The sequence below is a fragment of the Mauremys mutica genome, chromosome 1 (assembly GCF_020497125.1).
Source record: "Mauremys mutica isolate MM-2020 ecotype Southern chromosome 1, ASM2049712v1, whole genome shotgun sequence".
NCBI classification, from domain to species: domain Eukaryota; kingdom Metazoa; phylum Chordata; order Testudines; family Geoemydidae; genus Mauremys; species Mauremys mutica.
In genome coordinates this window covers 298297043-298369131 of record NC_059072.1, presented here as the reverse complement: position 1 = coordinate 298369131, position 72089 = coordinate 298297043, and the positions used below count along the sequence as shown (strand labels likewise).

The 72089-nt window shown below is 40.4% G+C and overlaps 1 long non-coding RNA gene across 1 annotated transcript; it reads right to left on the bottom strand.

Annotated features, from left to right (window-relative positions):
* Nucleotides 1-11746: 11746 nt before the first annotated feature.
* On the bottom strand, nt 11747-41753 carry LOC123376962. The gene is made up of 3 exons (XR_006582009.1): nt 41632-41753; nt 20442-20626; nt 11747-11841 (listed from the first exon to the last, which is right to left on the bottom strand). It is a non-coding gene; the product is annotated as an uncharacterized LOC123376962 (long non-coding RNA).
* Between the last annotated feature and the right edge of the window lie 30336 nt (nt 41754-72089).

The following is a 72089-nucleotide window of genomic DNA, read 5'->3' as shown; positions in this document are numbered from 1 at the left end:
GTCTTCTAGAATCTAACAGAATAATCTCTAGTAGCAAAACTGTGTGTTGCCTTCAGTTTCTATAATACATGTGTGGTCACATCCAAACACACACACACACACACACCTGTCATACTTCTTTATTCTACTCACTCCATTCTCAATATAATGTACCCTGCTAGACCAAACATTGTGAGATGATAACTTGGTGTATGTTTCTGATAGCATGCACTACAAGAGACATTCATTCTTTCATATGAAGAAGCATTGTTCTTACTACTGAAAGAAAAAATGGGACCAAAGTCTAGTGAGCTTTTATGAAAAGATAATTTTTAAAGCTTCCAGAACAGATAGACTTAATAAAGCTATATAAAATACATCATATTTTTGCTTTATATGCTTTTATCTAATCTGATATTATAAGATGTTTTTGTAACTTTGATGGGTAAAAGGTACTGTATTTAGTGACTCAGCTGTTATGCACTGGCACTTAGAGTACATTGTAATCAACCAGATAATCTTTCTAGTTTGTAGTCTTCCTTTGAAAGTACATTACCATGCTAGACAGATTTTGTCTATGCTATCCTAATACTGTTTTTTCCTTTGTCTTTTCATCTCTCTTGTAAACCACATAACATAATGGAAAGGGGCTTAACCAATGGACATAAAATGTCAATGCCATTATTTCTTCTGCGATGGCCAAAATATCCCAGGCGGGCTGCTGAATGAAGCACAATGATGTGTGTCCCTAGACTTGTAAAAAACAGTGTAGCTTTACCCAAGAATGGGCAATTGTGGAGCGGACAGGGGAAAAATATGACAAGTATCTGAATAATAATGGGAGTAGAATATGAAAAGATGGCTGGTAATCGATTCTGATCAGGCTCCTATCACGTCTAAGTGTCAGCAGGAGGGGCTACACTCTCAGAGGTTCTCAAACAGGGGGTCAGGACCCCTTAGGGGGTCGTGAGGTTATTACATGGGGGAGTCGCAAGCTGTCAGCCTCCACCCCAAATTCTGCTTCACCTCCAGCATCTATAATGGTGTTATATGAAAGTGTTTTTAATTTATAAAAGGGGGATCACACTCACAGACTTGCTATTTGAAAGGGTCACCAGTACAAAAGCTTGAGAACCACTGTTCTAAAGAACTTTCAATTTCCTCAGAACTTTCTTACAGCCCCCCAATATTATCAGGACGAACAACAAAAGACAAGTTAAGTGTCCATTAGGAAGGACTGCAATACTCCTAACCATGAGATTTCCTTATAGTTGTTTTTTACCTTTGCGGTATCTGTTGTTTTAGTCACTACTTTCCAGCAGATACAAGAGTGTCTGTGATGCTGGATAAACATGGAATACAAAAATAAATAAATAAATAAATAAAAATTCTTGGTTTAAAATATCTAATGTTCCTCAAGAACCCTTTGTTCCAAAAGAGGCAATACTTGGTTACTTTAATACATTTCCAAATCACATTTTTTTAAAAAAATAACTATCTGTGCACAGATATCCTGTAGATACTACTTCACTTAAATTGATTCACAAGCAATCTTTCCATAGAAACTCCACTTCTCTGACTTTGAATTTCTACATTACTTCACTTGGTGAAGCAGAATTGGTGGCACTCTGTCCATAGTCTGTAGCAGTGGTACAGATGGGGAGAGGCAGTCTCTTATGTAACTAGGTAACAAACCACTTAGGGCTTTAAAGGTCAAAATGAATATTTTTAAGAGTTTATGAAAGCTACATGAAAGGTCAAGGAGTCCTGTGGTACCTTAAAGACTAACAGATTTATTTGGGCATAAGCTTTCTTGGGTAAAAAACCTCACTTCTTCAGATGCATCTGAAGTAGTGAGTTATTTTACCCATGAAAGCTTATGCCCAAATAAATCTGTTAGTCTTTGAGGTGCCACTGGACTCCCTGTTGTTTTTGTGGATACAGACTAACTCGGCTACTCCCTGATACATGAAAGGTCAGTAATCAGAAGCCTGTAGGCTGCTACCCAGTTCACTAACTTAAGCTTCCACAAGATCTTAAGAGCCCCCATAGAGTGTATTACAATACTATCATTTGGAGGTCACAAGTAATCATAAGGAAGTTTGCATCAAAAAAACAGAAAGTGCCCTCTTCTTGCCAGATGCACATGAAAAGTGTTCCCTTGGCCACAGCTGCTACCAGGGATTTACAAGACTGAAATTGCAAAGCAACATAACAAACGGAAGCATGACTATATAAATCACTGATGTTGGTGTGCTCTCCACCAATACCCTGAAGAGAATTGATGGCATTTTGTTTACAATAGTGGGCTCAGGCTCAGGAGATACAAGTTATACTGCTGGTTCTACCACAGATTTCATGGATGACCTTGGCAAATCATTCAGTTTCTCTGGGCTTTATTTCTCCAATTGTAAAATGGGGATAATGATATTTCCTTACCTTCTAATGATGTGATGATAAATTTGTCTATGTCAGGGGCTCAGACACTATTCTGAGCCTATAAATAGGATTCCAGCTACTTCTGCAAACTACCTACATAATTTCAATCTTGTGTAGCTTAAATCTCACTCATGTCCATTCACATTTAGATGGTACCTACATGCCAAATATTAGGTGATATTATTACTCTTCATGAACATTCATATACATATATCACATCAAGAAAATTGCTAGATGGATGTAAATTACATCATTACCAAACAAATGGGCCACATTCTGTTCTAACTAATATCTGTGCAGTCTAGGGAAGGGATAGTCAATAGGCGAACCACGGGCCAAATCCAGACCACCAGATGCTTTTGAATAGACCCCATCTTTTTATTTACTTATTATCATCCTTATTGTTATTATTGTCATTATTTCCTCTGAAGTCTGGACACTGACTATATCTTAACCAAGAAATTTCGTCCCTGATTACCCCTAGTCTAGGGGATTGGACAGATGTTACCGGTGCAAAACATGGCTGAAAAAAAAAAAAGCAAATCCTGTTCCTTATTACATGAATGCAGTTCCCACTGAAGGCAATGAGTGTTATATATGTATAAGTGGAGGACTTTTTTTCTCCACAGCATATTAAATAGGATTAGATTGTAAACTCACCATCTGCCCTGAGTGAGTAGTGGCATTGCCCTCGGAGCAGATCAGATTGCAAATTGTGAATGAGAGTCACAATTCATTCCCCGGAGGGAGGTGGGGAAAATGAGTGTGTGGGAAGTAATTTGGCCAGGAGCATATTACTTCCTCCTCCCAGCCAGTTCAGCTCTGTTGGCTGGCATACTGAGGGGCCAGAGGTGGAATCAGGCTTCCAAACATTCCACCTGTCTTATCACCCTCCACTCCTTTGTGCAGGTGAGGATAGCATCCCGGCAGAGCATGCTCTCCATCACATACTGTGACTAGCAATTTAAGTAGCCCTTAAAGACCTAAGGCATTTTAAATAAAATAGCTACTTAATCTATGTCAGCCAATCTGACTGCAGAATTCACAAAACTGATTTCAGCTGGACCAAAAAAACCCCCAATTAGTTGTAAAAAATAAAAATAAGTGATAATTTTTAATGGAAAGCCTATGCTTTTACTGGTTAATTGGTCTCTGAATGTCTGAAACACACAGTATGTCTATTCTCTGAGTCTAAGCCAATCCAAATGCCATAGGTTAATGATAATACAGTGAGCCACTGTCAATTTACTGCATCAACATCCATCACATAAAGTTATTAAATCTACATCTCTCATTTTCTATAATAGAAATAAAGTCATCGTAATAGAATGTTGTCATAAGATCAATAACTTTGAAAATAAATGTCTTGGCTTCATCTCAGTGTTTACAATACTTGGTAGCAGAAGACCATTATCTTTTGACAATGTTCTATAGTGGTGGCAATGTCTCTTAATTTTAAGATCAACTACTGTATGTGTCCTTTAGTTCTTGTATTATTTATCAATTTTTGCATTAAAGTTTCTATGTGGCGGTAAAAGGAGGAACTATTTTTATGCACTTCATTATTTCATCACAAAAGTAGCTGGTCACCTATTTGTGGTATATTATTTTCATGCTCCCCACTTGTTTCTGCTATACCAAAAATGAAATTCACAGTAAATGTTTCAATAACATATATTTCTTATACATGCACAGACCCTGTCTTTTGTTGACATTTACTGTATGTGTAGGATTCAGGGATGGGCCGATCCATTGTTTGGATATGGTGAACATGAGAATCCTGGCCCCATTTCACCCTTGAAGAATAGAAGAATATGAATATCTATTAAATAAATGTATGTATGAAACTTGAGACCACTCCTCCAAGCAATTTCTCATGTAAGTAAACCTTAAGGAGTCCTAGTGAAGTTATATATGTATAGACTACTTCTCAAACCCCCACTTCTATCATGAATGTTATTTTAATAATGTTGTGTGATAACTGTGCATTCGAATCCTAGATTATTAGGGTTGGAAGGGACCTCAAGAGATCATCTAATCCAACCCCTTGCTTAGGGCAGGACCAATCCTCAAATGGCCCCCTCAAGGATTGAACTCCCAACCCTGGGTTTAACAGGCCAATGCTCAAACCACTGAGCTATCCCTCCCACAATGTTAGGATTAGACAACATTTTTTTCATAGTGTACAGAAAGTCTAGATAGAAAAGACTTGTTGCATCATCTAGACCAATTCAATATAGAAATATTCCCTACATTGTGTATGTCTAGCCTTTGTTTGAATGGATTTCATCTCTTCTGTTAGAATGGTGTTCCACAGTTATGTGGACTTTATTGTTAGGACATGTTCTCTATGCACAGCCTAATTTTTACTTGCTGCCTGATTCATCCATTATTTAACATGTTTGAACCAGACTATACATGTTATTTATTTTAATGCTGTTCTCATACCACACACAGAACAGTCCCTTAATAATAATCTTTGCAAGTATTTACGCTTTCCATTTAACCCTGTGGAAATAAAAAAAAATATCAACGGCTATAATTTTAATTACAAATAAGCAATTGCCCATTTTCATCAACATTTTTACTTTGTTATAGTTAGATGTATGTCCTGTTTCTCACACCTTGGTTTTTAGACAATTTACCAATGGATTAGAATAGAATAAAAGTGATAGACATGAAATAACTCTTCCTCATACCCAGTATTTTCCACTACCAGATCATACTTTTCCTTAGATCTCCAGTATTATTTCATAAATATTCTCATTCTGCAACCATTTTATTGCTTCCAGCTTTACTGGATTGTCTACTCCAACTCTGATTTTAGCAGATATACTGCTACAGAATAAGCTCCATATAGTTAAATATCTATTGTATCCTTCTTTCTTTTATTTTGACTTAATGCAGAAGTATTTACTGTAGCCAAACTAAGAAAAAGCTTGTGTGTCCCAGACGTCAAATGTTTTATTCTTTTCGAATAACTCTCTAAGGAATAGAGAAGATTCATATGAAATCTGGGATATATCTCTCCCATCCATAAAATTTAAAACCATGAGGATTAACCTCTAACCAAGGTTCTGAAACTTTAATCAATGCCAGTTCTGAAATTCTGAAGCAACATACCAAGGAAATAACAAAGAAAGACATCTGGATATCAGATCACAAACAGAATTCTTCCCTCCCCCTATAAAATAATCATTGTCTCTTTTCGGTATTCCACACATTCATGTATTTTAGTCTCAGTGTTCTATGTATCTCTGTGCACTATCACATGCTCCTTGCTGTTTAATAAATCATACAAAGTTAAATCTGAAGCTTTAAGTATTACTCACTTAAGTAGTTTTTCCTTTATAAGCTGAAACTAAACTCTAAAATCTAAGGAACTGACCTGAGCGAGCCAAAGGAATGTTTAGTTGATATCTATAGAGACTGGAATAGGCTTAAACTTTTTATTTCCCAAACAGAATCTTTACTTTTGATTCAAACATTGAGCTATTTGGGAAAGGGTGTGAGTGAAGATTTTTGCAAAGAAATACCTCATTTTCACCCAGCTGTACAGCAAGATGAATTCCTACAAATTCTATTGTGTTCTCTGTTGTGCACCCCTTTCAGCTTGTTCATAGACTCATAGACTTTAAGGTCAGAAGGGACCATTATGATCTGACCTCTTGCACAACGCAGGCCACAGAATCTCCTGTAACAAACCCCTAACCTATGTCTGAGTTATTGAAGTCCTCAAATCATGGTTTAAAGACCTCAAGGTGCAGAGAATCCTTCAGCAAGTCACCCATGCCCCATGCTGCAGAGGAAGGCGAAAAACCTCCAGGGCCTCTGCCAATCTGCCATGGAGAAAAATTCCTTCCTGACCCCAAATATGGTGATCAGTTAAACCCTAAGCATGTGGGAAAGACTCACCAAGCAGCACCCAGGAAAGAATTCTCTGTAGTAACTCAGATCCCACCCCATCTAACATCCCTTCACAGACCACTGGGCATACTTACCTGCTGATAATCAAAGATCAATTAATTGCCGTAAACTCATCAAGCTTAGTCTTGAAGCCAGATATGTCTTTTGCCCCCACTACTCTCCTTGGAAGGCTGTTCCAGAACTTCACTCTTCTAATGGTTAGAAACCTTCATCTAATTTCAAGTCTAAACTTCCTAGTTTCAAGTTTATATCCATTTGTTCTTGTGTCCACATTGGTACTAAGCTTAAATAATTCCTCTCCTTGCCTGATATTTATCCCTCTGATATATTTATTAAGAGCAATCATATCTCCCCTCAGCCTTCTTTTGGTTAGTCTAAACAAGGCAAGCTCTTTGAGTCTCCTTTCATAAGACAGGTTTTCCATTCCTTGGATCATCCTAGTAGCCCTTCTTTGTACCAGTTCCAGTTTGAATTCATTCTTCTTAAACATGGGAGACCAGAACTGCACACAATATTCCAGATAAGGTCTCACCAGTGCCTTGTATAACAGTACTAACACCTCCTTATCTTTGCTGGAAATACCTTGCCTGATGCATCCCAAGACCGTATTAGCTTTTTTAACCGCCATATCATATTGGCGGCTCATAGTCATCCTGTGATCAACCAATACTCCAAAGTCCTTCTCCTCCTCTGTTACTTCCAACTGATGTGTCCCCAGTTTATATCCAAAATTCTTGTTATTAATCCCTAAATGCATGACCTTGCACTTTTCACTATTTAATTTCATCCTATTACTATTACTCCAGTTTACAAGGTCATCCAGATCTTCCTGTATGGTATCCCGGTCCTTCTTTGTGTTAGCAATACCTCCCAGCTTTGTGTCATCTGCAAACTTTATTAGCACATTCCCACTTTTTGTGCCAAGGTCAGTAATAAAAAGATTAAATAGGATTGGTCCCAAAACTGATCCCTGAGGAACTCCACTAGTAACCTCCTTCCAGCTTGACAGTTCACCTTTCAGTATGACCCGTTGTAGTCTCCCCTTTAACCCGTTCCTTATCCACCTTTCAATTTTCATACTGAACCCCATCTTTTCCAATATAGCTAATAATTCCCCATGTGGAACTGTATCAAATGCCTTACTAAAATCGAGGTAAATTAGATCCACTGTGTTTCCTTTGTCTAAAAAATCTGTTACCTTCTCAAAGAAGGAGATCAGGTTGGTTTGGCATGATCTACCTTTTGTAAAACCGTGTTGTATTTTGTCCCAATTACCATTGACCTGAATGTCCTTAACTACTTTCTCCTTCAATTTTTTTTCCAAGACCTTATACTACAGATGTCAAACTAGCAGGCCTATAGTTACTTGGATCACTTTTTTCCCCTTTCTTAAAAATAGGAACTATGTTAGCAATTCTCCAGCCATATGGTTCAACCTCTGAGTTTACTGATTCATTAAAAATTCTTGCTAATGGGCTTGCAATTTCATGTGCCAGTTCCTTTAATTTTCTTGTCAGTTAATTACATCTGGAGTCATGCTGGACCATTCATGAACAGGGCAAACCAGGAACTGGAATTATGGTCTAAATGGCTACCAAGTTAAAATCAGCAATATGCTTGGTAACTTCATAGCTCCACTATTGCCACCTGAATGACAGAGAATGAAGCAAACACAAAGAAAATACATCTTCCTCATTTCATTGCCATTGGTTTGGGGAATGGAAGTCAGATCACATATTTCTGTACCTTGGCATTGTCCTAAAACAAATATATCCCACTCTGATATTCCCCAAACCTTACACAGATTAAAGTACAGCTCACTAAAGGGACCCAACCTCACCAGAATACTTCTCCCTAGATAATGGCATCTACCACTATCTCCCTCCTTTTCTGGAATACAGTTTACTGACAAGCTGATTACTTTCCCTTTAAACAATATTGAAACTCTGTCAGAGTGACCTTATCTCTCTATCCAAAATGGATATTATATTGCTATGTAGCTGTCTGAGAAGACTTGTACATGAGTCTGTATTATATGTCTGAGATGTGGAGTACATTTCTATAAGGCTAATAACTTCAACTTATTTATAACAAGCTTTTCTCCTCTGGAAAAAAAATCTTAAATGCTCTGATCAAAAGAAGAATATTCCCCAGAGTGCCTTAAAGCATTCATCTCCAAAAAAGCAAGGACAGAAGTCATTATCGAATCTCAAGCCACTAAATCACACTCTAAGGACAGAAACCTTGTGAGGGCAATATTGCATTACAGGCATATGGAACTTTCTGACCTGATGCTGCAAGGATGTAGGATAAGAAGACTTAATGCTCATATATGTTGTCATCAAAGTCTGAGCATACATGTGATACTTTTAACATTCTTATATTTTTAATTCTTGTACTATGACTACAAAACTCTGATAGAGGAAAATTAAAATCAACCTAATAAATAAATAAAAACACAATAGGCCAGACCTAACTTGCTGCAGTGGTGCACACCTATAATACTAGCTACTTAAGAGGCTGAGGCTAGCAGCTCACTTGAGCTCGGGGTTCTGGGCTACAATGTGCTATGCTGATCCTGTGTCTGGTGCTAGTGACAGGTTGGCCAGAACTGAACTGGTTAGAAAAACACAAACAATGTGTTGTGATTGGTGCTTTTTCTGTGAGGGACAATGGACTGATTGTTCAAGTGATGGACAAGATCTAAAGTTGGAATAAATCGATTGAAGTCATTCAGCTATGCTGATTTACACCAGCTAAAGATCTTGCCCTGAGATTTTATTTACTGAGTTAAATTCTTCAGTTTGTTTTATTCAGAAGATCATATTAGATGATCATAATGATTCTTTCTGGCCTTAAAATCTATTAATCTTATCACTGTATTTATTTTTGTATGAGACTGTGGTTACTCTTGGCCAGGAAACTGAGATGCTGTTTAAAAACTGTGATATTATTTTGTTTTGCTGGTTCAAGAAAAAAGTTATTACACAGTATCATGGGTATTCTACATTTTGTGGAGGGTATTTACATAGGAGTAAAGGATACTTTTGGTAGAAATTGTGCTTTTCTACTAGAATACTAGAAATTGTGCTCTTTTCTGTGGTGTTCTACTACTCCATAGTTAAAGTATGAATCGCTTTACCATTCTGTCAATAAAATGAGTGTTTGCTCAGTATTTTCTAATGAAACTGTGAATGTCAACAACTTTGATGGCACAGAACAAGAATGAAAGCAGAACACCATATTATGACTAGGACTTAAATCATTTTCTGTACTGGAATCATTTCCATATTGACCCAAAAGAGCAATCTTGTTCTATTTATAAAATCAGGAGGAAGAAGTTTGAGTCTAGTTAATTCAGAACACCAGGGCACTTTCAGCCTAATGTATCATCAACTGAGTGAATACCAGTTGGAGTTTTCTTTTGGCACTAAACACAAAGGGGAGAACTGGTTTTATTGAGATCACTTTTGATCAGAAATAAGGATTTTTAAAGAAATGGACACTCTGGACTAGATTTTGTAAAAATCTGAGCACCCAACAGCTTCCATTTAGGCACCTAAACAAGTGTCTGACTTTTCAAAAGAACTCAGCTCCCACTTAAGTATCTGAAAGAAGTGGCAACTTTTGAACCTCTGGCCACTTCATTTATAGGGTTGGCAGGTGTGGGCTCCAGGAGGGATTTTGGGTGCAGGAGGGGACTTATAGCTGAGTTTGGGATGTGGGAGGGGGTGCAGGCTCCAGGAGGGAGTTTGAATGGGGGAGGGAGCTCAAGGGTAGGCCAGGGGGTTAGGTTGTGGGAGGGGACTCGGGGTGTGGGCAGCACTTACCTCAGGCGGCTCCCAGTCAGTGGTGCAGCGGGACTAAGGCAGGCTCCCTGTATGCCCTGGCTCCATGCGGCTCCCAGAAGCAGCCGGCATGTTCGGCCCAGCTCCCAGGTGTAGGGACAGCCAGGCAGCTCCGCGCCTGCATCCGCAGCCCCCACAGCTCTCATTGCTGTAGTTCCGGGCTAATAGGTGCTGCGGAGCCAGCACTCGGGGCAGGGGCAGCGCGTGGAGGTTCCCTGATTGCCCCTGCACCTAGAGGCCACAGGGACATGCAGGCTGCTTCCGGGAGCCATGCAGAGCCGGGGCAGGCAGGGAGCCTGCCTTAGCCCTGCTGCACCATTGACCGGACTTTTAATGGCCCGGTCAGCGGTGCTGATTGGAGTCACCAGGGTCTCTTTTCAACAAAGCATTCTGGTCGAAAACCAGATGCCTGACAACCCTATTTATTTAGGTACCTACATTAGAGCTAAGCTTGTTTTTAACAATCCAGCCCTATATTTTTGTACCAGTCTTTTGTGCAAACATCTTTTTTCATCCAGCTTCTGAAGAGATCCACAGTGAACTTAGACAATGAATAAAAAGAAAAGCAAATCATTGTCATGTGGCTGAATCCTGCAATCCATACTCAGTGTTTCCCACAAAACTCTCACAGAAACCAGTGACCATTTTGCTGAAATAAAGAGTTAGGCCTGAGAAACTACTTCAGATTTTGACCATTGCTATCACTTACCAGAAAGGAAATGGTAAAAACGGAAGCATTCAAAGTTTTTAGATTTCGAATCTAAAAAAAATTATAATGCTCAATATTATATAACCACAAAAATAAATACATGGTAATGCAATTAATATAACTTTGTGAGGATATATAAACTTGCTGAATTACTCCAGTAATAATTACTACATAATCCACAGTTTTAGGTCTCTTGATAACTCTTTAGCTTAGAAGGAAAAACTAATCACATAATTGCTCTCCCATTATATGGTTGTTACCATGTAAAGTAGTTGGCACTCAGCTAACTAATCAGGTGTGATTACAGTTTTACGACTTGAGTATTTGTGCCTATTTTTAAAAAAAAAATCTTACTGTGTGTTTCCAGAAATGAAAGTAGAAACCACATGAAAAAAAGAAACAAAAATTTAATATGCAAACATGACAGGCAGCAGGTCCAGTGGGTGGAGCAGTAGACTAGAATTCAGGATGACCAGGATTCTGTTCTTAGCTCCACCACTCACTTTTTTTGGAACTTTGGGCAACTCACCTTACCTCGCTCTGTACTTCCATTGGTGGGAGTGATAGCCATGGTTCATTCAACCCAAAAAATTTGGTAATTTTACTCTGTGCGACGTGGTGTCATGAAATAAATAAATGGAGACACAGCTGTTCAACCGATAGATGGCTGGCACAAATGGTACAACACAAGAGTGCTTTCACTCAAAGCTATACTTTACTTGGTCTTAAGAATTTACACACATCTGCAACAGGTTAGTAAAATACCCCAACCCTCAATGATCACGGAAGATGGGTGTGGCTCTCAAGTGATACAGCAGCAGCCTTCTGATTGGCCCATCTTTCAGCTGCTGTTGGGGAACCCAAAATGTGTCCATGAAGAGATTCCCCAAGAGTCTAAACTTCTCCCCCGCTTATTTATCCTTGTTGGTAAACAATGACCTGTAAATCAAGAAAACTTATTAGGCAAGCAGTTTCAAAAGCTAAAAAAGAGGTTTCCTCAGATTACTAATTAGCCAGATGTGTTCCTGCAGAGTATGCATGCCTTCAGGTGCTGACAGACACATCCCAGAAAGCAAATATAAATAAGCATCTTGCTTTTCTCCTAAAACACAGACCCTAGCACATCCAACAGAGATTTAATCAGGGAGGGATGCAGGGGAAGGCAAGGTTGAGCAAGAGCAGGGCTTCTCAAACAGGGGTCGTCGCTTGTGTAGGGAAAGCCCCTGGAGGGCTGGGCTGGTGTGTTTATCTGCCCCATCTGCAGGTCCGGCCGATTGCGGCTCCCACTGGCTATGGATCACTGCTCTGGGCCAATGAGGGCTGCTGGCTGCCGCTTCTCACCACCCCCATTGGCCTGGAGTGGCGAATCGCAGCCAGTGGGAGCCACAATTGGCTGTACCCGCGGATGCGGCACATAAACAAACTGGCCCGGCCCACGAGGGTGCTTATACTGGCAGGCTGCAGGCCAAAGATTGCCGATCCCTGCTTTAAGCTAACCCCCAAGAAAGCTATTTTGGGTGCTTAATTTTTGGAGTTGCTCTTTTAAAATTTAGCAAAAGTCTAAGTTCCAGATGTATTTTCTTCCTTTTTTTTTTAAATAAAATTTACCTTTTTTAAGAACAGGATTGGATTTTGGTGTCCTAAGAGGTTTCTGCATATGCTGTTTGATTAGCTGGTGGCAACAGCTAATTTCCTTTGTTTTCTTTCTGAGCTCTTCCCCAGAGGTAGAGGGGGAGGTGAAAGGGCTTGAGGGTACCCCACAGGGAGGAATTCCTAAGTGGTCCTTCCTGGGTCCAAAGGGTTTGGGTTTTTTTGGTTTTGTTTTTTTTGGCATTTGGGTGGTGGCAGCATTTACCAAGCCAAGGTCAGAGAAAAGCTGTAACCTTGGGAGTTTAATACAAGCTTGGAGTGGCAAGTATTATTTTTTAGAGTCCTTGCAGGCCCCCACCTTCTGCACTCGGAGTCACAGAGTGGGGATTCAGTCTTGACAGCTCCCTTTGTGGTCACCCAAACCCTCTCCTCTCCTGGTTTAGTCCTGCTAAGCTGCACAGCCCGTATAAAAAGGCCTGCTAGTTTTGGCTGCTGTTAGCAACATGGGCGGCAGGTGAACCTCTGCTTTGTGGAGGCTAGGCTGCTGGATCTGCCCCTTCCTCCTGAGGTATTGCCCCCACACGCTAGAGCCCCCAAATCCCCCCCCCCTTACCAGGAGAAGCCCTAAGGACACGCCCACCTCCCTCCCCCGTGACTGGAGGAGCCCCAGCCACCCACCCCAACCACACCTGGCTGAGCCCCCCATGAGCACAGGCTAAGCCTCCATCCTGCCTAGCTACTGACGCCTCCCTGGCCGAGCCACCAGCCCTGAGCACTGGGCCATTGGGCCGAGTGCCAGCCTTTCCAAACCACCAACCCTCCTACCACTGAAGCCCCCCACCCAGCAAAGCTGGAGTGGGGGCGGAGGCGGTGGAGTGGAGGACTTATCGGCAGGCAGCAGCAGCAGCAGGCAGTGGGAGCGTCAGGGAATGGGGGGGGGGTCCAGGTGTCTGGCGGTGGGTCTGTGGCAGCTGCTCCAGGGAAGACTTAGCCTTCCCTGGCCTATTATATCTGCCACCCATGGTTAGCAACAAGTATGATAATCAGTATTACACTATAATGGTCCCTGATCTTTTATTGGTCCATCAAAATCTCCCCATACTGGAGCATGGGTGAATAGCTAGATAGATAGTTTGATAGACTGTAAATTCTTAGCATCAGGGACTGTCTCTTACTATGTGTTTGTACAATATGCAGTACAGTGTTGCCTCAGACTTAGTTGGGATCCATAGGTGTTAGTTGTATAAAAAATTAATTCCCAGATAAATAACCTACATTCAAATGAATTTAAGGTGCAGAGTATGAATCAGGCCTTGGCTACACTGGCGTTTTACAGCGCTGCAACTTTCTAGCTCAGGGGTGTGAAAAAACACCCCCGAGCGCAGCAAGTTACAGCGCTGTAAAGCACTGTAAACCCCCCATTCCCTGACACCCCCACTGCCTGCTGCTGCTGCTGCCTGCCGATAAGTCCTCCTTTACAGCGCTGCAACTTTCTCACTCATGGGTGTGAAAAAACACCCCCCTGAGTGCAGCAAATTACAGCGCTGTAAAGCGCCAGTGTAAACAGTGCCCCAGAGCTGGAAGCACGGCTCCCAGCGCTGTAAGCTAATCCCCTCAGTGAGGTGGAGTACCTGCAGCGCTGGGAGAGCTCTCTCCCAGCGCTGGCGCCGTGACCACACTCGCACTTCAAAGGGAGCGCTCCTGCGGTAGCGCTTTGGAGTTTCGTGTATAGCCAAGTCCTCAGTAACTTAATGGAACAAAATACTTCAGGGATGCTGTATTTACCCCAAAACTAAGAAATATAAACCAAAGAAATTCAGAGTTAATGTAAGAAATGCACAGATAAGGAATTCAAACAACTCTAACTCTGGTTCTGTATTGATGTCATCCAGTAAGTATACAATTTCAATTAAGGCATTCTAGTGTTTGTAGTCCCAGATTAAACTGGTTTTAAAGACACATTAAATTGTTTTCATATATTCCCCCCTCATAATGTCAAGGCAAGGCAGAGTTGAGGGTTTTTTGGGTGCCTTAAGTGTGAATTTCTTACCTGAACAAGTTTGGATTGCTTTATTTGTACAGCACCTCGCACAATGGATATCAATTCCAGTTGGGACCTCTGGGCACTATCATCATTCAAATAGTAAATAATAATGTTTAAAAATAATTATTAGTCTCTGGCCACATACGCACAACTGTCATCAGGTATACAGCACACTGACTGCATAACCAGAAGCTCTTATCACTTGAACTAAAGGAGAATCTCTGATATATAGTGGTATTGAGGTTTATAATGTTGGGTATGTTTAATACTCCATTCAAAAGGAGAATTGTGGACACATGGGAAATTTTATGATTCACTTTAATGGGAGCATAATTTTCCCTATGACCTAGTCAGCCTACTATATTATAGAGTCCATTCTATTAAAGTATACCATATTCATATCTGGTTTGTATTGGAGCACAGGTCGCATCCAGATTCAATAGGTCAACTAAACTGTAGTCAAAGGGGCCACCGATAACCTGTAATAGCACCCTCTGCCCTGACACCACAATTCTGATCCCAGCCCAGTGCAGTTGAGGGGATAGGAGATGAGCCTGCCCTGCACTCACTCTTCAGCAGTGGCTTCTGTCCCATGGCTGTTACAACCCAACACGCAGGGTTGCAGTGCCACTCAGATTTGGTAGTTCAAGCTATTTTAATGCAAGAGAAGAGGCTTCTGTGCTGGAGCAGCCTGGGAAGGGGTTATGAGCATTCTCTGGAAGAACTCTACCACTGCTTAAGGCAGGAATGGACCATTGTGATCAAAAGTCTGACCTCCTGCATAAAACAGGCCATAGGACTTCCCTGAATTAATTCCTGATTCAAGTCCAATATCTATGGTTGAAGTACAGCATATTTTTTACAAAAAAGATCTAATCTCGATTTAAAAATTTCCAGTAAAGGAGAATATTCCGCAACTGTTGGTAAGTTGTTCCAGTGGTTATTTATTACCTTTGCTCTTAAAAATTTGCATCTTATTTCTATTCAGAATTTGCCAGACTTCAACTTCCAATCATTAGTATTTATATCTTTGTCTGCTAAACTGTCACATTTCTGTTCCCTGTGTAGGCACTTATAAACTGTGATCAAGTCAGCTCACAACCTTGCTTTTGTTAAGTTTAATAGATTGAACTCTGTGAGCCTTTTGCTATAAGACACGTTTTGCAATCCTTTAATCATTCTTGTGGCTCTTCTCGGAACCTTCTTCAATTTTTCAACGTCTTCCTTGAAGTGTGGATGCCAGAAAAGGACACAGTATTCCAGCAGCAGTCACACCAGTGCCAAAAACAGGTAAAATAACCTCACCACTTTTACTGATATTCACATTTGTACATCCACAGCTTCACACTGGAAGCTCATGTTCAATTGATTATTCACCATGACCTCTAAGTCTTTTCCAGAATTGTTGCTCCCAGGGATAGAGTCCCCCATCCTGCAAGTATAGCCTACATTCTTTGTATCCAGGTATACGACATTACATTAGGCCATATTGAAATACAAACTGTTGCTTGTGCCCAGTAAACTGTACAAGTCATCTGTTCTCTTTTTTTTAACCATTCCACAAATCCTTCAAATTCTCAGTAATGATTTTATGTTGCTTTCTTCTAGATCATTGATTAAAGAACATAGGGCAAAGAATCAATCCCTGTGACACCCCTCTAGAAACATATCCACTTGATGGTTGTCCATTTACAGTTACATTTTGAGACCTGTCAGTTTGCCAGTTTTTGATCTAATGTTGACTCTGCCATGTTGACTCTGTATCTAGATTCTCAATCAAAATGTCACAACCCGTAAGTTGTTCAAGGGTGGGTTAAATTGGATTGTACACCATGTTTGTAGGCATAGGAGGGACACAGTGAATGGATGGATGTACATATGTGAGAGAGAAAAACACAATTAAGGATATTTAAAATAATGGATTTTTCATAATTTAATGTCACTAAGTGCCCTGTTTTTTGTTGTTGTTGTTTGTTTGTTTGTTTTTTGTTTGTTTTTTTGGTATGAAGACTGGTTGGGTAACTATAACACAGAAAAAGTTCCAAGTAGTATCCTCAGATCAGATAATCATTACCTGTACCATCACTATTTATGTGTCCCCCATCCAACAGCAAAAAGAAAAAATTAGGAATTATATGCTCAATAGCTAGCCAGATGGCAAAACAGACATATGCCACTCACTACTGTAAGGGACTGACATTATATATACAATAGCCACCCAAAAAAGAAAATGTATGATTGATAGGTGACAATCTAACCCTGAAAGGGAAAGAGACAGTTATTAACAGTTTCAAATGCCACACACACACACACACACACACACACACACACACACACACACAGCTGCATTAAGTGAATGATGGCTCACAAGACAGCAATACGACTTGGCTATTTGTAATAGCTATGATGGGCAGGCTTTAAAATGTATATCTAAAAAGGAAAAGCTGTAAGCAATCATCATCATTCAACAATTTTGCCTCCATTTTCAGAAGTTTAAAGAGTCATTTGTCTATTCCTTTTTGTGACCTGTACGCTGGTGAAAGTAGCCTCAAGGTGTACATTTCAGTCACCATAAACAATTATCAGCATCTTGGGGGAAAAAAAGAACTCATCAGTCATTCCCAACACTTTTTTTAATACTTGGGCTCATTTTCCATTTTAAAATAGGTAATAACTAAGTAACACTTTCTGAATACTGCTCCCCACTGTGAGTGGGTGTTGGTTAGTGTTCAGTGATTCAACCTATGCCAAAGTTTAATCACCAACAATTATACTTATAAAATGGATACGGAGATGGAAAATAACATATCGAGTTTTGTTTGTTTTTTTCCCTGTAATTAACCAGCTGGTGGAAATTATGACTATCTTATTATGTTTTTAATATTAAAATAGTTTGGATGTATTAAAAAGATGAAGATTTATAAGAAGTGCATTATTCTTTTTCCTAGTATTATATTCTGTTTGATTTAATTTCAAATAACAGTTTCAAAAAGAGGACAGACTTGCTGTTTGTTTTCCTGCCCTGTTATTTTAAAAGCAAAATTGCAGAGGAATCAGTCTGGCCTCTCCATTCAGACAAATTTAGAAAATGGGTGTGCAATTCTGGGCATCCACATTTAGAGGCCCTCCCCATTTCATTTATTTACCTATCCTTGATATCTCACAAGTCAAAATATCTTCTCTGCCATTAACACATGGAGTCCTCCATTACATGATGATACATGTAATGAAATGAAAATGTTACAAATACCAAACATTGCAGATGACAGTGTTAATCTGCTAATCATATTTCAGCCAGTCTCTTGGTATAGTTTTAGGTATGCTCCAGCTCTCAGGACTCTAACAATGCAGAAGCAATTCATAAAGGCACTATGACATTCAGTATACTTTTTCATGTATTGGGCTGCTCATGTTAAAAGACCACAATGCCTTTATTAAATCAAAAGTGGCTTTCTACAAAAGATTCAGGCTCTGATCCAGTAAGTTACATAAGAATGTGTGTAACTTTAAGCATATGAGCAGTCACATAGATTTCAGGGGGGCTGTTCATGGGCTTAAAGCTAGGAATGTGCTTACGCACCTTGCCGAATCAGGGCTTAATTGCTTAAGTCCTGCAACTCTTTATCAGGCTATAAGAAGATTTCTAAATCCAGAAAGACCAATTCTGTCAGTGTATTTATGCAAAAGTTTTGCAATTTTATTATTTCATGAATAAGCTCTCAACTTTGAGAGCAGACTGTATATCATCTTAGTCTCCTAATTACAACATGGAAATGTTTCAGCAAATTTTAAAGAACATTCAATAACACCTGTTTTGAAGAAACCCTCCTCATCAGCTGAGGATATGTCTAAATTTCATCCTGTTTCAGATGTACAGTATGCTCTCTCTCTAAGGTGCAGTGCTTCAAAAAAAATAATAATTCAGACTCAATTATAAACTCATTTAATTCAATTCAACCTATCTGAACAAATTCATTCGGGTTTCAGAATACCTCACAGCACAGAGGTGGCTCTACTGACAGTGTACAATCATCTACTGAATGCAGCTGACTCAGATTCCTTTGCACATCTGGTCTTTAAATTGCTCTGTGGCATTAAACACCATTAAACATGGAATTCTACTGGCAGGTTTAGAATCCATTATTAGGATCTCAGATACCGCCTTTGTCTGGTTCCAATCATAGTTGAAATGTATGCTGTTGACAGTCTCCATCAGTGGCTTTATAGCTAGAGATGGACCCAAACTAAAACCCCACATCTATATAACCCCAGACTTTGGGTTGGCTGAAAAACAAATGTGAACTTTGTAACTTAGGCACATCTATTGCAACATATATATATATGATCAAAACTCCCTCTGCTATGAAGTACCCTCCAGATCTGACTTAGGTCTTCTTTCCTTTTGCATGCACCTGTTAGCGCTTCATACCATTATGAGGAATTATGACTGGAGTTTTCACTGTTACTAAAGAAGTAAGAGAAAGCAAATATCTACTAGGTAATCTTGTCCATTGTCTTGATATATTAAGTCAAGCTAATTAATCTCCCTGGCAATGTAAATATCTACCATATTAGGTCATGTGGCTGCAACTAAGATGTGAAAATTACGCATATTTATCTTATTCTATCATTGTACTATTATTGATTATCATTATATTTATTATTGTGGCATCAAGAGGCCCCAATCAGAATCAAGGCTCCATTGTTCTAGGTGCTGTAAAAACATAGGGCTGGATTTTGCAACCCTTTGTGGTGCTGCTGAGTAAATGAGTAGCCATTGATTTCATTGCTCACCAACATGAGTCAAGGCTACACCATACAGTTACTAGGAAGGTAAGTTCTTTGCTGTAGTTATTGTACTTAACCTCGAGATCTACTTTATTGCTTTTATGACATACAGCTAGAGAATTATATGAAAAGTAACCAAATGCAATTGAAATGTTGCAAGTTTTAAGAGCTGCAGGATTGTGTTCAATGTTAATGCTTACTGACAGTTTGAACTATGTCCCTTGGAAGGTGATGGTGATGGTGACATTACTGAAAGCAAAAAAAAAAAAGTGTATAAGATAGCTGCTGGATAAGAAAGCAAAACAAATCTGGGATGTGCCCCGTAAGGGCTGTAAAGAGGAATGGGGTTAACATTCATAACACATGAAGAAAGGAAATTCTCTCAAAAACTAAAGAAACAAGGGTTCATTAGAGTCCAGTTCTCTACTCTAAGTTTAGGGAGAAAGAAAATATATTGTTAAAATACATTTTTTGTGGAATAATTAATATTAATATGAACAAGGAAGCTGCCTGGATTTCAGTGGCAGTTCAGGAAGTATTAACACAAATGTGGGATTTTTTTTCCAGTTGGGAGGAGTTTTTTTCTTTTTCTTTTTATGCGTACACCTTGGGTGAAAAATATTCTTTTTTATTACCCAGAGTCAATTCTGTGTTAAGAATAAAGAATAACCCCTCAATAATAATAATAATAATAATAATAATAATCACTGAATAGTTATTAACAAATAGTAAATTAAATTGTAGATAGATGCTAATGTGAAAATAACTTGCTAGTCTGCTAATCAGTGCTACATGAAAATCCAAGAGAGATGACGAGGTTAAGTAGCAAATTCTGGGCACATACTGCAAGAACTCCCATTGACTTCCATGGGAGTAGGATGTTAGGTTTGTGCTAAGGGAGAAAAAATAAGTCATCTGAGATTCCTCAAGCCTAATACCTGGGATAACTTCTCTAGTCCAACCTTCTCTTGGATGGCAATTAAGTACTGATCCATAAGTAATAGCATCAAGGGTGTTGTTCTCTTTATTGCCTGTTTTCACTGGGGACCCATCTATATCATCTTCTGTCATGCAGCCATACTGGTTGCTTCAGGCCTCCATCTTACAGCCTGCTTACCTGCTCGGCCTCTCTGCTTGTCATCCAGACCCCTTGTCCTGGAGCTCATGCTGCGTGCTACCTTGACCTTGTTCCACCGTCAACAGGCTTCTGTCTCCATCCTGCAACACGTACTCATACACCAGAATTCTGTCTTCTCATCTCCTTTGCCTCATCTCTCTGACCTGAGCTTCTCACTTCCTTTCCTGAACAATACAGAATGTTAATCAGGATCTCTGCCCACCCCAGGATTACCTAAAGAAGCTCATTCTTTTGGTGACAATGGTGACATGGGGTGGTAGGCAATACTCAGGAATGAGTCAAGAGTTTCATTAGAATTGTACTGTAAAGTACCATGGCATTTTTAGGCTGAAGACATTATATACATCATTATGTTGCTGTTGAAAATATCTCCAATGATTGTTTACCAAAAAAAAAGCAAAAATGAATGTCACTCTCTTGCTGAGACTCTATACTCTTTGCCAAGTGTAAGCCTGCAGCAATTTTGTAGCCCAGTTATAAATCCCTGAAAAGCACGGTTTATGATGAAAACATTGACAGACCTAACTGTAATTGCACAAACACATCACTACCATGAAGACTGTAAATAAAAAATAATAATAAAAAAAAATCAATATTGTCCTGGTCACAAAATGTGTTGTTGTCCTTGTCTACAGCTTAAAACTATGTTCTTCTTTTTGTCTGGATTTGTTGTTTTGTTTGTTTGTTTGTTTTTTAAATACAATAGAATAAAATATGGGCATTATAAGGTAAATATAACGTATGAATGAATATTTTGTAGATATTACATAGGCACAGAGGGTGCAATTCACCCCACTGTAGAAAGCAGAACTGAAAAAAAATCTGTCAACATGTTTTTTTCAATGGAAAATTGATTTTTCAATTAAATGGAAATTTTCACTGAAAAAGGCCATTTTCATTGACATTTTTATGTGTTCATGAAAACACCTGAAAAATATAGACAAACAAATTGAGCAAGTGCGGGGGGTAGGAGGGGTAGAATCATTTCTCAACCTGTTCTAGAACAGAGCCAGCACAAGGTGCACACCCCACATAAATTCTAATTAAATCCTATTTTGAGGACTTAAATGGCATTTAAGTTGTGCTTAAGTCATGTGCTCATTCTACAGAAGGGGTGAACTTTGTTCATAGTGCTAGTTTATATTACAAAGATTTTGTCAGCATAGCTATACTGGCAAGACTCCCTCCTGCCCCCCACAGTGGACATGCTGAGTATACTGGCAAAATAAATTAATTTGCCAGTATAGTTAAACCACTTCCTTGAATGACATAAGCTATAAAGGCAAAAGAACTTTGTGCCAGAATAGCTGTGTCTACAAAGGGGTTGTTGCCAGTATAGCTATGTTGGTTGGACTAACATAGCTGACATAGCTACACTGACAAAACTTTGTAGCATAGATGCGGCCTTACTATAATACATGCACAAATCCTGACTTTCTATCCCAACTTCTTTGACAGTAGCTGCAAACTTCATATTTTGAATTGGTTTCTAAGACCTTTCTTTCCTTTAGTGAAAGGACGTCTTCTTTGGAATGGTTTCAAAAAAGATAAACTGATTTGTACTGGAGCTGAAAAAGTACGTATGGAAATTTGTTTCTACCTTTTCCCACATGAGGATGGTTTCCTCAAAGTAACGTAAATTGCTGTAGTTATAACTTGCAGCTCCCATTACTGAGTCTCTTATGGCTCTAAAAAGGACATACCACATTTGTATGGTTACCTAGGCCTGAATGTAATTTCACTGCAAACAGATTTGTATTAAAGCAGATAAATCTGTAACAGGCATCCAGACAGGGCCAACTTCTCCTCTCATTTACATGGATGTAAATCCAAAGAAACAACAATGACTACAGTGGAGTTACTCCAGCTTTACACCCCCTAAATGAAAGCAGAATTAGGCCAGATTAAGTCTCCAGTACAGGTTTAGTTTTTCAACACTATGATGTTGAGTGCAGTTTTGTACCCCAAATTGCACTGGGTAATTGTAGGCAAAGATATGGAAATGATGGCAAATGAAATGCATATCTTCTACTGTCAGGCCATAATGCGATCGCATTATCTTATTGGTAAAAAATAAGAGAATTTTGTATTGCCAATGCATTGGTGTATCGTAACGTTTTATCAGATTTGTAACTAAATAGTTGCATTGCACAGTAAGGTACTTGGAAGTATCAATATATTAGTATGTGTCTGCATGTTTGTTTATCAAACTCTGGCATATATATTTTATTACTACAGTTACAATTGTGCCACAAAGAAAGAAAAGATAAAGATGTCAAACTGTGCCAAGAGTGGCAGCCAATATAACTGATGAGACAAAATTGGCACTTAGAGTAAATATGTTTAAGTGTGGTCTCATTCAAAACTTCATGTTTATAAGTGGTACTGGAAGCTTGTACTGTTGTACCATTCAGAGAGAAACTGAAAGAAGAAGAAAGAAGGCACGAAGAAAATGAATTGAGCTTCCGAGTTCTGAACCACAGAACTGGCATCAAACTGGTTACCTTTTTTATTGACCACCAGAAAGCTCTGAATAAGTGATACACAGTATGTAAGGTAGTCTTTTTTGTCACTACCTAAATTAGTTTTGGATAGTACAGCACATCTCCAGCTACAATCTCATATTGGCAAACATCGCAATACATTAAGTAATACCTGAATGAAATGCAATGTTCAAAATCAATACTGCATTTTCTGCAGCTTTCAAGCACATTATGAAATGTTCAATATAATATGCACATACAATTGTTGCCCCACTTTCAGCTTTCACATTTTATTTACTAAATGAAAACTCGATAATTGGTCAAGAGTGTAAAATGCATTTCAACAGAGCTGCAAATGGTTATTTATGCATAAAAGATATTTTAAAATGTCAGATTGGCTAAAATCTAATTCTGTCTTCCTCTTGACATTCCAGACCTTCTGATGCCATAGTGACTTGCTTGAGATGATACTAGCATTTCTTTCTAACAGAAACCTGTTTACTTTTGCAGTGGTTAATAATAGATCCTATTAAGGCTAAACTGTTTCCCTTTGTGTGGGAACAGATGCCATCTGCTTTTCAAAACTATGAGAGCTCCCTTTAGGTATTCCCACCCATATCATTACTCTTACTACCATGCATGACTAAAAAGTAGAACACTAACTGATTCATGAAAAGAATGGTTAACTTTGCAGATCATTCTCCTGCAGGTAGATCAGTTCCCAGTCATGAGAGAAAATGCAAAGAGGAGAAATATTCTGGTGAACAGTCAGAAACACTCATTCTCATTCAAAGAAATATCGAAAGAATCAAGGTATTGAATAAAATTGGACATTTTTTTCATGAAAAATCACATTTTTAACACACTTTCACTTATTTATTTAACTAAATTATAGAACTGGTTGACAACTTACAAAAAATTGGAATTGTCAATGACATGAACAATACAAATATTCTTTACTTGACATTTTCACTATTTTTCAACCTATTCTAATATTGAGAGGTTCAGAGAGATTCTTCTGTATCTAGTGTCACCACTTCTACACAACAAGAGGAAAAAAAAAAGGCCAGCCCTTCTCTATGTAGAGACAGACATGGCATAGTTACTGGTCCACTCCATACCCACTCTAGCTCTGATATAGCTAGCATGCTAAAAAGAGAGTAAAGCTGTAGCAGCACAGGCAGTGGAGGGGTAGCTGCCCTGAATATAACCTCAACTAGACATATACTCAGGAGATCTAAGTCCTCCCACCCCTAGCATTGCCATAGCTACACTCTATTTTTAGCACACTAGCTAGATCAGAGCTTACACAAGAATGTCTCTTAGACCCCCAGCTTAAAATGTAGACATATCCTATACATTGGGACTAATTCACCCCTATTCAGTATCAGTCATATGCAAATATTCTCTGAAGCATATCTGTCTGCTGTTTTCCTTTGTCAAGTGATTCTGCTCTCCCTGTCAATGTGTATGGTTTCCTTCATTTTCCATCAAGCCAGCTTTGTGGCTTACATAAATATCACACCCAAATTTAATTGTTCTATTGCAATCCTCACTTTCTGATAAAATAAGGATTCACCAACAAATCTGCATTATTCATTATATTGATTCCTTGATTCATGAACTAAAAGTCATAAGAACATAATAACAGCTATACTGGGTCAGACCAAAGGTCCATCTAGCCAAGTAGCCTGTCTTCCAGCAGTGCTAATGCTAAGTGCTTCAGAGGGAATGAACAGAACAGCTAATCACGGAGTGATCCATCCCAGGTCGCCCATTCCCAGCTTCTGGCAAACAGAGGCTAGGGACACCACCCCTGCCTATCCTGCCTAATAGCCATTGGTGGACCTATCCTCCATGAACTTATCTAATTCCTTTTTGAACCATGTTATAGCCTTAATTAAATCCTCTGGCAAAGAGTTCCACGGGTTGACTGTACATTGTTTGAAGAAATACTTCCTTTTGTTTGTTTTAAACCTGCTGCCCATTAATTTCATTTGGTGACCCCTAGTTCTTGTGTTATGAAAAGGAGTAAATAACACTTCCTTATTTATTTTCTCCACATCAGTCATGATTTTACACACAAGTCTATCATATCCCCTATTAGCCATCTCCTTTCAAGATGAAAAGTCCCAGTCTTTTTAATCTATCCTCATATGGAAGCTGTTCCATACCCCTAATCATTTTTGTTGCCCTTTTCTGTACCTTTTCCAGTTCCAATGTATCTTTTCTGAGATGAGGTGATCAGATCTGCACGCAGTATTCAAGATATGGGCTTACCATGGATTTATATAGAGGCAATATGATATTTTCTGTCTTAGTCTCTATCCCTTTCCTAATGATTCTCAACATTCTGTTTGCTTTTTTTGACTGCCACTGCACATTGAGTGGATGTTTTCAGAGAACTATCCACACAATCACTCCAAGATCTCCAAGTCAGACTGAAAGAGTTGAATGTAACCTATTTATATCATACTCTGAAGATGGGGGGAAAAAGCATTTAGAATCTGTTCATATATTCATTAGGCAGTTATAAAAGCTTCTTCTTAAATAACAGCTAGCACTTTCTCTGGTTGGATTCTGCATTTAAGGTTTTGGAATGAAAAGTTTTTGGCATCTTTGGTTTAGTGAATAGGGTCTAATGTTAAATCCATATTTTGTTTCAATTCACACAGAAACACACTCCTGTCATTAAATATTGGTTCAGTATTTGTATATCTATATCTCGATATCTTGATAGATAGATAGATTTTGATTCAATATTTCTCTAGGATTTTTTTAAAGATAATGAGATACAGCTAATAAAGGTAGGTTTTTTCATAAGGTTTCTGAAAGCCAAGTCAATTCAAGTAAACAATTATCAGGATATGATGTTACATGATCTTTTTATTTTTAATTCATTTCAAGTCACTTTTAATTATTAGATTTTGAATTAAGCACCTTCTCTCTTTTATACCACCATAGGATATTATTTTAGTGATTTAGTATTTATTTAAGGGGAAATCATCCACAGTAAAAGAGTTAAAATTGGGATGAGAAATTATATAAACCATGATTGATGGTCTGGAATTAACCATGGAAGTATCTGATTTCTAACCAAGAAGATTGGATAATGCAAAAATCACAAGAGTGAAGCTTAAGCAATTTATAGAGTCAATGAGAGAATTAAGATAAGTCTATTTCCAATATAGTCAATCCCAAGCATTCAGAAATCAGGAGTAAGGCCTCTAAAAATAAAAATAGTGTTAATTTAAAAAATAAATGTATAGTTGTTTTCATTTGCTTTCAGAGTTTTGAGCATTTAGGGATCATGTTTGAAAGTTTTTCTCTGAAACAATAAGGGTTAGAACCTTACTCTCTCTTTCTCTCCAGGAGCTGGTCTTCAAGAAAACCAGCAAATATGAGACTTGTGATAAAATCACTAGAAGTGTCAACATTCTATTTCTGAAACATGCATTTTAATGATAAAAGAGAACTAAAATGTCATAGAAAATTTTTAATGTTTCCAAGTTCAGCCTTTTGTGAGTGTATCTTGTAATGCAATTCCTGTGATTAATATTGCAATGTTAATGTACGTAGCACAAATTTAAGGCCAAATTCTGCCAGTCATACTCACACTGAGATCCTTTACTCAGTGAATTTCCCCCAACGATTTCTATAGGACTTCTTATGAAGTCAAGTGCATCTCAATGTAGGTGTGGTAAAACTGGGCTCTAAAACCTGCATCGGAATGCTTTGTAAAGCAAATCTCTCAATGGGAGCAAATCAATGGAAGTTTGGCCTGGAATATTAATCCCTTGAGTACTAGTTATGCAGAGATAGTCAGGGTAATGCTCATTTCTGAACATATGGCTGAAAGTGTCACAAATTGAAAGGGAAACAGAAGAAGAGAGAGAAATAGTAGCGATTAAGAAATTTGACTCTGAATGCATGAGGTCTGAGTCTATTCACACTATTCTAGTGAGCCAGTAGAAATCAGGGCATAGGGTGATTGCAACAGTGTATGGTAATTCTCATTCTGGTGTGGAGCCTGGAGCTGCCCTGCTCACCCCAGGAAGTGGACAAACCAGGCACAGAGAGAGTGTGACCACCATGCCTTGAGAATGCATTGATTGAGCCCATTGACTGGGCACCCTTCGCCAGTAGGGTTTCTATGGTGTCTCAACCATAAAGGAAACCTGCCCTCCACTGGTGGAAACCTAAGGGAAGGCAGAAGTGGCAACACTGCCTGCCTTCCCATGGGTGAATGCCCATCCCCTCGTGTAAAGTGGCACTTCTCTGTGCTGAATGGAGTGGACTGAGCCCTCTTTCTATAGTAAGAAGTGTAGTTACTCGTTGTCTGCATGTGTGTTCTTCCCGTGTGCTGTGCTGGCTCTGCGCAGATAGCTGGCCCAGCAGACCTCGATCTAACTGCCCAGTAAGACCACAACACTCCATTTGTAGCAAAAGGACCTGGCCCCATTTATTGTCGACGAAGCACTGTATTAGTGCTACAGGTAAACTTAATGCCGGTGACAATTGACTCAGCTCAGTGAATAGCAGGACTTTCCATTCCCCCCCTTACTGGACAAAAATACACACCCTCTGACCTCTCTTTATACACTGATATAAAGAAGTTATGTATTGCTCCTCTGACGTGGTTAGTTACAACCCTTTCCCTTGTACCTGTAGGTTAGACCAAAGCACCTCTATCCACCACCTTGGCATCCTGACCTTATCTTTAAGAGGGGTCAATGTGTCCTTGTATCATCTTCCGAGAGTGCATTTACACCATAACCCGATATCAGGGTGTTCTGGCACTACCCTTCCAGAATGTGTTTATGTGAATACTTAGTGCCTAGGAGTGCTTGTGTTTTTGTAGTGCCAGCCCTGTTCTTGCCAAGTTCTGTTAACTTGCAAGTAGGTATGTTTTGTGACGAGACCTGACTTTTGCTCATAATCAGGCTCTCTCCTTCTACTACAGGGAGCACTTGTAAGACAAAGGTGTCAATAGGAAAGCAGTATGGAGTAATCTATTTCACTGAAGGGAGTAAGGTAACTTTCAGGGTTATGCATACACATTTTTAATAATGTGATTCCGAAGCATTTTCAGACAGTCTCCTCGCTTCTCTTTGCCAACTATATTTTTTTTAAATCCCTGTCACTGTTTCAGGCATCGGTACCATATAGCTCGTAGACTTACCAATGTGAAGGTTATGTTGTCTGGTGCACCTTGGAGTAGGAGAAACACCACAGAGTATGCAATATCAAGATATGATCTACATGTGTTGTGACTGTAGATACCAGTTGGCTTAGGTGCTGGCATAGGGATTTTCATTTTTTAGCAATGGTGGAGTCCCTTAGAAGAGAAGCTTTGAATAAGAAAGGCAGTTAAGTGGGGCTGAGGGAAAGGGAGAAGGATCATAACTTCACAATATGTTATGCTGTCATAAAAATTATATTAGTAATGTACTTGACATATTGATGTTTTACAGCCAAATACCATTTTTAACTAGAAATGGCTAAACAGATGCCCCGTGAAATCTATCTATTCCTTTTGAAGCATCTTGTGTTTCTTTTTTTTCTTGGAAGAAAACCTTGTCATTCATGCTAGCAGTTCTAAAGTGCTTTATCTCCACACCTCCATAGGTAAAGCTTTTCAAATGTAATTTGTTTTCTCTCACATATTAAGAAGCAGAAAAGGCTCCCAAAGGAAGCAGAAATGGAAAATAATTTGACAATTGTCCACAGTCCTTATTAACGGTGGCATAGAATTCTCCAATAATGGGGCCAAAATTCATTTTACTGCTGCAGTGATTTACACCATTATTCTAGATTACTGTAGTTGCTTATTTTTAAATAAAAGAGAATTCTTTGTGTCTGGCTGCAAAAGGCCAATTTATCTTCCTGCTTAAACTTAATTTAAATCCATGCAATCTAGTTAAAGATAAGTGAAAGGATATGGCCTTAAAAAAATCCACTTCCCCCTCTCAATCATTTATCAGATTAAGAAAATTCAACCTCCATTCCTAAACAAGAGCTACATTCCTAAATATCCTATGTCTCCTTGGAGTAACTCAAGTCCAGACACCATTTTTTTTTTTAGTTCTCCATGGCTATAGGGTCATATATGCTACTGATGTGGACACAGAATATAGGACATGATACCTCACTTTTTGCCCGGCTCCAGTACTTACACAGTAGTCTGAAAAAATGGGGTGGAGGGTCAGCCATCCCATCATTCACAGGGAGGGAGTGGGAAGGAGGGAGCAGAGCTGTCCAGAGCTGCTGAGCCCTTTCTGCTGTCTTCTACCTCCTCCTTCCCTCTCCTGAGAGAAAGATGTCAGCTTCTGAAGGAAGGGGGAGAGAGTTCTGCCTGCTTCCCACAGCAGCTCTAATTTCCCACTTGCCCAGTAAGTGGGCAAGTGGGGAAAGCAGCCAAATCAGGTCTCCAGGTGGTAGTGAAAATTTGCACCCGACTGACCCAGCCCAAGTTGTAGAAATTTTACTGCCCAGGTCTGCAACCAGTTTTGACCCGGCTCCTGTCTCTGCTGAACTCACGTGAATGAAAATGGTATCAAAATCTCATTCATCTGCTCTGGAGAAAACAGAGTGGAGAGTCAATGTGATGGGCACAAGTTCATGAAACTAAGACCTGATTTACACACAAACTTGGATGGGTTTAGTTAAATCAGTTTAGTTAAACTGGTCCAAAACCTTGTGTAAACTCTCTTATTTTGGGATGAGTGTGGCTTATTTTGGTTTATCTTAAACCAGTTCCTAAGCGTATTACACTAAACTGAAATCCACCTTTTCTACATGCTGAGTTGCACTGATTTAACTTGTGGCGTGATTTTAAACCAATTTATTTAAACCATGGCAGAAAGCTGTGTGGCTACTCTTATGTCAGTTTAAACTGATATACTTCATTTTAACTAAATAGGTTCAAAATCACAACTCGAGTTAAACCAGTGCAACTCTGCATGTAGACAAGACCTAAAAAAATCTAGTGAGTTGACATGACCAGCAGCCTTGACATTGTCTCTTTAAGACTGGCTTAATGAGAATACGAAAAATTCTCAGTCACTGTTACAGAAATTTCAGAATGATAAAAATATATTAAATATTTTGAAATCTGGTTATGTCCATTTGCACAATTCAGGTGGCATAAAGGGGCTGTATGTAATCAATCTGAAAATCATCAGCAGACAATTCCCCTGGCATACAGGAAATCCCTGCTGGCACATCTATGCCACCATCCAGCTGTGGGCCTCAGTCCTCCTTCCCAACCCCCCGCATTTCTCAGCTTTAGGGGTGAATCGGGGCAGGGATATGCTCATGGTGGAGCTCTGTTCTGCTATGCCAATCTTCTGCTGGTATAATTTAGAGCTGCAGCTCTCAGTGGTCTCTGGGCTTTGCCTGTCCCTCAGAAAGAGTGAACTAGAATCTGACATTCCCCCTGACTCTCCCCTCATTCCCCCCCACCTCCATACCACTCTCCTGCATAAGCAGAGGTCTGGACCCATTGTGACTTCCATCTCTAAATCACAGGACGCTGACTTTTTCAACTGACTTCATGACCAGAAATTGTCTCTTTTGTGTGTGAAATCATTCTAAATCAAAGGTTAAATATCCATATGGATGTGGGCTGCAATCCAGCTTCTCGAGACAGCAGCTTCTCTTTTCAGAGACATATGCACTATATGTCAGTGATTTTTTTTCATACATCTTTAAGCTGATATTGCTGCTGTGAGAGGGAGAGCAAGATGTGCATGTGAGATTCTGATATTTATTTTTACCTACAATAGAACTAATTAAAGCTGTAGGTTTTTTAAGTAATCATAGGTGATACATGTGTGAGTAATACTAGTGAAGGCTACGATAAAATGACAGACTATTTTTATTATGTAGCTATGGTTTACCCTAACAAACACTGATTATTGCCATGTAGAAGGAGCCAGATACATGGTTTCTCTAAAATTCTAATTAAACTATTAATTAATGGATGCTGATGACTTTAATGTAGTTAATACAATTAAATGGCATGGAGAGAGCAACATAATATAAATAAGGGAGAGAACCACAGTTTTGAATTTCAGCTCATTCTCCTCATCCCACCTCTTTCCCTCCATAACCACGTCATTAACAAGACATGAGCCAATACTCCCCCTTACCATTTTGTGTGTGGTTTGTGTGTGGTTTCCCTTTCCCCAACTTAATTTTGTCTGTTTAGGTTGATGGCTTTTGGGGTCAGGGACTATATCTTCTTTTTTCTCTGTACAATACCTAGTAAACTTTGGGCACCATAACAAAATAGGTGGTCTGTACCATTAAGATGGAGTTCTGGGCGAGGATGGGCTTAAGTACAGGGGAATCCAAAGGGCCACCATTGCACCCAAGGGCAAGGCAGCTGGACAGGTTCCAATTCTCAGATTGTGGTGGTAGATAAAGGGTCCGTGCTCTGTGAGCATGCCCAGGGACCCCAAGATTGGGACAGCAGCTGGACTCCATTCAGCCTCTGGGGGGCTTAAAACACCCAGGATCCAGGAGCCCAGAGGCTTGGATTCCCCTCAGAAGTGTGTGTGTGGGTGGGGAACTAGAATGGTGACAACCAGCTTTACACCATTGTGACACTACTGACTTCAGTGGAATTACACCAGGATAAAACTGGGCTAGTAGATTGGTGAATCAGGCCCTATGACTGATGCCTGCAGGGGTGTGCAGAACTAGCAAACAACCTCTTAGTCAGAAGTCCCTCATTTTCTTAAATTCCTCCTGCAACGTATGCTTATATGAAGGCTGATCCACAATAGAAGAAGTCAATAGCACAATTAAGAAATAACATGTTTTCTTTCTTTTTTTTTTAAACTCTCCTTGCTCTTAGTTCTGCTTAGCATTCTTTCAAACTATGACAGGTGCTGAATGCTAAGGAGGCGATAGCTAGTTCGACAAAATGCATTTGAGGGTCATTAGCCTGGTACCAAACACCTGACTCCATTTTTCAGGTGCCAGATGAATCAGGTATTTGGTATGAATTTGGTAATCCCAAATATCAGGTATTTCAACCCTGGCCCATCTGTTCCTATTTAATGCAATTTATATGCATAAAGTGTGTTGTACAACTTTCCAGTGGAATGTACACAGAAATTGAGTATAAATGGAGTATAAGTTATTCATGAATAGAAATTGTAAAATTGTTGACAAAAATGGATCCATTCCCTTTACAATTGTTGTCATCCACATGGATACATTTCATCCTAAAAACAATGATTTGGCATTTTCTTGTCTTCTTAACATATTTTCATAAGAATGAGATATCAGAATTGTGTGTTATTAATAGAGACTTGGAACATAAGGAAGTTCAGATTAAATTAAAACTTTTTTTCTAAAATTGTCAATTACCATACTAAGGATGCAGGAAAAAAATAGCTTTGCTCTCCCAATGCTCATTACTTTTTTTTCAGATGGAAAAGCTTAATTTTTCTGTCTCTCTCATCTTTCCTGTGTGAGGGATGCTTTTTATATGTCTGGGAAATGAATCCTCAAATGTAGCTGTGTACTGAATGTGTTCAAATGCTTCATTAAAAACTGGATGTTTTATTGCACATAACTACATAACTGATTACTTTTTACTAGTTATTTATTTTTAATTATTAATTATTAATTATTATTATTATTATTATTAGATGTGGGCTTGAGCTATAAAGTTTGGCTCCACACGTACATCCAGATTCAAATCTGATACTGGAGCCAAACTTCCCCCATGCTTGGATATATTTAGATTCAGTGTCTTGTTCAGATCCAATTTCTATTTATTATTTCTATTATTTCTGTCTCACTCCATCTGTCTGTCTGTCTTGGGGTTTGCTATAGCACTTATCACTTCAGTATATAAGATTCAGATACACAAAGAATCAGTGGCAGATTAACAAATTTGGCGCCCCTAGGCCCTCAAAAAATTGCCCCCCTCCCCTGCAGCTCACCTCTGCTCCCCCGCGGCAAGCCTGGGAGGGAGGGGGGAGAAGGGGAGTTGTGGTGCGCTCCGGAGATGGCAGCGGTGGAGTGGAGGTGAGCTGGGGTGGGGAGCAGTTCCCAGCCCCCCTGGATTACTCCCTGCGCCCGCGGGCCCCAGCTCACCTCTGCTCTGCCTCCTCCAAGCACACCGCTATTCGCTTCTCCCTCCTTCCCAGCGCTTTCACGTGACAAGCCTGGGAGGGAGGGGGGAGAAGGGAAGCACAGCGCGCCTGGGGAGGAGGCGGGCCGGGGATTTGGGGAGGGGGCGGAGTTGGGGAGGGGTCACGAGCAAATTTGCCGCCTCTGCAAATTTGCCGCCCTGGGCCTAGGCCTTGTTGGCCTAGGCGATAATACACCGCTGCAAAGAGGATTAGGTGCCCTAACTGCTGGACTAGGGATATTCTGAGGTGGATCGACATTCCACTTTGTATTAAACATGCATTGGGCCACAGAGAGAGAATGACTTTATGGAGCGTAGTTAGAGAACTCACCACAAAGGTGGGAAACCCCTGCTCAAATCCTCTGTCTTCATCAGGTAGAGGGGGGAATTGAACCGAGGCCTCCCACATCCTAGCTGAGTTCTCTAACCAGTGAGTTAATGGTGATAACTAGGGCCTGACCAGATTCATGGCCATGAAAAACACATCATGGACTGTGAAATCTGGTCTTTTCTGTGCTTTTAACCTATACTATACAGATTTCAGGAGGGAGACCAGCTTTTCTCATACTGGGACACCAGACCCAAAGGGAGGTTGTGGGGGGGACACAAGGTTATTTTAGGGGGATCACAGTATTGCCTCCCTTACTTCTGCACTGCCTTCAGAGCTGGGCAGCCAGAGGGTGGCGACTGTTGGCGGGGCGTCCAGCTCTAAAGCCAGTGCCTCTGCCAGCAGCAGTGCAGAAATAGAGGTGGAAATACCATATCATGCCATTCTTACTTCTGTGCAGCTGCTGGCCATGGCTCTGCCTTCAGAGCTGGGCTCCCAGCCAGCAGCCACCACAGTCTGGTCACCCAGCTCCGAAGGCAGCACCACCGCCAGCAGCAGTGCAGAAGTAAGTGTAGCAGTACTGCAACCCCCGCCTCCCTTACAATAACCTTGCAACCCCCCACAACTCCTTTTTAGGTCAGGACCACTACAATTACAACACGGTGAAATTTCAGATTTCAATAGCTGAAATCATGAAATTTATGATTTTTAACATTCTATGACCATGAAATTAACCAAAATGGACCGTGAATTTGGTAGGGCTCTAGATATAAGGAAGGTTGCAGCCATTGTTCCATCTCCATAAGCTGCTTTGTGTGGAGTTAGGCATGTATTTCTGCCATTCCTGAAAGAAACAGTTTAGGCAACAAAGGTGCCTGACTCCAGGAGAAGGGTGGCAGCTGCGGATCCAAGCAAAGATAGGCACAGAATTCCCTGAGAGAGGCGGGGCTTAGGATACACCTTCTCTTTGGCATCCATTGTCGGCTAGCTTAGGCAGCTCCCCACCTAGTGTGCTGGCTTTTGTTGATCTCATTCTCAGGTGCCCGTCTTTCCCTATGCATTGAAGAGATGGTGAGCCAGAGCACCCAACTCACAGTTGGTGGATTCCACTGGGTGGCTAGGGGCAAAAAAGTTAGATGTTGCAATGCTTACATCCCTTTGTGGATCCAAGTCGAAGGCTCCACACATGAGCAATCATATTGACTTCAATGATAGTACTCAAGTGTTTAAAGGTAAGCAGATGCTCAAGTGCTTTGCTGGAGCAGGGCCTACCTGTTCACTCTCTCTTCTCCCGCTGCCATCCTCTTTGTGTCTCCAAGAGTTCTTACAGTATACAGCTGAGTAATAGAAGCCCAATCATCCACCATGGTATGTGGCTGTAAAGGGCAAGTTACTGTACGGGCGCTGAACTCTACCAAATGATGAGCAAAGTGCACTAAAATCTGGTGTTAGTATGGTTCTCCTCAAATATGGAGCAGGTTAGGCAACACTGTGGCCCTGCATGTCAACTTCTGAGCATGGTTTAAAAAAAAGTGTGGACATTAAATCTAACATGGAAAAAGATAAAATGCAGGGCACAGCTTGTTTCATAGAAAGGATATAGAGCTGCATGCACAGTACTAGTTGTATTACTGGGGCAGGTGGGTCATAACTAAAGGCCATAACTAAAGGCCCACTTCCTTTAACTAATGGGGAGAAACCACTAAGTCCAGGCTACAATTGATTTCTGGGGACAACAAAAGAAAAAAAATGATGTAGAAGTGAGGTCAAAGGTTGAAAATCAGGGACCCAGATTGGACACCAAGCAGAGAACCCGTGACTGCACTCACTGCTCATCAAAGGCACCTAGGAAGTCACTGAGCAATGTAACGGGTGGGTTGCTAACATCAGCTTCTAATGCTGCATCCTAATGCTACAAGAGAGAGGTGATATGGAGACCAGCAGACATTGGTGCACAAAAAAAGGTGGCTACAACAACCAGATACCTCAGATATCTTTTTCATACATGATTACTGTTCCCCAAACCTCCCAGGAATAACTCTGGGTTTATGTGCATATGTGGAGTTAGAGGTCTCACCGTGACCTTTGCACTCACCAAAAAAACAAAAAACAAAACAACCCATCCCCCCACTCATAGCCTGTAATAAGTCCTGTGAACCAGGATAGGCTGATGCTCATAGAAAGGAGAGAAGTGCAACAGGTGAATCTATTCATTTCTCTCTTTGTTGATTCAATTTTTTTCCCCTCCGAACTACAATCATAGCAAGGGACAACACAGCTGGGCTAAAAAAAACCCCAAAGTTAATTAAATGACAATGTGTATATTTTGTTCCTGTGAATATTAGTAGTATAGTCTTGCATTCAATTCTTGCTAACTTGAAATGGTAAGTAAGGGTAAAGGCCTTGGTGAGAGAGGGGTGTCCTGACAATGGAAAATGTTTGGTAATACCTGCCATTTGGCACGATCTGATCCATTCCCAAGTCAAAACAAAATCCCCTTCAGAAGCAACTGTGTGATACCCAAGGGGATCTACAAGGCTCTATCACCACCTGAACAGGCTGATATAAAGAATATCCTCCCAAGCCAAGCCTTGAGAGAGATTATTCATCTGAAGATCCTTCACAAAGTAGAAAATATGGTGATTGTGGGGCAAGGGGATGTTTTATAAGGGAAGCTAAGGAAGGTACATATTCACACATAATTCAGATGGGGTTCAAATAAGCATCCATTCTTTGGGATAATGCAAAAGTAAACCTTCAACCTTTTGAGGTTTTCTCATCATTAGTTGCCATCAGTGGCATTGTTCAACTCTTGTAGTGAGAATGGTTGTCTCTTAATAAGAAACACTGTGACAACACTTGAAATGGTGTTGAGTAATTTGATATGAGCCTAAATAGTTAATTCAGAAGACAAGGGGGTAGAGGGGAAGAATCTGTCATGTTTTTAAAAAAAATTACAAATAACTGGAATCTTAGTTGCCAAGCCAAGAACAAACAAATTATTGTTATTATTATTATTAACAATAATAATAATAAATAGACATAATGAAGGATGTTTTTCATTAGATCAAGTATGGAATAGTACTATCAGTGAAACAGCAAACACAGGTCAGTCAAGATGTTATCCCTAATGAAAAAGGTTATATATATATGACTAACCTTTCTAGGCTCAATTGATTCTACTTATCTCCAAAATTTCATACTTTATCTTCTCATTAGAGCAGCACCTGCTAGTATTGTTGCAGTTTAAAGTCAGTTCTTAAACCCGAAGAGGAAGGATATAATAAGTTTCCAAATGATTTATTTTAACTGGCTGGTGGGTGATGTTTGATCAGTAAAACCTCAATGGTGGTTTTAAACACTTCTAACTCAAAAGCCCCTTGATTTGTAAAATTAAAGGTGAAGAATCCAAATCAGCAGAAATAGTAAGGAGGAAGTATCCATACATAGAATTGCTCCTGTGGGATGCTTCTAAGAGTGAAGTATCAGAGGGGTAGCCGTGTTAGTCTGGTTCTGTAGAAGCAGCAAAGAATCCTATGGCACCTTATAGACTAACAGACGTTTTGCAGCATGAGCTTTCGTGGGTGAATACCCACTTCTTCGGATGCAAGCACGAAAGCTCATGCTGCAAAATGTCTGTTAGTCTATAAGGTGCCACAGGATTCTTTGCTGCTTCTAAGAGTGAAGAGCAGCATAAGTTTGCTTCACCAGTTATCTCTGTCCGTAATTGGGATGTTGAAATAGCAGGCCAGGGTATTCACGAAAGGGAAGCTCTCAATACTATCCATCCTGTTAATGGTACTTCATAGCCAAAACCGTGAGCAATGTATCTATTCAGGCTAAACACTGGGCTCGATATCGATCCTTTATGATCTGTACTAGGGAGTATATAATAGTAAGGTTGTTTACTACACAGGGACCTTTGCAGTAATGATAAACCCAAAGGAAAGTGTGATAGACAGAAAGGAAGCTTGGATTCACAGGGACTCTCAGGGGCAGATTCTCCAAAGAGCTCAGCACCCAACAGCTCCCAGTTAGGTACTTAAATAAATAGCTGGATTTTCATAGAAATCATTTTCCTATTTAGGTGCTTAAATGGGAAATCTGGATATTTTTCATTTTGCTGAGTGTTTTTATTCTATTGGATGTAAATTTCTCTAATTTTGACTTTTTCTTAATATCAAATTAACAGAAAAGTATGTAGGAAGGTTTACAATTAATGAGGATAGTAGAGTTTCATTCACTTTTTATGACTTATCCCCCTATTAGGAATAAAAATAATTTAAAAGGATTTGCACAGTAACTGTCAGAAAACAGTCTATGGCTCAGTAAATTATCCTGTATAAATGTTTTAATTAAAAAGAAAAGAAAAAACAACAGGCCCATGAAAGTCAACAAAAGCTGGCTTAATTTATGAGAGTAAGACACACTGCTGTGCTGTAAATCATCTGATAGTCTTCAGGGGGAAAAATCAGATTAAAAAAGAAATGGATTGGCCATCAATATCAGAGAAGACAAATGGTTTATGAACTACATAATTAGAGAGTGTTCTTAATACTAAGCAAAACTGAGACTTTAAAAAACCTGTCTTGTTTTTCCTTAGGATGCCTAACACCTGCACAAGGGAAAGAAAAAACATTCATCTCAGAACAGCAGATTTATACACTATGCCCTCATATATAAAGATCTAGGATTCTCTTTAATTCAGTGCATAGCCAAGTTGCATTTTACATGCGGATGATTACAAGTCATCTTGGTGTACTTATTTTATACAGCCCCTATATTTTAACTACTTGACCCTGCTCTGCCATTGGAATCTACTAGCACAGAGCCCGGAACCCATTCAGAATCCCATTTGCTTGAACTCCACAAAAGTTCATGCTAGTAGAATCTAATTCAGTATTAGGGCCTTAGAGATGGACCAAAATCACAGACGGACTTCTCCAAAGCACACAGTTTTTGGATTCAGTGTTCCTATTTGGCCCTTTATAGAGGAGGATCTGAGCTGTGCTGTATTGGATCAGGATTGAAATCTGAACATCCCCAACGTTTATAAAGGGAGGTAGAACTACTGTTCTAGTTCTGATCCAATTCTATTGTTATTATTTATTGGCTTATTAAGAACCAGCAATGTACTCAGCACTATACAAAATACATAGTCCCTGCCCTGAATTTCTGGCAGTCTAGATACTGGCAGGTATACGCTAGGAAGAACAGACTAGGAAACCTAACCTTGAGGAGGATTTTAAAAAGGATTAGAATTTTATATGAATCCTAAGAAAATCTACATTTAACAGGATAACCATTTCAAATGGATAGAAATTTATGCTTCAGGCCACATGACAAACTTTAGCTGCCTGAGTACAGGAACAAATTGCACATGGGCAGATTATTCCATTATGGGTTTTTTGTACCTTGCTCTGAAATATCTGATACTGACCACTCTCAGATGAACTACAGTATGGCATCTCCTATGATTCTTATGTAGATAAAGTACATCTTGTGGGCTTTTATTTTGGAACCTGCATCCACAGAAAAATAATAGCTATAGGGCTCTAACCAGCAAAGTACATAAGCATCTACAAACGTACAGATGTTTAAGAACTTTGCTGGGTCAAGGCTTGTAATAGGCAGCGTTTTTAAGTTTCAGAACCAGAATACATGGCATTTTTGACTTTCATACACTGCACATGCTAATATTTGAAAGGTATAAATAGGGAAATTTGGGGATGAAAATAGTGACACAGCTTTTAAATCCTTGGAAATACACTGTTTGGGGGAAACTTTTGGTAGGGACAGAGTGGGGGAAAAGAAATGGAATAATATGGATTTGTCCTTGCTAAATATTGACAATCGGCATATATGCATTAATGACCTGAAATGATTCTGAGCACAGGGTTTACAAATCCTGCAGGCTATAAAGAAGTCCTCATTAAAGCTATTATCTTTGTAGTGATTTTGCAGAGCACCCAGAAGTTAATTTTTGCCTTAGCAAATAACTTTTAAATTATCCACCTAAGATATACTCCTAAGCACAGTTCACCTTGAGGCTTAGTTAATGCAATAAATTTGAAGTTCCTGGACCAAGCTGCTTTTGAGATAAGCAATGGAAGGAAAAAAAGTTTTTTTCAAAATGTAAAGTACCAGCCATTTTTGAAAGTTCACATATCAAACAGCTGGTCCAATCCACTCAGACTTTGCAATAAAATTTTCTCCGGAAAGAGAGAATTTTTAACAGAAATTCATATCTGTAATAGTGAGGATAATTTTAACTTTGAGAATTACAAAGGTATGTGGTTTATTTTTCAGCATTTAGAGTCTTTAAATCAATATTGGATGTCTTTCTAAAAGATATGTACTAGCTGAACAACAAAATACTGGGCTATATGCAGGAATCACTGGGTGAAATTCTATGGCTTGTGTTATGTGAGTTTATGATCTTAAAGGACCCATCTGGCCTTTAAAATTATGAATCTATGAGACTATATAGACTGACAGGATCAATACCATCCCTACAAAAAGAGGCTTAAAATCTTACATAAGGAGTTGCTACATAATACTTCTACTTCTACATAATATGGTCGGTGTTTTTTATAGTTATATAGCTCAGGTAATAACTGATCTTGTATTCCCCATGTTGCTCTGAGGAAAAGGGTACTGTTTGGATTATAACTACCATACTGAATTATTCTTCGAAGCCTGTTTCTCCCAGTCTAATTCAGGTACTACATGTGGTAATGAAAGGCTGTAAAATGTTCCTTGCAGTAAGTAATAAGTTAAGTGTGTCAGCATTATGGCATGTCTTTACTAGCTTTACTATGATACAGAGTACCACAGAGATAAGTATTACCTGATCTGCCTAATGGGGAAACATATTCTCATTTACTTCACACTCATCAAACCCATCTATTCTGTTAGACAGGCAGTCTTTACAGAAATCTATCTTGGCTATCTATCCTTAGATAGGGATCAGCTTTACTTTGATATGCAGTCAGAAACTGTAAGAGGCAAAATTTTTAGTTAAAAAAAATCTATGTGCCCATTTACGTGCATTGCCAATCTGATAGTTTATTGGTAGTGATATGGTCTCTTGTCTCCTGATTGCTTGTTCTTTGGGATGACATGGACTAAAAGACCTAAGGAGACAGTATACTCAACCCCTGCAGTCAGAGGATGTCTCATGTCATTCAAGAATGATTCCTCTGGCCAGATTATCAGTACTGACATGCTCTAAAGGAAATCTGTGCAGTTGTTGACTTAAAGCATGGTTGGCTGTGAGCTGGCACTTTCCTGTGGGGAGAAAAGCGTTTGAACTGAACTTCATATACATTGTATCTTTCTAAAGGCTAGACTGTGACTGAATTACACACCTGTGCAGAGGAGTAAGGGGGTGCAAGAACCACCCTTTGGGCCCCTATGTGCCTGAAGTAGTCCTTGCAGTTGGCTGCCCAGGATTAGGTGAGCGCTGCATACCTATTCACCAAGCCCCCAGAATGGGGAGTTGGCAGAAGGAGCAGGGGATGGGCAGAGTTTGGCTTCACTCACTAGCAAGCACAAATGAGTTGACATGGTGAATGTCCTACATTGCTGCTGACACTGGCTAACAACAAATTACTAGCTCCTATCCCGGGTAAAAGAATTGTGCCTCCGAGGGATGCATCTGAGTCACAGTGTCTTCCAGAGGTGACTGCTGGAGTGGTTCAGCTTACACTGTTCTCCTTGCTCAGAGCTGTGCCTGAAGTTAAAATTGAGCACTAAGTCAGCTAATATGCATCATCTCTCCCTGTAAGTGAGCATGTCAGATTAAGGTGTTACGATACGTTTATAATATGTAATGGATCTACAGTTGAGCCACAATGTGCACTAACACCTGTCCATGAGTTAGGCCATTGCATTTTCAGATTCTTTTGTTTCTCACCTTTTCTTTCAAGTTACATGTTATCATCAGGGACAACATCAGCAAGATTCCTCTCATGATCAGTAGATATTCTCTCTTCTGTCAGGAATACTAAGCACACACACACACAATCAAGGTGCACTATTCTAGAGTATTGGTCCAAAACTGCCAGCCACAACACAGTAAGTGGTAAGACATAGGCCAGGGGTGGCAAACTGCGACTTGCAAGCCACATGCAGCTCTTTTTCAGTTAAAGTGCTGCACGCGGAGTCATCGGCCCCCCCACAACCCCCTCATTCTCCACCTACCAGACTGGGGGTGCAGAGTTCGGGATTTCTGCCTTGTGGTGGGGTGGTGGGGTAGAAGCTTCTGCCAGAGAATACTGGTGCCTGCTGAAAGTGGGGGGGCACAATTTAAAGGTTGCCACCCATCCACCCAACAGCCTGAGTCACACCCCCTCTTACCTCAGCAGCCTCGAGGTGTTAGCTCTGCCTGGAGAGGGAGTGGCAAACAGCTGGGAGCTGCAGGGAGGGGCCACTTCTTTAGCTTCCTGGAGAGAGGCAGCAGCAAAATCAGCGGCCCATCCCAGCTGTTTGCCATTGCCTCCAGCCAAGGTGCAGCTCCCAGCTCGCTAGCTCCAACAGCTGCCATGCAGGGAGGGAATCTGGTGACACCCTGTGAGCAAGTGGGGCCAGCAAACATCTAGGGGGGCACATGACTCCGCATGCCTCTCTCACGTGTCATCTCTGGCTTCTGCCCAGTGGAGAGGGGGGTCTCAGGGCTGGGGCTTCAACAGGAGCAGGGCTGAAGCCCCAACCCCCGGCCGGCACCTCCCATGGGGTTGAAGCCCCGAGACCTCTCTCCCTACAGGGTTGAAGCCCTGAGTCCCAACAGGCACCTCCCATGGGGCTGAAGCTGCAAGCCCTGTCAGGTGTGCCCCAGCTCTTGAACTTCTGAAGATTGTCATATGCAGTTCGGAGGGTCAGTAAGTTTGGCCACCCCTGATATAGGCACTACCAAACACTCCAACATAAAACACTGCTATAAAATGTGGAAGGAAAATTTCCTCTTCAAGGATGGATTATGTTCTCTAATTTTTTTAATCTTTTATTTTTAGAAACAGTTTTTAGTGGACTTTTTCTGAATCAAATGGTGATTTTTGCTTTGTTTTTCAATCTTGCATCAGGTTCTCAGTACCTGCACACTTCCTCCCCCCCTTTTTTTTTTCTTTTTAAGCAGAGCAATTTATGTGGAGGAACAAAAGAAGCATTCTTCTGTTTTTTCAAGGAATGAGAATTTTTAGCTATCACATGACACTGACTCACTGACAACTTGTAGCCTTGTGCATTGCCTGATGTAATCCGTAATAGTGCAGATACACTGTACTCACACTAGCTTCATTCACAGGATCAGCAATCAGGGGCAATCTCCAGGGAAAGGAGATCAGCTACTCAGCTAGTCAAAAAGTGGCATCAGCAGCCACCGCAATTGTAGAATAGATATTATATAGCTACCACCTTAGGAAAGAAAGAGTTCAACCTAAAATGACAATTTTGTTGTGCTTTACAGTTTAATTTATATACTGTACATTTACAGAAAACCTTCCTTCCTTACCCTTCTGCCCCAATCCCACTCTCTGTCACACACTGTCATAATACTTAACCTTTTGTTATAAAGAAGAGTGAATCGCTTCTTTAAAATTGAATTCAAGTTCTTAGCTGTGCAGCCTGGCTGAAAGGGTTTCTTATTTAGAGATATAGCTGTCACTCCTCCATTATACATTCAGTCACTGAGAAACTGAAATAAACAGCCTTGTTACTGTTACTCCATTTTCCCATTCGGTTTGACAACTCAATTTTACCTGTGAACATCCACAGGGCATTTTGGCATTCACTCCAAAGTGTCCCAGCAAATCACTGAAGAGGATACTCTACTGTCTCCCATAAAATATCTGAAGCTTTCAAAAGCTTTCTTTACTAGTGATTAAGTTAACCAACAGCTGATCAAATAAGACCCAAATAACATGTAACAACCTATCTTTTCACTCAGATTGTCAATACTTGGCCTTATTTTTGTATCTTAATAGGTTACTAGTCTAATTGCTACTAGATTTATTTGTATTTGTTAGTAAATTAAGTTGTTTATCACAACCCCCCTCAACATCAATGTCAATGAAACCATAGCTAGCATTACCATTATTTCATTTTCTAATTCCAAAAGAAGCAAATGAAACCTTAATGAGATGCAGGTTCTTATGTGTAGCTGTCATTAATCTTTCTCTTAAGTTCTTTAATAGGATTATTAGCCTAAAAAAGATAAAAAATAATTCTATCTAAGTAAACAGTCAACTATCAATCTAGGAGCTTTTCTTCCTGAAATATTTGAAGCATCTCTCTGCTCTTGCATAAACAGAATTTGAAGGGCCTTGTACATTCTGAAGACAACATCCCTTAGCAGAGAACAAATAGGCATACCCAAAGCAAGTGCAACATAACTCAGTCAGAAAATGCAACTTTCTCTTCTGTTTCTTGTAATTTTACCAACTGAATGCCGTCTTGCAATCACACTACAACACAGCATCTCATATGTGCACCATACTATCTCTGTGGTAATATACACAGAGACAATAACAATTCCAAATGGCAACAGCTCATTTTTTGGTGTGTGTGTTTTTTATAGAATTTGACGTAAGACTTGTATCAGGCTTTGCGTGCTAAACCGATAGCTGAAGACTGTTATGCATATCAAGTTTTCAAGAGAACATTCCTTTACTGCCTTTCCTATGTCACAATGAATAGTTCTAAATCATTTGCAACAATATATTTGGTGCTATTGAAAATTTAAAAAGTAGACACTGGCTTCAAACCTACAAATAATCAAGTCTGCTACATGGTTGGGTTTATTTATTTATTTTTTGCTACAGTGAAAAACAGCATAAATATGCTGATTGCTTCCAGCTATTTAATTTATAAAATATGACTTGTAGAAATAAAGTTTCTCTTGAATTAAAATTAAAATTTCAGGAAGGGAACATCTATGAGTTGTATATGTAAATACTACAGAGGTGTATTGCAAAAATGGATAATTTTTAAAAATGTATAAATCTATTAATGAAAAGTACATAAAGGAGATTTCTTCTCAGGATCATATTCATTTGATTGCGTCTGTTTCTGAAAGATGCACATTTGTCTGTGTGGACTTTAAAAATTAATACAGCCATACATAAAGAAAAATCAATGCCACATGTATATACAGTAGAAAGAACGATATCCTGTATGGTTTTGTGCTGTATTTGAAGTCTGCAGCCTTTGGAACACTGTATTCCATTTCTGTATAAAATATTTATGCTGTATTTAACTATCTTTTAGCTTTTTTTTTTTGGCTAGTCAACAAGAGTGACATTCTTTTTAACATCTGATATGTATTGATTATTTTTATTTCTATCTGAGCATGTGAATAAAAGTAGAAAGACCACCGTGTTAGTTGAAATTAAGTAGAGACTATATTGTCTATAGTTTATTAGGAGATATTCTTTCTTTGTTTTGATCTATGCAATGTGAAACTTAGTTTTTAAGGTATGCATTTATTTATACGTAGGCCAGGGGTCAGCAACCTCTGGCACGCGGCTCACCAGGGTAAGCACCCTGGCGGGCCAGGCCAGTTTGTTTACCTGCCGCATCGGCAGGTTTGGCCAATCATGGCTCCCACTGGTCACGGTTCGCCATCCCAAGCCAATGGGGGTGGCGGGAAGCCGCGGCCAGCACATCCCTCGCCTGCGCCGCTTCCCGACGCCCCCATTGGCCTGGGACAGTGAACCACAGCCAGTGGGAGCCGTGGTCTGCTGAACCTGCTGACGCAGAAGGTAAACAAACTGGCCCAGCCTGCCAGGGTGCTTACCCTGGCGAGCCGCATGCCAGAGGTTGATGACCCCTGATGTAGGCTAAGTCCAAAATTTAAGACAAATTCTAGCCACAGATACACTCATGAAATTTCCATTAACTTATCATGGAGATATGACATGTATGGGGATTGAAACCTGGTTCTATTATAGAACTTATTTTTAATCCCATTATAAGTTGGTTTGGGTTGGCCTGAAAATTGCAAGACTAACACTTACTGTTAAGGATTTTTTTTCTCTGCAAATTTAAAGAATTATTATTATTATTATTCACATCTGGTTACCTTCCCAAGACTTGAAGAAGAACTCTGTGAAACTGGAAAGCTTGTCCTTTCCACCAACAGAGGATGAGCCAATACCTCACCCATCCTGTCTCACCCATCCCATCTCTCTCATATCCAGGGAACAATATGGCTACAACAACACTGCAAATAAACTATTACTTATTATTATTATTAATAATAATAATTATTATTATTATTTAATTTGCAGGTTATTAAATTTCCCCCCAATTTGACTTGTGTATGATATTTCTTTGGGGGGTCTCTGCTTTATATTGCAGGTTGCTACTTTCCCATTAAACTTTCCACATAATATAATTATCTGGAAAATTTTAACTAACACAGTGAGCTCTTTACATTTATTCACATGCTCAAATAGAAATAAAAAAAAAACAGTACATCTCAAATTTTAAAAAGAATGTCATTTTTATTGGCTAGTGCTGGCTGTTTTTTTTTTTTTAAAAAGAGCTTATAATTCAGCAAAGTTATTAATAATTGTTGCCTATAGCTAGATTTGCCTGGTGGCTCCAGTCAGCACTGCTGACTGGGACATTTAAAGTCTGGTCGGCGGTGCAGCAGGGCTAAGGCAGGCTCCCTGCCTGCCCTGGCTCTGCACAGCTCCCTGGAAGCAGCTGGTATGTCCACCCACTAGGTGCAGGGTCGATCAGGGAAGCTTCATGTGCTGCCCGTGCCCCAGGCACCGGCTCTGCATCTCCCATTGGCGGGGGTGGGGCTCAGGCAGCATGCACCGCACAGAGCTGCCTGGCCATGCCTCTGGCCAACAGACCGGACATGCCTGCCATTTCCAGGAGCGGCGCAGAGCTGGGGCAGGCAGGGATCTTGCCTTAGCTCCACTGCACTGCCAACCAGGAGGAACCTGAGGAAGTGCCACCCGACCGGAGCCTACACCCTGAACCCCCTGCCCCAGATTGGAACTCCCTCTTGCATCCTAACTCCTTCCCCAACCATGCACCCCACACCCCCTCCCGAACTCCTGCTCCAGGTCATAACCTCCTCCTGCACCCAAACTACCAGCCCTGAGCCCCCTCCCAGACCACGCACCCTCACCCCCACCCCACCCCACCCCACCCCACACCCCTGCCCCAGGTCAAAACCTCCTCCTGCACCCAAACTCCCTCCCAGAGCCCACACCCCACACCCCATCCTGCACCCCAAACCCCTCATCCCCAGCTCCACAGAGCTTGCACCCCCAGCCAGGTCAAAACCTCCTCCTGCACCCAAACTCCCTCCCAGAGCCCACACCCCACACCCCCTCCCACATCCCAACCCCCTGACCCAGCCCAGTGAAAGAGAGTGAGGGTGGTGGAGATTGAGCAATGGAGGGAGGGGAGGCTGGAGTGAGTGGGGGTGAGACCTCAGAGGAGGGGTGGGGCCTCAGGGAAGGAGCAGGGCAAGGGTGTTCAGTTTAGTGCAATTAGAAAGTTGGCAACCCTACCTATAACATTAATGGTTACTGTCTGTCTGAGCAGTTTGCCTTCTGATGGCTAGTGGCAGTTGGGCCTTGACCCTGCAAGTATTTCTGAATGGGTGGACATAAGCCCACTTCAGGATAAGGGGCCTTAGAGATAATAAAACATTCCCCATATAATTTATAACTGTAACTGAGATATTTTGTCTGCTCAAATGGCACAGATCTGTGGGGTGAGAGGTGGTTTTTTTGTTTTTTATATTAGGTTCAAGTCCCAGTTTCACAGTTTTTTGTGGTTTATCTGATAATTGTGTTTGCACAACATGAATGGCATTTTTTCCTTCCCCTGTAGAGGGGGAAGCAAATTAGTCAAACTGTTATCAAGTTATGGGCCACTAAATTAGAAAGTAGTTGTTCAAACTATTCTAACATCATTAATGCTTAACAATTACACCTTTTAAACAATAGTCATTTGGGGCAATTTTTTTTTAGCTATAAGACAGCTTATTGAAACACTTCAAACTTTGCATGTGGATAAATACCATTAAAATTCAAAAACCTCATTTGCCAGAATTACATGTTTTGTAAAGTTTTTGTGGCTTAATGAATATTTTACAAAGTCCCTGCAGAGTAAGGAAAAGTGAGGGAGAAATAGGAACCCGCAGAAGAAATTCAAAATTATGCAGGACTGTGCAAGCGTTGGAAGAATCAGGGACTTCAGAGCACCAAAACAACAGGGCAAGGTGAGGTAGGAGAATCCCTTGGAATTAATGATCAACACAAATTAGAGCTGTCATTGGCACCTGTAGGACAATATGAATGAGAGGGTCAGGCAGGGCTGTAATGTTCCTAAAGTTCACATTTCATGGAGACAGGGAGCTTTTCCAGAAACATCCTTAGAGCATCAGTATCGAATGAGATCTAGAGGAAAGCCCATGCTGAGTGAATAAAATAAGAACAAAAATAAACTTTTCTGAAGTTTTGAAATGGTTGAGGATTTCTTTCCTCTCAAATCAAAATCCTTTTCTTACAATGGCACTGCTCACCATAGAACTTCCCCAAATTAATTCCTAGAGCACATCTTTTAGAAAAAGAAATCCCATCTTAATTTAAAAATTATCAGTGAAAGAGAATCCACCAAGACCATTGATAAAGTCTGGAGCTTCCCTATAACCCAAACAGCAGAAGGCCCCATAAAATTCTCAATCCCTGGCATGTGAAGAATAATTTCCACCCTTCCCTGTTAACAGCTAACCAAACACAACCTTATAAAATACATCTAAGAAAGACTGAATGGAAGGATTACTGGGTCCCAGTAGTATCTACCTGTTGCATCAGAAAGACCAACAGGCCATTTAGCTTCATCTGAAGGGGAAGACAGCTGTGAGAGAACTTGGGAAGGAAATAGGCAAGACATTATGGTCATCCTTGTCTCCCCTCCTCAGCAGTGAGAAAAACTGGCAGAGGAAGGATGATCTTCTGGCAAAGGCACTGGACTGGGACTGATGAGATTTAGATTCAAATCCTGGCTGTGCCATAGACTTCCTATGTGACCTTGGGCAAGTAAATTAGCCTCTCTGTGCCTCAGTTCCCCATCTGAAAATGATGACAATAATACTGCCTCACAGGGTAGCTGAGAAGACATGCTCATCAGTGTCTAGGAGGTGCTCAGATGCTATAATAATGAGGGCCATATAACTAGATAGAGACATATAAGTAGATAGAAAGCTGCACAATATATGTGTGAGGCACATTATGAAGCCTGATGTAGGAATCTCATGCATTTGAATCAGTCAGATACACTTTGGAGAAGACTCCAGAAATTTGCATGCTTATGTGAACCTTTCAATCTTGTGAAGTGTGCACACCATTAATCAGAATGTGCAATCTACCTTAACTTCTCATTCTCAATAACCCGGTGACTTGCTTTGCAAAGCAGAAGCGTCTCAGTTTTATTGCACTGACTGAGGCAGCTTTTCCAATTTTTTTCAACTGGCACTTTTCAGCATTCAGCTGTTTTCTACAAAGATCAGCTCTTGACTCTTGTAAGGATTTTCACTTTCAGGACTCCATGGCTAACCTTTATGAATAATGTGGAAATCAGAAAGTGAAAGCCTATGTAACTGCCTTTTTAAAACATTATAAAACATATATTGAGCTAGGTCCTCAACAGGTATAAATCAACCTGACTCCAATTGTGGATCTACCTCTCCCAGGTTGTTGTTTTTTTAAAATTTGTTTCTGTTACTGATCTCTACATTATATCATTTATATGATTTTTTTTAGAGATTTGTAATGAGTGGATGGTGAAATTATCACATGAGCAACTTGAACCCACAAGTTGTAAGCCTGTTATGGCTTGATACTAAGTGCATGAAAATCAATGCAATGATTATCAGGCCCTAGTTCATTACCCCAGAAGTATTGTCTGGGATAAGGAGAATGGGGGGAAATGGTATGCGAAAAGGGGGACGTGGAAGAGATGCAGAACCCCTGACAAGTCATGGAGAGAGGAACGCAGGGCACACAGAGCCCCTAGGCATAGGGTTGCCAACTTTCTAATGGCAGAAAACTGAACATCTTTGCCCCACCCCTGCCCTGCCCCTTCTCTGAGGCCCTGCCCTCATCCGGCCTCTTCTCCAAGGCCATACCCCCCTGCCCTCCATCGCTTGCTCTCCCCCACCCTCACTCACTCACTCATTTTCACTGGGCTGGGGTAGGGGGTTGGGGTGCAGGAGCAGGTGAGGTTCTGGGTGGGGGTAGAGGTTCTGGGGTGGGGTGAGGATGAGGGGTTTGGGTGTGGAAGGGGCTCTGGGCTGGGGCTGAGGGGCTCAGAGGGCTCTGGCTGAGGGTGCAGGCTCTGGTTGGGGGTTCGGGCTCTGGGGTGGGCTGGGATGAAGGGTTTGGGTGCAGGAGCAGACTGCGGGCTGGGGCTAAGGGGTTCAAAGTGCAGGAGGGAGCTCACGGCTGGGGCAGGTGGTTGGGGCATGGGTGGGGATGAGGGGTGAAGGCTCCGGGTGACACTTACCTCAGGTGGCTACTAGGAAGCGGTGATATGTCCCTCTGGCTCCTAGGCCAGGGGACCGGGGGCTGTGGAGTTCCTGGCCAATGGGAGCTGCAGAGCTGGCACTAGAGACGGGGGCAGCACGCGGCGTTCCCATGTCCACCCTTACATCTAGAAGCCAGAGAGACATGATGGCCATTTCCTGGGAGCCGAGTGGAGCCCGGTAGGGAGCCTGCCAGCCCTGCACCAACTGGACTTTTAATGGCCCAGTCAGCAGTGCTGACCGGAGCCATCAGGGTCCCTTTTGGCTGGGTGGTCTGGTCCCGGAAACCCTACCCAGGCATAAAGAAGGAAATGTTGGAGGGAGTCTCTGAAATAGACTGGGGAATACAAGAAGCCCCCAGTGTGTGCACTGCACTAAACCTACCTAAGTAATGAAGCATGTGACCCTCTCCTATAGGGAAGAATCCTGCATTGGCAAAGGAAAAGCAAGATGATTGAATAGGGTCTCTTTTGCATGTCTAATTTCAAGCACCACAGTTTCACAGATCCTGCTTTCTTATGCCTGGCACAAATGCAGCAACAAAAACCATCATAAAGTCCCTGCCTTACCGTCCTTCCTAAGGTAGTGATGAAGAGTCACGGAAATAAATAATTATGCTATATTTCTATGACTCTTCATCAGTTGAGAAACTAATGGGCTCAGAAGGGAATTATTAAAGTAGAAAATAAAAGAGAAATTGCACATGTTTGACAAGCAGAGTGGTCTCCCACCACTAGAATTCCCTTTCCTTTTTTACCTTTTAAGCTGTGATTAAGACTCTTTTATCTGAATAGTCTATAAATGGTTTAAGGATTTGTCCTAACAATCATAATTGGAGATGTGTTAAACTGCTGTAAACTTGCGTAATTGATATGAATAAATATTTTTGGATCCTGGAAGGCATGAATTTCCCCATATGAGCCTTGGAATAATCCTTCATTTTTAAAAGAGGGAGGCAGAAGGAAGCGCATAAAAATAACCACGAGGTTTTAGAAGAAAGCAAGTAAAACAAACTGGAAATCTTTTAATTAAAAAAAAAAAGAACTGAGAGTAACAAGGAAAGTGTGTAAAGGCTAAAGTTGATCTAGCCAGTTAATGATGCTCAAGTATTTATTAAACCAGTAAATTTTAGCAGCGTAGCAGTGGCAGAGAGGGTTTATAAACAAGCAGTTTATGATTTGATGTAGAGTCATCGTTGTTGAAATGAAAAAGGTTGATGGTGAGTATTTGGAATAAGGGAAATGTTTGTTTGTTTGTTTGTTTGTTTTAACTTAAGCAATAAAATTAGAACCTTGACATATTGGAATATTGGAAAGAAGGCTTGATTTGCACTTGAAGGAATAAGAAATATCTAAAGAAGATATTCAGTAGATTCAGGTGGGTAGCAAGCAGGTGGTAGGGTTGTTAAATAAGGATAAAGGTTAGTCTAGCCTCATATCCTGTCCCAGAGACAGTGATATGTACCAGATGCATCAGAGGAAGGCAACAAATCCTATAATGAACAATTAGGCCCCATAGGAGAAGCTTCTTTCTAACTCTCACCAATCAGTTGTTGACTTTTGCCTTGAGGCATGATGAGTTATATCCCTTTTACATTTTAATTGTATCTAACATACCTGTGGAGCACACAGACAAGAGCATTAGAGAGTAGCTGGGGGAAGAGCATGAGGCTCAACTTCATAAAGGCCAGAAGTTGGTTATTGTGGATACAATGAATTTTAATCTGAAGAGAGTATCAGGAGGTAGCCGTGTTAGCTTGTATCCACAAAAACAACAAGGAGTACCGGTGGCACCTTAAAGACTAAAATATTTATTTGGGCATAAGCTTTTGTGGGTAAAAAACCTCACTTCTTCAGATGCCCAAATAGATCTCAGAGTAGCAGCTGTGTTAGTCTGTATCCGCAAAAAGAACAGGAGTACTTGTGGCACCTTAGAGACTAACAAATTTATTTGGGCATAAGCTTTCATGGGCTAGAACCTACTTCATCGGATGCATGCAGTGGAAAATACAGTAGGAAGATATATATATATATATGTACACAGGAACATGAAACAATGGGTGTTACCATACACACTCTAACGAGAGTGATCAGTTAAGGTGAGCTATTACCAGCAGGAGAGAAAAAAAACTTTTTGTAGTGGTAATCAAAATGGTGTGAGGAACAGTAGGGGGGGAAATAAACATGGGGAAATAGTTTTGTTTAATGACCCATCCACTCCAAGTCTTTATTCAAGCCTAATTTAATGGTGTCCATTTTGCAAATTAATTCCAATTCATCAGTCTCTCATTGGAGTCTGTTTATGAAGTTTTTTGTTGTAATATTGTGACTTTTAGGTCTGTAATCGAGTGACCAGGGAGACTGAAGTGTTCTCCAACTGGTTTTTGAATGTTATAATTCTTGACATCTGATTTGTGTCTATTTATTCTTTTACGTAGAGATTGTCCTGTTTGGCAAAGGGACATTGCTGGCACAAGATGGCATATATCACATTGGTAGATGTGCAGGTGAATGAGCCTCTGATAGTGTGGCTGATGTGATTAGATCCTATGATGGTGTCCCCTGAAAAGATATGTGGACAGAGTTGGCAACGGGCTTTGTTGCAAGGATAGGTTCCTGGGTTAGTGTTTTTGTTGTGTGGTCTGTGGTTGCTGGTGAGTATTTGCTTCAGGTTAGGGGGCTGTCTGTAAGCAAGGACTGGCCTGTCTCCCAAGATCTGTGAGAGTGATGGATCATCCAAATAGATCTGTTAGTCTTTAAGGTGCCACCGGACTCCTTGTTGTTAATCTGGAGAGAGAGTGAGAGAGAGAGAGAGAGAGAGAGAGAGAGAGAGAGAGAGAGAGAGAGAGAGAGTTGCCCTTGACGCTAGTGATCTTAAACAGTTTGGAGATATTTGCTAGAAATTAAAACTTTCTACCACTAAATTTGTAAAAATGGCTGCATAGGCATACAGGAGATTTGTGGGGAAAATACAAGTTAGTGTATTTGAAAGCTTGGTTGAGGTAATGCTTCAAGTAGGAAGAGAAGGGAGTGAACTACACAATAGTTTGTGCTATAAGAGCAAGGGAGATGAGTGAAATTGGTGATTGGTCTATGACCCCTAACTATACACAAGGGCCTCAATTTCCAGATATTTAATGTCTCAAATTTTGGGACCCCAACTTCAGACCACTTAAAAGGGATCTGCTTTTTAATGGTGCTCAACATAGCTGAAAAACAGGTTCTGTTCAATGTGTGCCAGCTTGGAAACTCAAAATCACTAGTTACTTCTGAAAATGTAAGTTGAGAGCAAAGCAAACTGGCATCTGGAAATATCAGAAACAATGGTAATGAACTTAAGCAAGATCTGGGTATAAAGAGTGTCCAGATGAAAGCTGAACACTTCCTTAGGTGCCTGTAAGCAGTATTTAGATAAATATCAGTTTTATTGGAGAATTAATCCTGTAATTAGTACAAACAGCAGTGATTTTGTATATATACTAGTTAACTGCTTGCTTTGTTATGATGACCATAATCACAATTCACAAATTCAGATAATAAAAATTGTCTTTGATACCAACAACTATGTTTAGGACTAGTTCCTAAACCAACCAAGTGCTGATCTAGTGAGACATTGACGAGAATAAAGCATTGAGGTTCAAACCTTGATGTCTTTACTGAGTCATTTCTCATGCAAAACTCTCCTAAGAGTCAGCAGAAATAAGGACAGAGTGAAGACTTTAAGATTCAGCCCATTAGCTCTGAAGAATACAAGAGACTGTGTATCCCTAATATAAAAGGAAAGTATTCAAGTGCCTAGCAGACTGGAGAAATTAGAAGAGTTATAAGAATTACCCTTGTAACGATGCCAAGATCAGTGTCTGCATATGTTATCTGCCATATTAGTGTCTGTCTCTATTGAAATTTTTTTAAATGTTGCACTGATGACTAAGTACACTTTGAATTTTGTGCCAGATCCTCCCCCTTTTCTTCACTTCATTTGGGATTTACTCAACCCCAGAAGGTATCAGCTAAGAGTCCCATTAACTGGTGAGTAATTAATGTTGATTAAAATCAATTCTGTGCAAGGTTATCGGGGCGTTGCAAGTGAGTTTTTCATATAACTTATTCTTTAATAATGCCAATTTGTACTTAAGACCATTCAGAATTGGACCTCAAGGGCACAATCCTGCCCCCAAACCTGTGGGTGAATCATCACTGCACAGCTCTAAAAGCAGCTACTGCTGTATATGAAACAGAGAGCTGCATGATATGGTAATGAAGTGCAGGCCCAATGTATTTGAAGGCAGTGTTGAACTGAAAATATGAATTGAAGAAAACTAGGCCCATTTTTCACAGTGGAGCAATCTGAAAGTTCATATGGAGAAAAACATTACCATGTACTGACTTTGAATTTTATTTCAAAATGAAGTGTTTATTTACAATTGGCGTTTCTGAGCTAACTGTTTGGGGCAGTCAACTTACAAATTATGTCACTTGCCTGCAAGATGCCTGCAACTCTGGCTTCATATGAAAGATACTGTAAAACCAATTTCCATCTAGCTTTTATGCTGGTTTAGCTATTGGAATAGAATTTTTTATGCTTAAAAATTAAAGACTTTATTTAAAAGTTAAACAGTAAAGTCTTCCTTTGATTATTTAAATTAGTACAAAAGCAGAAAGGGAAAAAAACCTGATTTGAAATCCCTTCCTTTGGACTCTAGTGATGACAGTATCACAAATGGTGTCTCTTTCTGCAAGATGACTCCCATCAGCAATTTGATGAAAAGTGCCTCTTCTAATCTGAAATGGTAAAGACATTTGAGTGTCTTCATGTAAACAGAGTTTCTCATGCTGCATACTTTCAGAAAACAAAGTTAAAGACAACAGAGGGAAGATTTTTAACTGGATATGGGCCAAGGAAGCGAAGGCTATGTCTACACTACAGGCCCTATGCTGGCATAGCCCCTGAGGCTGACACAGCATACACCCGCAGAAAGAGTTTTGCTGCCAGAAAACACCACCTCCTTGAACAATTTTAGCTATGCTGACAGAAACACTTTCCTGTCAACATAGGTGCACTTACACTGTGCATTTTCTCAGCCCAGGTATGTTTCTAGGGAATTTTTCACTCCCTTGACTGACATAGCCATGCCAGTACAAGTTTTAAGGGTAGACCAGGCCTAAGATCAGGTGCAGATCTAGATTAGGTTTAAGCTAAGCTAAAGTTCAGGCTCTGGAATGAATCAGGGTTAGCGTTTAGTACCACAGCTTAAATTTTGCAAACATTTTTTTGCCAACTGTAATATTGTAAATATAGTGTATACATAATTAAATATTCTTTGGAGTAGGGGTCTCTCACATCCCAAGTGAATGTTCTAACCACTGGGCTAGAGAGTCATTCTAAATTCTCTCTGTGGCTCAATGACTAATTATTTATACACAGTGGAACAGCTTCGGCAGGAGAGATTGAGAAAGCCATACCCACTAATACCACATAGCCTGGTGGCTACCATAGGCATAGTTTGACTTCTATATTGGGGGGGGTCAGGTCCAGTCAGGCCAATGGGGTCATGTGGGGGGGGGGGAAATTCCATGCCTGCTCAAGGATTGCACTTTGCGGGGCAGGGGTGCAACACACCTCCTGGTTCCCCCAAATTACACCCATGGTTAGGACATGCTCTGGGGGGTGGAGGGAGACCTAAGTTCAAATTCCGTCTCCATATCAGGCAGAAAGGGGGGGCTTGAATGGGGGGGCGGTCTCCCACACTTTGGGTGAGTGCTTTAACCTGTGGGCCAAAAGTTATAAGGGTGAGCACCACCACTTCAGCCTCCTATTTGTTTTTTTCTTGAAAAGGAGTGGCCTGGGGTAGGCATCCAACTTGAGGGGAGGGATCATGGCTAAGAGTCTCATGCAGAGCTAGGTGCCTCCTTCTGACCCAGACTTTGAGAGGTGGGTCTTAGGCCACATCCCTCTCCTCATCATTTCCTATTGGCTAGCTTAGGCAGTTTCCCACTCAGCTTGCTGGCTTCTGTGAATCCCATTCTTAGGTGCCCAGCTCTCTATGCATTTTACTGGCAGCCTGGGCACCTAACTGAAGGTTGTGAACTCCACCTAGGTGTTCAGTGTTGCAGTTCTGAAGCCCCCTTCTGAATCCTATCCTAAGCATTATCACTTAGTTAAAATGAATGAATGAATGACTGAATGAAGTTATCTTGTTGTGGTCCCATCCCCCTAGTGGATCTTTGTCCACATCACAAATTCACCATGCATTTTTTTCATTCATATGGTTGCCTCTGCTCACATTCAAGACAGGGACAGCAGGTGCTGCTGCTTGGCCAGACTGCAGTGCAGTGGTAAAACTGCTGTGGGCAGATCTTGCATGTTGCCTGACTCTATCCAGTATTATCAGCTTCCCCCTTTCATGAGCATTCAGGTGTTAAATGAAAACCAAAAGGACATTTATGATCACATTGTTCCATTTCTAGATATGGTGTGCAATCAAAGAGCTATTACGCAGTTAACATATTACACACATACACAACAATCTCAGCCAACCACAAAGGAACACACAAAATTGCATTCGCCTTTCTGTTTAGTATTTTTTTTTAAATCAAACAAGTCTAAAGGTGAGGAAGAGGTCAAATTTCAGTGTATTTTATTGATTAGATTTTGTTTACTGCTATGGGGTACACTCTTATAAAAGGCACTATATAGGGAAAGAATTAAACCAGGCTAAAATGACTCAGGGGCTTCCCAAGGCTTTTAAAGTAATGCTTTAAAATTACATTTGTAAAGGGTAACGTGGGAATCATTGTACAGCTGTAGGCTGTGGCAAATTCAGGCCCAAAAGCTCTAAAACAATGCAAGTAAGCCACTGCAGGTAATGAATTCCATCTTCTGAACAAGAGTTGGCAACTGTTCCACTAAACCTTTGCGTAGATAATGAAAATCTAAATAAGAAACTATTAACTTAGTGTCAAATGACACCAAACATCACCTGCCTGTTTCAAGGTATAATTATTTTTACTTGTAACATTTTGTTAAGCTTTGAGAACCAAGGCTAAAACTTCTTCAAAGTCTTAACTACTAAGTTATTGTCTATCCATTGCACAGTGACAGTATAACAATACCTACCTCGCAAAAACATAATACAACATGTGTGCTATGACAATTAAATGGGGTTTCAAAGCACCCTGATATCGTTTAATTTAATGTTCAGTCTTACAGAATTTTAAAGTTTCATTACTGTTACCTTTATTGGACTTTTACCCTAGTAAGGACTGAGTACGGATGTCAATATTGCATCTATTGTGAAAATATGAAATACGAGAAAAACTAAATTTTATTAGTCTCAAAAATCAAGAAGTGGGGACATTCACCCAGCTTTAAACTGCCTTACTGGGAGAAGTCAAGTCACTCTCTGAATAATAACTAACTTTGCGTATGTCTAAACTGCAGCTGGGGGCAAGCCTCCCAGCCCAGTAGACAGACGTGTAGTGGAGCTCAAGCTAGCACAGTAAAAATAGCAGTGTGGACACCACAGCTCGGGCAGCATATTTTTATTTTTTGAGAATTGATTTGTACCATCTCAAATAAATCCAAATGGAAAAATATTACATGCACAGTTCAATAAATAATGAATATGAAAAAATGAACAATAATCTTTTTAGGCTTTTCATGACACCAAAAATAATAATAGAAAAGAAAAGCCCTCAGCTAACAGTTCTCGAACTTATCAGTGTGATTTTAAAGGCTCAGTATTAGATGAGAGAAAAAGGCTGTTCTGCAGATTTGAAAAATACCCCTCAGCGATATTGATTAAAATGTATAGCCGATTGATTGACTACACTTGCGGGTTGATGCTAAAAAATGTTCAAGAGACCAACTAACCAAGGGCAGCCAATTTATTGCCTAAAGACCAAACAGTACAATGTGAAAAGGAGACATTCATATCCCACATTCTGGGAAATATTTTTTATCTCACAGCATGTTCATTTTACACAGTAGGTGTGCTTCAAAGATACACCCTCTAAATTACTTCTATTTATAATAGGGTCCTTTTCAAGCTAAAAGCACTTTATACGACACCTAAGATCCAACCCACTAATTTTCTATCAGTTCCTTAACTTGTTGCTCTGTACCTTTCCATATCTCTTTGTTACCACTTCCCAGGTACCAGTAGGCCTGAAGGCACCTCCTCAAGCTGGTACTAGGGCAAAACATTCATGTATCTTGCCTTTGGCAGGTTTTATATTTGCTAATACCAAAAAGCTATGTTTTGCTTTGCAGAGTATTGTAGAATATATATATTGAGTTATATCTGTTAGCCAATACATATATGTTAGGCATAGGGCACACCATATTAATATTGCATTTACATTATGTCCAGCCTGTGGGCAGTTATGTTATCACTTTTGCTCTTGACATAAATGAGCAAAAGTGTTAACATAACTGCCCACAGGCTGGACATAATGTAAATGCAATATTAATATGGTGTGCCCTATGCATAACATATATGTATTGGCTAACAGATATAACTCAAGATAGGGAAAAGCATACACTTTATCTTTATAAATCTTAATACATGCCATCTCTGCTATGCTAGTCAGATATCCCTTTAAAATTATGTTTGGAATGTGGATATTTTATATATATATACATGTACACACATGTATACATTTGTGTATTTATCCTATGCACGCTGTATAATATTGTAATCATTATTTGTCTTATAGTAGCAACTATAGCACAAAGAGAGAGAGACAGTCCCTGAACCCAAAAAGTTTATATTCTAAATAGACAAGACAGGCATTTGGTGGGAAAAGGAGCAGAGAAGTTAAATGACTTGTGACACTCTTTGTTGAGCTAGCATGCTAAAAATAGCAGATACAGCTTAGGCTAGCGGTCCAGACTCGGACCCAGGGATTTGGATGGGCTTGACAGCCCAAGCTGCTGCCTGAACTGGACCATCCACACTATTATTTTTAGTGCTCTAGCTCAAGCTGAGCTGGCGTGAGCCTGTCTACCCAGTCTTGGAAGCTCGATGCCAGATGCAGCATAGACCTACCAATAGAGACAGAGCTGGCTCCAAGTCCTGTGTCTTAGCCACTAGATCATCCTGCTCCATACAGAGTGTGTATATATATAATATACACATGCATACAGAGATGGTTTATATTGTGAAATTAATGATGTCTTGTGGTACTTGTGGTACTTGTTGTGATACCTGCTTTTGGGACATTACACATACATGGCAAAGCCATGTGCGAGTTCTGTCAGCCAGTGTTCTATAATATGCAATGTGTGTGGCCTAAGGACATCTTGGTGTCAACTGGCAGAGGGCACCGGGGTTTACAAAAGTTACAGGGATCCCCTGTATTTGCTATTTACATGCTAGTTCAACAAAGAGTGTCACATACGGTCTCTACTCAAAGCCCGAGTCACACTGGTCATCATACTCTGTGTGACATGTACGTGCAGATGATATGTAAGGATATATATATTTTGGAAATTCTTTTCTTAAAGCCTTGACGCTACAGTCACGTCACCTAGAGATTACATGCCTTAAAACAGGTTCCACCAGACAGCAGGTAGGAAACACTTGTTTCCCTGGCAGAATACTGTGTACAATGGAAAGCTATTTGCATACTGAATCAAATGCTAATAAAGTGATTTGAGGGACTTCAGGAGAAGACATTTATAGATAAAGGTGAACAGTGGAGTGGGAACCCTGTTTACAAAGGGAGGACAAAGGACTAGTCTAATATATATAGGGGAGAAGCCCGGGCATCCTTCATCTGGGAAGACAAGATGCCAACAGGCTTAGTTTTATGAAAGGAGGGTTTCGGTCCTTCAGGTTGAAAAATGCTGCAAGAAGGACTTCAGGTAAGCAGTACCTTATTGGACAAGAGGAACTCTTGTTAGTTAAGTTTAGGCTCTACGATGCATGTTCTGACTTTGTTGTATATGTAACCATTTTGTTTCTATGGATCCTACTTGCTACTTCTTGAATGTCTATTCTTTGTTAAATAAACGTATTTCTGTTTTCACTATCAAAGTAATGTAAGTGTTGTGTGTTAAGTTGAGCTGTGGTCTGATGTGAGCTGGCAAACTGGTGTGTACTAGTCCTCTGGGAGAGGCGGATCTGTGGATACTGTGAGTGCCCGGGGAACTGGGGTTGGACATGCCAGAGAGATGCTCGGAGACTATGGGGGTGGAATGTATCTATTGCTATAACGTGCAAAGGGATGGTGAGTGGGTGGAGAGGGAAGTGCTTGTGCTGCCTGTGGCTGGTAGAATCGGGAGCTGACCCCGGCAGGGACAGACGAGGCTTCCTCATGCTAAGCGCTGGTGGTGGTGAGGTGCTCACAAACCTGGGTATCCCTGGAACATGTCCCACCATGGATTCTGTATATGCCTCAGACATTAGAGAAATTAGGTGATCATGATGGTCCCTTCTGCGTCTATGAGTTTAAATATGTTACTGGGACTTTTTTCATATCTCTATACCTGTCAGGCCAGGTGCCATAGTCAACATCAGTCCAGCTGTCCACAGCTCAAAGGGAGCCATAAAAAATCTCTAATGATGAGCTAAAATAGCTATTATATGCCTAAAATGTCAACTAAAGAAGTAATGAAGCTCCAGCACCTTTTGTTTACTCAAAATAGTTGCTTCATCCTTAGGACGAGCAAGGGAGTCGGGTTTGGTTTGCAGTGCTCTCACAGTAAGAACACAAGATACTATTTCAATGGGCAAGTAATTCCCTTATTCATCACCTGATACACAAAGGAGCTATATGTAGATAATATTCTGCAAATATTTAGACATTTCAGATCCACATTGAATGTAAGCAACATTCAGAACACCTGAAGCAGGGGCGGCTCCAGGCCCCAGCACGCCAAGCGCGTGCTTGGGGCGGCATGCCGCAGGAGGCGCTCTCCCGGTCGCCGGGAGAGCGGCAGGCGGCTCCAGTGGACCTCCCAGAGGCGTGCCTGTGGAGGGTTCGCTGGTGCCGCGGCTTCGGTGGAGCATCTGCAGGCACGCCTGCGGGAGGTCCACCGGAGCCGTGGGACCGGCGACCGGCAGAGCGCCCCACGCGGCATGCCACCTTGCTTGGGGCGGCGAAATGGCTAGAGCCGCCCCTGATCTGAAGTCTGCTAAGTGGTTCATAGAAAATTAGCTGATGGTCTCAGTCAATTACCTAGTGAACTAGTGTCCACATCAAACAAAATGACTGTATTGGCACCCTTGTTAGTAATCTCAGCAGAGAAATCAAGGTTTGAATAGGAATACAAACTGAATCAGGTCTGTGTAACCTTAGGCCAATGAAACACAGGCCTTTATACCCCTACATCCCCGCAGTGACAGACCATCTGCAGCTGTAAGCAGATGCCCAGACTTTACAATGACTCACCTTTGTTGATAAAGGGCAATTCTAATTTACAGTAATCTCTATTTTGAGAGCTACTCCGGGAGTGAACCCCTAATATTTTCAGGCCAGACATCTGTCTTTGCTCTTGCCATTTTACCTATAGATTATGTTCTTTCTCCTTGCACCAGCATGCTGTTTATTGTGTGTATATATTTCACACATAGGGAGGGAGATGAGAGAAGAGCATATGAGGAGTCACACCAGTACCAAAAGCTCTGCAGCACTAGAAGAGGTGCTATCACTCCTGTCATGGGCGGGGTGGGGGGGGAGGTATGTGAGATAGAAATTGAAGAGGGTTAAGGGAAAAGACTGATAGGTCAACTACTTTCCTGCCCCTAGAAATGATTAGGTGCTGAGTGATGTGCAGAAGTTTGCAGTGCCACTGCCTGTTCTGTATATTAATAGAGAACTGAGGGTCAGATCTAGTGTAAAACCAGCATAGCTCCTTTGCAATGAATGGAGCTGTGCCAATTCAAACCAGCTGAGGATCTGGTTCTCCCTCTCTAGGGTTGTGCAGCTGGCAACTTTCTTGAGTATTAAATTCACATTAATAGAGTCTGCATAATATACCAATGTAGGAAAGGAGCTCAGAGAAAAATGTCTTTAAAATCAGTTACATACAGGGGATTTAGAAATCTGAATACTGCTCATAGAATGTTGTGAATCTAGAAGTCTGCACAATCATGTCTGCATTGAGACTATCATCTTTGTTTGAATAGTCACTAAATCCTGCTATAAGGGTTTTAGGAAACATTACTTGTGCAACATAATATTTGTTTAGAAATAATATTATAAATCTTTTCAGAACATGCCTAAATATTTATGTTAATGTGATTATTCACAAATACTTGAAAGGTTCAGCTGTACTCATTTTTTGCATCCTGCAATCTCTGATCCCTCATCAGTTACAAACATCATCATCATCAATGCTAAAGTGCCAAAGCATTCAGAAAACAGTGTCAGTTACACTGTCAACACTACTGCACTAGGACTTCATTATCGTAATTCATTATCTTAATATGTGGTAAGGCCTGGTCTATGCAGGTCAATTTAACTATTTTAGTTATGGCTGTGATTTTTTTTTTAAACCAGAGTAATTATACCAGTACAACCTCTAGTGTGGATCCAATTATACCATTATAAAGGTGTATTATACTGGTAAAATGTATTCCCATACCACTGTCAGATATTTTCATTACAATATAACTGTGCCCAGTCTTGGGGAGTAGGACTGTGTTAACTAGTCTGATATATTTAAAGCAGCACAACTTTTGTGAATTGGTAACCCCTAAGTCCCCAACCCCATACTGTGATTCATATGGGCAAGTTTCTGAAGCCATGTGGAGTCCCTTTGGGCTTTGCACAGGTACAGCAGCCCAGCTATGGTGATCACAGTGCAGAATTAGAAAAATACTTCTGCTGCAAGTGACTAAACAGATTGTGTGTGTTCTGTCCCAAAAATGCAAGCAGGCTGAAGTACCTGTTGTAATGGGTCTGTGGGTCTTAACACAATGAAGAATGGGATATACATTTGAAATGGTGCAGTAGTGGGCTGTCTGGTTTGCTGGAGCTGAAACACCTAGCGTGAAATCCTGAATCCACTAAAGTCAAAGGCAAAAGTCTTGTTGATTTCAATTGGGCCAGGATTTCAGCCCTAGAGAATATATTTGGCTATCAGGGTGTAACATTCTTTAAAAAAAGATAACATTCACATGATTTACTTCTGAAAATTGTATTACAGTGCAAATCAGCCAATCAGCTTTCCAATGCTAAAACCTTATTTATTTTAACAAGCGTTAATAGAAATGTTTTTGGACTTTGTGATCTTTGAAGGATAAATAGAGAAACTAATACACACATTTTTATTACTTCCTATTGATTAGTGCAAAACATTTTCCTGACTTATTTTGTTAACTGATTAAGGAAAGTTAGAGATTTTGCCATCTGGATATTCCAGGGAACAGATTAAAGGATGTTTATTGAACACTGAGTATTAAAAAAATATTCACTAGTTACAAAACATTACTTATAACTAAATAGAAATAAATGATTAGACACAATATTAATTATTGATTCACTTTCAGTTCCCAAGGAACTTGCTCTCAGTTCATGCAGACACTTTGAAGACTGAATTGTATGTCAGAGTTCCCAGAATGGCCAGTACTAGAAGAAAGATTTTGGTAACTATTGTTACAGTTTAAGCCAAAGATTGTTTCTGATGCCACAGTCTTTTGCTTGAATTGTAACAACAGTCCACCAAAAACTGTTTCTGATGCCACAGTATAATTCTCAAAAATGATATCTTTTGGGATCAGTGAACCACTTGAGATAAAATATAACTTCTTTAACCTCTGCCTGCTTTTAGAATCAAGTTTGGCTTAAATCAGCTTGAGGTACTAAAATGTTTAGTTAAATATGATTTCTCTTCAAATTTCCATATGTAATCTGATGGGGATCACTATTTGTTAGTCTCTAAGGTGCCACAAGGACTCCTCGTTGTTTCTGTCTAGGAGAAGTAGCTGAACCGCTGGAAGTCTCTTAAAGCCTGTTTTCACTGATTTCCAGTCCAGTTTCACAAACGTTAGACTCCTAGGTAAGCTTCACAGAAGCATCCAAACTTTCAGACTCTGTCAAAACCCAGTGTCTACATTTTTGAGGTTTTCTCATCTTAAAAATTATGATATTGCTCCTAATTATCAGGGGTTGACATTAGTATCATAAATATCTATCCCACTCATATGTTTTTATGTGGACTCTTCTTTTTTATTAGGAGGGAAACTTTTAGTTCCCAAACTTGTGGCCCAATCCTGTATTCCATGGGCACCTAAACCTCCCATTGACTACACTATAAAACATAAGACTGGTCATACTAAGTCTAAACAATGGTCCATCTAGTCCAGTATCCTGTCTTCTGACAGTGGCCCATGCCAGATTCTTCAGAGGCAGTGAACAGAACAAGCAACTTTATCAAGTTATCCACCCCCCTGTCATCCACTCCCAGTTTCTAGCAGTCAGATGTTTGGGACACCCAGAGCATGGGACTGAATCCCTGACTATCCTAGCTAATAGCTATTGATGGTCCTCCATGAACTTATCTAATTCTTTTTGAACCAGTTATGCTGTTGGCCTTTACATCCCCTAACAATGAGTTCCACAGGTTCACTGTGTGTTGTGTTAAGAACTATTTCCTTATGTTTGTTTTAAACCTTCTCCCTATTAATTTCATTGGGTGACCCTTGGTTATGTGTTATGTAAAGGGATAAATAACATTTCCTTATTCACTTTCTCCACACCATTCATGATTTTATAGACCTCTATCATGTCTCTTCTCAGTCATCTCTTTTCCACTCTGAACAGTCCCAGTTTTCTTAATCTCTCCTTATATGGAAGCTGTTTCATACCCCTAAACATTTTTGTTGCCCTTTTCTGTACTATTTCCAATTCTGATATATTTCTTTTGAGATGGGGCAACCAGAACTGTGCATGGTATTCACGGTGTGGACATACCATAGATTCATACAGTGGCACTATGATCTTTTTTTATTTATCCCTTTGCTAATGGTTCCTAACATTGTTAGCTTTTTTTTGACTGCAGCTCCATACTGAGCAGATATTTTCAGAGAACAATCCATGATGACTCCAATATCTCTTTATTGAGTGCTAACAGCTAATTTAGATCCCATAATATTGTATGTATACTTAGGATTATGTTTTCCAATGTGCATTACTTTGCATTTATCTACATTGAATTTCATCTACCATTTTGTTGCCCAGTCACCCAGTTTTGTGAGAGCCCTTTTATAATGCTTTATAGCCTGCTTTCAACCTATCTTGAGTAATTTAATATTGTCTGAAAACTTTGCCATGTCATTGTTTACCCCTTTTGCCAGATCATTTATGAATATGTTGAACAGCACAAGTCCCACTACAGATCCTTGGACACTGCTATTAATCTATCTCCACTGTCAAAACTGATCATTTCTATATTTTAACCAGTTAATGACCCATGAGAATGCCTTCCTTCTTATCACATGACTTCCTACTTTGCTTTAGAGCCTTTGATGAGGGACCTTGTCAAAGACTTTCTGAAGGTCCAAGTGCAATGGATCACCTTTGTCCACATGTTTGTTGATGCCCTCAGTGCAATCTGCTAGACTGGTGAGGCATGATTTCCATTTACAAAAGCTGTGTTGACTATCCCACAATATATTTTGTTCATCTATGTGTCTGGTATTTCTGTTTTTTACTATAGTTTCAAACATTTTGTCTGGCACTGAAGTTAGGCTTAGCAGCCTATAATTGCCAGGATCACCTCTGGAGCCTTTAAAAAAATGGCATTATATTAGCTACCTGCTAACCATGCTGTATAGATGCTGATTTAAGCAACAGGTTACATATCACATTCTGTAGTTCTACAATTTCAGAACTCTTGGATGAATTATTGTTTAATTTATCAATTTGTTCCAAAACTTCCTCTACTGATACCTCAAGCAAGGACAGTTCCTCAAATTTGTCACCTAAAAAGAATGGCTCAGGTGTGGGAATCTTAATCACATCCTCTGCAGCAAAAGCAGATGCAAAGAATTTATTTAGCTTCTCGGGAATGGCCTTGTCTTCCTCAAGTGCTCCTTTAGCACCTCAGTCATCCAGTAGCCCCACTGATTGTTTGGCAGGCTTCCTGCTTCCAATGTACTAAAAAAATGTGTGGTTCGTTTTTATCTATTGCTAGCTGTTCTTCAAATTCTATTTTTTGCTCTGCCTAATCATACTTCTATGCTTGACTTGCTAGAATTTATCCTTCTTTCTATTTTCCTCAGCAGGATTTCTCTTCCATTCCTTAAAATATGTCTTTTTGTCGCTAATGACCTCTTTTACTCCATTGTTTAGCCATGGCAACATTTTTGGTCCTCTTATTTTGTTATTAATTTACTATTATTATTAATTATTATTATTATTATAATATTTGGTGCACACATTTAGTTTGAGCCCTTCTAATGGTGTTTTTTAAAGAGTTTTCATGCAGCATGCAGGCAATTCACTCTTTTGATTGTTCCTTTCAATTTGCTTTAACTAGCCTCCTTATTTTTGTGTAGTTCTCTTATTTGAAGTTAAATGCTACTGTGATGGGTTTCTTTGGTATTTCTCCACACACACAGAGAAGGAAAAGATGTGCAATGAATAGATGATCAGTCTGCTAATTGACTCATCTCTAGCTTTGCATTTATTAAAATATAGAACTATTGAAACGTGCACATAAGAACTGTATATACTAATATTCACTTATAGAAACTCTTGCCCAATTCCTTACAGAAAGACCAAAGTCTCTGCTGCCATAAATTACATCAACAGAGAATTTGGCCCTTACTATTTGGGGATTAATTTAGCAACAGTGAAAACCGCTTTCATACATTTGTTTGTTTATTTTGGGATTTATAAAATGCTTTCCATTACATCTGGGATCGGCAACCTTTGGCACACGGCTCACCAGGGTAAGACCCCTGGAGGGCCGGGCTGGTTTGTTTACCTGTCGCATCCGCAGGCTCAACCTATTGCGGCTCCCACTGGCCACGGTTCGCCGCTCCAGGCCAATGGGGGCTGCTGGAAGCGGAGCGGGCTGAGGGATGTGCTGGCCGCCACTTCCCACAGCCCTCATTGGCCTGGAGCAGCGAACCACGGCCAGTGGGAGACGCAATCGGCTGAACCTGTGGATGCAGCAGGTAAACAAACTGGCATGGCCCGCTGGGGGCTTACGCTGGCAAGCCGTGTGCCAAAGGTTGCTGATCCCTGCATTACATATTGTAGTTGTAGTGAGGCAGGGTGGCCTCCCTCCAACCCTGATGAGGAGGAACTGCCCCAAAGTCCCTGGTGGGTGGAGCCAAGCCAGCCCTGTCCTCCCATGCCTGAACTGGAAGGGTGGGATAGGAAATATAAAAGGGCGGCCATGCACCTCAGTTTGGTCAGTCATTGAAGGACGAAGATGTCTCTACCTCGCGTCACGACTCCAGACCAGAGACCAAGCTGTGCAGTGCCCTGCCCCCAGAAGAGACCAATTGTAGAGAGGAATTGTTGGAAAAACTGTCTGCCAGTTACCCCAGCGATACTGGGAACCCATGAACTACAGAGCCATGCCAAGGAAGGGTGGTAGGAAGTAACAAAGGGGATCCAGACATTAATTTGGTTATGTGGCCAGAAAATGAGTCAGCATTTGTTGTGACTTCCCTGCTGCCCCGTGGTGTGACTACCCACCATTGTTAGGGCCTTGGATTGGGACCTGGTGGAGTAGGGTGGGCCTGGATCTCCCTGCTCCCTGCCAACTCCCTCACCTTCAGGTCGAAGCCTACTGTATACTGTATATCTATGCCTGATTACTGTATATCTATGCCTGTATCTGTAATTTTCACTCCATGCATCTGAAGAAGTGGTTTTTTTCCCTACAAAAGCTTATGCTCAAATAAATCTGTTAATCTTTAAGGTACCACCAGACTCCTCATTTTTTTTTTGTGGATACAGACTAACATGGCTAACCCTCTGATAAAAGGCACTATGCTGATTTTCACCAGCTGAGGATCTGTCTGAATACTGGTATGCATAAAAAAGAGATACCAAAAGCAAACTAAGACCAACCTACCAGTTGGTGCCTTCTTTCTTTGGGCTTGGCTACACTTACAAGTTGCAGCGCTGGTAGAGCGCTGCAATTAGTAACCGTCCACACCTGCAAGGCACATCCAGTGCTGCAACTCCCTGGCTGCAGCGCTGGCTGTACACCTGGTCAGGTGGGGGTGTAGCGATTGCAGCACTGGTGATCCAGCGCTGCTCATCAAGTGTGGACACACACCAGCGCTTTTATTGGCCTCCAGGGAATAAGGAGATATCCCAGAATGCTTTTAACTAAATTACTCTCTTTGTTTTGTTATGCAGCCTCTCTTTGTTTTGTTGTGAACTCCGATCGGAGCTCCGTTGAACTGCTTATCTAAAAAACAAACACTGATCACAGCAAACAGGAGCTATCTGTACCTGGCTGTGAACGATCAAATGAGAGGCAGGCAGGGAATGAATGTTTGCTTGACAGAGAAACAGCGTTGGATGCAGGCTGTTTGCAATTAAGACTAAGGGGTCGCGAACATTTTCTGATTTTTCAATCCAGGAAGCTAATACACAGTGTTGGCTCCAAAAATCCACTCTCTCTATCTTCCCCGCTCCCTGTCACAGTACACCACCCTCCACCCCCCTCTTTTGAAAAGCACGTTGCCACTTGAATGCTGGGATAGCTGCCCATAATGCAGCACTCCCAACAGCGCTGCAAATGCTGCAAATGTGGCCACACACCAACGCTGGTAGCTGTGAGTGTGGCCACACACCAGCGCTGTTCCTGCACAGCTGCATGACCAGCGCTGTAACTCCCAGCGCTGCAACTTTTAAGTGTAGCCAAGCCCACTGTCTCATTACAGAAATGCTGCACCATAGAAGAGGTCATTGACCAATGAGAGTCTCACAGTCTTAGTGCCATGCAGACAGTGACAATTTATATGCAAAACCTGACAAAGTACAAACTATTATCTTTTATGCTATATATTTAATATACAATAATTTTTTCCTTAGTGATAATTTGTCATTATCACGTTCTGTACTGAAAAGTCTTGAATGTTGAAGTTTATCAAAAACAATATGCTACAACATATGGGTGAAGATCATGCATCCTATGAATGAACTGAAAATAAAGTTGATTTTTTTCCTTCGGATTACAGTATTGCCAACCCTAAATATTCAAAAAACATGATTCAGATTCACCAAAAGTCATGAAATTGGCTTCATTGTGAGCTTAAAAAAATAACATTTGTTGAGTTATTGTTATTTGCCTTCTAGTTTTTGAACCTTTAGGGCTCGTGTTATATCAAATCTTTCCATGCAAACATGAGGGGTAGGAACTTACTTATTTTCTAAATGACTACTGAGATTCTTACATAATAAGCACAGCCTCAGGAATTGGGGCTTTAAGAAAGACGCTAAGTATTGTGAGACACACAGTAATACCATGAAAACTGGCTACAGTGGGATTAGAAAGGGACATATTCTCCATTTCTCTCCTGCTCATTTCTGCGTTGCCCTTTGAACAGAAGATACTAATAATTCCTATTATAATCAATGGGAGTCACTCATATCATACAAAAAAAACCACCCCAGTTTCTGTTCCACATCCTTCATAATTTTTAGGATTCCTGTGATTCGTTAGTCTCATCTTCTGCTCACTCATAAAGGCCCAAAACTACATCTATGTGTCTCTCTTGAAATGATGAGGATGATGATTTTTTTATTATTTCTAGAGTACCAATAGCAACTCCAAACTCTACTGAGCACGTGTGAACTGTGCTTTGCAGAGGTATACAACTTGGCCAGATTTCTGTGGATTTTCACAGGGATGGCAAAAAGCACATCTCTGGCATCCTTTGCCAAATTTCAAATCCCTGCTCCAAAGCATGGAGGTGCTAGAGCTTTCCAGGGAAAAGATTGCAAGAATCCTTTAACATGAGAAAAACAATGTGTTTTCACCTAACATCATTCTCAGAAATGACTGTTTACTCTGAAATTAATAAAAACAAAACAAAACAAAAAACCAGCAGACACCAGACACTGAAAATTTCAGTCATAACAGTTTAAGGCTGGAAAAGTTTTACAAAACAATGAAAATGAAGTGTGAGGTGACCATTACTATAGGCTGGGCTTTCCACTCCACCTATACAATTTGGCTCTTTAAAGTGGCCTTTTTCATCTCCGTCCTCTTGCTCTGACTCTGAATGATGTTCTCTACGTGAAGGCAACAGGGTAAGGAAGGAAGTGCAACAGACAAACATGAAACTTCTGAGCCATTATAGATGACAAAAGAAAGGGAAAATATGATCAGAAAGCTTTCTCTCCCACCACAGTCCCCTTCACATACACTTCTCTCTACTTCTGTTAGAGAAGCTGTACAATAAACTGAGAAAAATAAACATTCCCCTAAATGTACACCTATTGGCACAGATACTTTATATAATGCCATCCAAATTTTGCTAAGAAAATGTGATTTACTTCCATCAAAGATATAAGCTATCTCATGACTAATGAATGACTAAGTTAGAAGCAGAGCAAGCTTTGATTTAAGAGAACTGATAAGAAGATTCTCTGTTTCATTAATAAACAATGTACATTTCTAGCCCTTTGCCTTGAAAAAGTAGCTAAGGAAACAAACAGCGCAAAGGCTCAAAGCCTATAACTGATTTTTCTATAGAAATTCGACTTTTCCTAAACATAATTTAATCACAGTCTCCACACCAGAGGCAGCTAGTTTTATACTCTAAGGTCAGTGAAAATAATGGCCACAGGTCCTGCATTTTTTAGGAGGACTCCACATTAGTTTCCAGATGTGGTGATGACTGCCACCGAGGCTGTTGCTGCTTTCCAGTAAGGTCACGACTAGTTTACAGCAAGCTAGCTGCCCTGGCACCACTGCATACAGGCATGCTATGCGCAGGCAGTGCAGGATCTCACCAACCCTCTCTTCTGAGGGTCCACTCGCTGCTTGCTGCCTTCCCCCAAGTGAATACAAAGACTGCAGAAGCCTATGGAGATGGGCAGCTGCCTCTCTCCCCCATTCACAAAGGGATGGGGCAACCTTCCACCTTCCAACACACAGTTCAAAAAGTCATGATCTGACCCTTTGCCTCTCTATAAATAATTGCTGTAATAACATTGGCTTTAGTTAATAGACCACTATTTACCTTCTTAACTCTGTATGGAGATTTTTCTCTAAATTTCCATCTTAAACCCCCTGCCCCCCCGCAAACATCTCAATATCACTAAAGTTATTTGTATTTCTTCCAAACAGTGCTTTCAAGTGTTAAGGCCCTGAAAAAGATCAGTAAATTTAAAAAAGCAAAATCCTATTATTTACATTGTGGTTACCATTAAAATATAAAGATTTGTTATTTGTAGATAATTCATGTGACCACAATATTCACAGAATGATTACCATAAACACTGTGATGACACAATTTAGGCAAAAGGTAAAACTAAAATTTCAGCTTGTCATCCCCACAGTATTCAGATGAGATAAATCTCTTAAAAGCATTCCTCCTCCCTTCCCATCCCCTCTATTTGGAGTTTAAAATTAGTTTATAAAAAAATGCATTGACCCCCATATAACCCAAGTTACAAGATACTGTAATGAGTATTGAGCCAGGGTAGGTCCCATAAGCAGGATTTCCAAACCTGATCAGAGGGTGAGCCACTGGGTCAGGAACTCTACTCCTGCACCTCATGCTTCAGAGGACCTCCCCATAAACATCCACAAAGATATCTCATTATCTTCAAAACTCTCCTTTGTAGTAATGGCCATTGGTGCACTGATACCACTGCTGATCACACTAACCAATATTGTCTCACTGTTTCCTTTTATTCCCTCATATATCTGTCCAGACCCATCTGTTGTCTCTTGTCTGATGCTTAGACTGTAAGTGCTTTGGAGCCAGGAATGTCTTTTTTGTTTCATGGTTGTACATCACCTAGCACAATGGAACCCTGATTCATGACTAGAGTTCCAAGGATCTATGGGAATACAAATAATAAGACAGAAACCTCTATTTTAGCCCTGACTTATTGAAGTTGACAAACTCTTCAAGAATCATGGACCTTATGGATCTCACTGGTCCTCCACAAGAGAT